Source organism: Cottoperca gobio, chromosome 1 (genome assembly GCF_900634415.1).
Source record: "Cottoperca gobio chromosome 1, fCotGob3.1, whole genome shotgun sequence".
Lineage (NCBI taxonomy): Eukaryota > Metazoa > Chordata > Actinopteri > Perciformes > Bovichtidae > Cottoperca > Cottoperca gobio.
In genome coordinates, this window is record NC_041355.1 from 4838435 (window position 1) to 4899382 (window position 60948).

Sequence of the window (60948 nt, forward strand, 5' to 3'; positions counted from 1 at the left end):
TTACACAAGTACTGTACATTTTAAAGTATCATTATCTCAGTATTTCCATTCAGAGAGAACTCCTTTTAACCTATAATTCAATTGGAAACGGGAACTATTGTTGCTCCTTTGTGCTTCTTTGAGTTATCTCTTTGCAGAATACATTTTTTGTACATCAAAAGCACAATAAGTTCATGAGGCATCAAAGGTCAAGTCACCCAGCGGAAAGGAGGAACAATGCTACAGTAGATCAACTGATCCACCAACTGCTTTAACAAAACCCTCACAGGAACTGCAGGGAAAATGTAACAGTATTGGATAGTGCATGGTATTTTTACTTTTTAGAAATTAAAACATGCAAACACTGTAACTTAGACTGAACACTGTTTCATTTAAAACATTTAACTACGGTACTTCTAACCCTTATTTGGAATGAATGGCAAGTGGGCTGAAATAAGTAGTAAATAATCAAATAAATAAGAGATTTACTCATAAAACAACCGTGTTAAACTGCACTTTTTAAACCCCATCAGCCATCCTAAACTGTCCGCTAAGAAGCCACACTGCAAAGCTGTACAACTACATTTCTCTCCTCAGAAGTTTGGTTAAACTAGGTATAAGGTTTGTAGTTCACATAGTGTAGGTCTGCACATTTTCAGTTTCAAATGTGATCTGTCAGACATGTGTGTTTTTGCTGCAAGCTATTACTCTTTCATGGCCCCTTTTTGGAGAGAAGGTTCCTGACCAATTATTTTCAGACAGATGCAGGGATGCAGAATGACTAGAAGCATCAGGTTTTTTTTTCCAGATGATGCCTAAGGTAAGGGGAGAATGGCCAGAGGCTAAGGCAGCCCTCGTGGGACACAGGGGGCTTATAAACTGTGAAACTGACATCTCTTATCTATTACTTTTGTTAAGTAAACCTTTAAAAACCTTGACAGTCCTCTACATGCTTTCCCCAACCTGTATATATTTAGCATGTAATGAATTTGAAGTAATTTCTGAAGTATCGACTGTGTATAATCTTGTGAATAATCACTAATCCAAGGAATCTTAGTGTACCTCATCTGCAAGCTTTCATATTTCTTTTAGCACACCTTATGTAACTTTTATGTAGTACAACTTTCCAAAATCAATACAGTGTACACTTTCAGGATGAAATATGTTTTATTATATCAATATACACTTCCTTCACAAGCCAATTTTCACCATGCCCATCAAAGTCTGGCCGGAAAAAGGCTGGTTTGTGCGGTTGAAGTGAGTTTGTTGATGTGTTGCCGTTGGCAGCACGTTAAAAAAAAGGGGAAAAAAGCCACTCTTATTGCCGACATGCAGGTTCCCTTGATGATAGGCCCTCGCAGACCAGAAAAAGCCTTGCAGGGAGCCTCTAGAAATGTTCCATCAGTCACAGGGCAACCCGTCACTGTTTAAATGCTGTCACCTTCACTTAGAGGCAGGCAAAGTAACAGACATCAGCCTGTAGCTTCCTCCTAACCGTTCAAAGAAAATGTATGACAATGCCTTCGTAAAAATATATTCTTTTCCTGCTTAATTGAATCAGTCCTCGCGTTCTCCTTTGTCAGCTTGTACAGGTTACTTACTCTCAAAGATAGAAACAGGTTGCAGGGTATCGGCAAAGTGTCAGGAAAAAATAGCAAGCACGACCTTGAATGACCTTTACCATCTGTACAAGGTTGGGGCAGTTTTCTTAGAAAGAGCACCAAGCTTTGGTACCCAGTCTCATTAAATAGATACACTGTATAGAAGCATTAATGTTTATGTTTCCAACATCCAACAACATCATTACAACAACAAAACGTTCAAATGAAACCAACTGGTTGGTGACGGACACTTGGCAACAAAGAAGTACAATACAGATCTTCCAGACTTTAAAGGAGCGTTACTTGATTTCTGTCACGCACACAAAGCCCTCACATATTAACACCTTAAAAATGCATATGCTGGTGTAAAAGAAAACAATTGTGTCCTTCCAGCAGAGCAATATTACCTCTGCTTTGGTCTCCACCAACTTCAGTGGTGAACTATGACCATTGGGCTAAGGACCTCTAATTGGGCTAATAGTATCTTCCACTGCTCCAGCCTTCAGCTAGATGCTAACTTTGCCTGATGTTGGTGCTGAGTGGGGTTTTTCAGAGCTTTTTTACAATAGGGCATCCTACTGGATACAAAACGTTCTACACTTTAGACCTGCAGAGTTGGTTCAGCACTAAGAGCACGCCCTTTCATAGTATATGTAGTAATTGTATACAAAAATATAGATTAATTAAGCTATAAATAACAGAAACTAAAGAAAGAGATTTAACTGTGATACACTGTGTCACCAGTTTGGATCCTCAACTTCACCGCTGGCTCTAGATCAGTCTGCCAGGGTCAAATGTATATAGATTTATAGTTCAAAGTGATATGCAACATCAAAAAAAGATCAATGTCTTTAAGGTCATTCTTATATCTAGGACTACAGCTGTCATTAGGGCACCATTAATTATTCAGCACACCCTAAGGTATACACAGAATGTCTTGAGCAAAACTAAAGCACAAAAACAGGACAATACCATTCCCCAGTAGCCACAACGAAGGACTGAATTTCACTTGCCAGTTGTTCTAATTTGGACAAACATCAATCATTAATGGAGGACAAAACTGTTCCCCAGTTTGTCCACTTACATCTGCTGTCCCTTTATTTTCGTCTTTTCAGTTGCAAGCAGTGATAATCCAAATAGAGGCAAATAGTCTCCAGCTATTCAAATTGACCTCTAGTACGCAGGAGACAATCTCTAATCAATATTACTGATCTGGGCACCTTTAGTAATGCCTTGAGGCTCTAACAGGCCTCATGATTAGTATCCATGAGAATATTGCAGCACAATGAGAGAGGATATACATCGTAATGGGTACTGTTGATAAAGCACATCAGTCCTCTGTGCGATGTAGCTGCAGTGCCAAGAAGCATTTCAGTTGTATCCAATGCTGCGTCTTATCCAACCGTCATTTACGAGCGAACTCCCTCTCACTTAAAACTTCATGTTGTCCGTCGAAACCATGGAATGTATATAAGACGTATTCAACGTGACGTCAGCCATTTGTTTGTAGACTATGGTTTTTGAAGCCTTGACTTTGGCAATTTGGCCGTCATCATCTTGGTTTCTGGCCGTTGCCATTTTGTTTTTTTGGAACTAGAAGTGACACAAGTGGAATCACAAGGTAGCCACGCCCCGAAGCATTCGCTGCTATTTTACGCTAAATGGGACTATAATTTACCAAATGAACATCGTGCTCTATTGAAGAAGACTTGAAACTAGCGTTTGAGACCATAAACGTATCATAAAAGTATCACTACAGCTGACGTGCACCTTGTATGGTAGCCTCTGACTCTGTATGGATGGGTGAATGACATGTGTTGTAAAGTGCTTTTAAAGATTGGAAAAGTGCTTTATAAAAGCAGTCCATAAATCAAAACAGTAATGTAATCACCTGAACACCTTGTAACACCAACTATTGCCGCAAGCCTTACCACCACCCCGCAAAATATCAGCAATAATGTTTAAACTTAATGTACATTATACAGTGATGTAACACATCATTTGGAGACCGATTTATTGGTAATATGTCTTTTATTTGTCTTACTGTTGTGTCACAAGAAATATGTAACTCAAATCAACATAAATCCTGTTTTTACTGACCTCCAGTGTTTGAGTTCTCCCCTTGCTGAACTCATACAGAAGTCTGCGCAGGGTGTGGTCAGTACACCCTCACATCATCATCACCATGTTAGGTGGGGTTACAGGAGCAATGGAGCACACTTCTGATTAAAACAGATGTGAAACAGTCAACAAGAAGAACTTTTTTTTTTTAAAACAATGCTTTTCAGCCTGGCTTGGTTCGTAATAAATATTGATTACATCTAAATCTTTATATTATCATCATTAGTCCACTGCCTGTACCCTAGAAACTGTGTACTTTGACAACTTCTATGTGTACATACAGTATTGTAACAAGTGTCTTGGGGGGTGGATTATTTGGACAGATAATTCTACATCCCGAGTCATTTTTTATTATCAGTACATCCTGTAAAAACATGATTTAATTAGTATGCAACTCTTTTGGGAAATCACAGAGGTGGTGAGTTTGAACACACAAGGGGTGTCTGCAACAATCCCTGGTGTAAAACCTCGGCAGACACAGCATAATATTCTTGATTTAAAATGAGGATTAAAAAGTCAGAGCTTGGAAAACTAATTGGCTCATGTAAAAACGCCTACAGAGGAGCAGAAGTGAAATGCCATCCGAGCAGATGTCTCATCCTATACCAACAATGTCCTCAATCTAGAAAACAAACACCTTAAACGACATAATTTACGTAGTACAACCCCAAATTATGGCCCAACACGCCTCGCCTCCGTCTTCTCTTTCTAGCTGTCCATCATTATTTCATGATGTCCTGTCAGTCAGACAGTATGAGCTTCATTTAGATCTTCCTCTGTGGGCCCTTTCAGCGCTGAAGATGTACAGGTACAAGTCCAAAGTGGCAAAAACAATTAATTGAACAGTTTGCGTTACAATTCAGTTAATGTGATGTTATGTTTCGATGTCTTGGCTCAAGTCAGTGTGAAAGTTGAACTTTTCTTTTCTATTGTCTGGAGCAAGAGAACCGAACTACATGTCTGAAAGCAAAAGATAAAAAAAATATATTTTGTTTGGTAAAAATAAATTGTAAGGCTGACGATGTACAATTACAGCTTAAGCATTTATTTTAAAAAGACAAAAAAAAAGATGTAAAAATTATTTTGGTTTGTCATTCTTAGGGTGTGTGTGAAGAGAGTCCATCATGGAAACACAGCCCTTAACAAGAGCTAGACTGTATGTTTGAGTTTCACTGAGAATGGGCAGCTCCATCAATATTTAGCTTCTCCACCAGCTCAACTCTTCTGCAGATAAAAGTAAGTGGAGGCCAGAGTACAAGGAGACGCCACCTCTCCCAGTGATGCTAATTATCCCTGTTTGCTATCTGGCTAGCTCCCAGGCATTCTGATTGGATTTACTTCACAAAATAAATAAATGATCATCATAAAAGTGTAATGGCACCTGCCTGACCTTTTCCAACACTCAGTCCATGTTAGCAAAGGTATAGTGAAGCAAACATCGTTGCAATCTTTTGTTCTGATGTTAGATACTTTCTCACTCATCATTCACGGTACCTGCATCAGGGAAAACCTTGTGTGTGTTCTCCACTGCCTCTTGTTACACTTTCTGTCTTTGATGATAGTTAATATAAGTAAGATATCCATCAATTATCTGAGGGGGGGGGGCTGACATTGGACGAGAGTCGAGAAACACCCTGGACAGGTTGCCTCTCTAGAACTAATACAAGATTAAATGAAAAATGCCTTTTTAACCCTGTTAGATCACATCCCCGGTCATATTGTGCAGCTAGTTACCAATAAATACCACTTTTTTAGCGGTCCAATCAAATGTGAAGGATTTGATTTAAATCCGTCTTTTAACTGTACACAGCTCAAATGTTTGTTTCCCTGGGGAATACGTCATAATACAGACGCTAAATGGGAATGGAGTTTTAATCGTGACACAAGTACACAGCACAGCACACAGTCAAATGTGCACTCTGCATTTGACCTATCCAAGTATAAGGAGCAGTCGGCAGCTATTATAAATACAGCGCCCAGGGAGCAGTGAGGGGGTCCGGTGCCTTGCTCAAGACAACTCGGCAGTGCCCAGGATGCACACTGGCACCTCACCAGGTACCAGTCTGCATTCCTTACTTGGTCTGTTCCCTAGCCGATTTAGCGGAAAATAGCTAAGAGCTGTGAAAGTGAGTAAATAGACACTGAAATGTTTCGTAGAAGTTAGGGGAACTAAAGAGTCAGGAAAGAGAGACTCCTGCGCCATACCAGTAGTCATGTGATTCATTGTCAATATAAAAATATTGGTTATAGCTGTTCTCATTCACAAACAACACAACGGTGCAGGTGAAATCGAACCGAAATGAAAATCTGTACGAGCCAAAGTGTTATAGTAAAAGTGTAACAGTAGTATAGTATCCATATCATCCCCACATACATCTAGAATTATGTCTTTAACACAAAACATATCTCGGCACATAGAGGCCTGGAACAAATGGCCGCTTGACTTGCTACAACAAACGTTCACATGCAACATGTTAGTACTCACAAGTTGGTGGCAGGTTACCCCAAAGAGATGTAGGCAGCTTGAGCGATGGAAAGATGGGAGATTAGGCGATGCATGCCAGGAGAAATGTTATCCTCCCAGTGTCCAAGTAGAGCTTCTTGGTCCTCTGTTTAATGAGCAAAAATGTCAGTCTCTTTTATCAGTTAAATCAACTATGCAACACATTCTTGATGTCCTGCAGTGACGCCACATTGACACACATTGAAAGGCAGGAACCATGCACCAGGTCCAAAAACAACAAAGGTTCATTCATTTTCTTTTAATTTATCAGTTTTTAATTTTCCATCCTCTGACCACCTGACTTGCCTCAACTCTAACCAGCAACATATATACAATTGCAAAGGTAAGGGAATAACATTTATGTAACAATAGACTAGTAGACTATCTATACTAACTAAGTGTTTACATGCCTTAAAACAATGCTTGCATGTATATTCATGTAAAAATGGTTGAACTTTGACATCTATATTTAGCAACCTACAGAAAACCCCCACCAAATAAGTAATAAAAGAGAAACACTTAATTATAATGTCATTATAACGCCAGTAGCCTCCGTTTTTCAATTATGGAAGTCATCATGATCACTGTAAAAACCTTGTGAACTCTGTGGGCTCCCAACTTTTAACAAGTTGAACCCAAAACACTAGCTCTGCTCTTATACACCACTGGTCATTGTTTTATTCCTCATATCCATAAAGTTTAGTCATGTTTACTGACATAAACGCAATTACGTAATATCTTATGTGTAACGTGGCTTAACTAGCTAACGTTACCACAACACACACCATTAGTAAATAATGTAGAGTAAGAGTTAGTTCCCTTTAACTTCAAGTATTACTGTAATCACACACACTACCGTAACTTTGACACAACAGCCGTTGGTAGAGTACGCCGCTAACAATGCAAACAGCTAACGGAAATTAGCATAACTTCCGCGCGCGCGTATTTAACTTTTAGCGTATCGTCATGACACCTGAAGTCCTTAACGGAAGTCATGGGAATAATGTGTCACTCTCACATCCATGTGGTCCCTTGTTTTGACTTTGTTTCCATCACGTCTGCCTTCACCTTAGAGGACAGGTGATTTTATTTTTGTTTTCTTCTTCTTCTTCTTCTTCTTCTTCTTCTTCTTCTTCTTCTTCTCCTTCTTTTTTTTTCTTCTTCTTCTTCTTCTTCTTCTTCTTCTTCTTCTTCTTCTTCTTCTTCTTCTTCTTCTTCTTCTTCTTCATGTATTATGGCTGTTTTCCGAAGGACACGTATGCATCATGATTTTTATAGTAAATCTAAAAGACAGATAATAGTATTAAAAATTACAAATATTTAAGGACAGGTGTGATCCATGCCTGAAACTATTTTAAAAAACCAGGCACAATCTAGTTTGAATTAAACTAAATCCAATAAAAAGTATTATATTAATGATACCAATAAAAATGAATTAAAAAATGGTTTACAATACCTTTCTGAAGGTAAAAGAACTTTTGAATTAGCATTCACTTTATTAATACACTAATGTAATACACAACCATACCAGAATAATTGTCCCAGCTGCAACAAACCTACTTTGCCCATGAGGAGAATTAACTTAAAATGTTAAAACCAATGGTTATTATTGTCATGGCTGTATTAAAATCTTATTGGTGTGGGGAAAAAAACAAGTACAATTGCAGTTACATACTTTTGCTATTGTTTTATGCAATATTTAGAGCCTCCACAAATGATGTTTACTTTAAAAGAAATGTGATGCTTATAATGCAAATAGTAGTAGTAGTTGAATACTAGTAATAGTGTTTGTTTAGCACTAACACTGAAGCATGTGAATAGTCAAGTTGCTTTGATGTGAAACAGGTGTTTTTTTTCTTAGGCTTAGCTGCATTATAGACATACCATCAGATGGGATGGTCAACAAACACAACACTTTGGCAGGGGCAGGGGGAAACTTGCCTCAGTGACGGGGGACTGAGTAGTTTGCCTATAGGCCACAGAACAGCTGCTAGAAGCCAGCTTTTTTCGCCCTGTCTGCCTGTCTGTCAATGTCGTTCTCTCGGGCTCAGAGGCTCACTTTATTGTCTCTGTCAGTTGTTAGCTGGTGATTTGCTTCCACTCTCTGTCACCCCTCTGTCAGGCCCTGACCGATAAAGCTAGCACCAGCGCCAATCTCCCTTCTTCAGCTCCGTTGGCTGTTCCTGGACTCCATTCCACCGCTAATTAGCTCTTCAGAGATTTCTCTTCGTGGAAGCAGAGGGTTGGTGGTGGGGCTTGAGGGGTGGGGTGGGGTAAGGAGAGAAGAGACAGGAGGATGTATGCGGAGGAGTAAGTCTTATTGGATATCATGGCTCCAATAACAGTGCACTGATTCTTGTACTGACAGACTTACAATATTAAGTCCAAAGCAGATAGATGAAGCATAACCTGCAAAACATCTTGAGGCTTTGGTCAAATAGGGGGCGCAGTGTTGTCTCACTAATGTCCTGCCTCTGCCGGGCCAACATGACCATTGCAGGTCCTCAGGTGATTAACATGTTGGCAGGGGTTCCTACATGAAAAGACTCTTGTTTCTTTGTCTTCTAGTGTGTAAATATTGTGCTAGCGGAATATGAAAGTATATAGCAACTATAAGGTACAAAAATATAGGGAAAAAAGATCAAGAGTGGGTCTCACATCAAGGAGGACCCTGAGGATGTCTTTGTTGTCAACTTCAGAAGGGGGAAGAGAGGAGCAGAGGAGGAAACTGGCAGAAGGGGGAAAGATGCCAGAGAGAGCTCAAAGGATTCGGTCTGGGCAAGGTGATCGGTATTCCTCGGCAGTCTGCCTTCTGGCTCAGATCAGTGGGAGTAAGCTGGCAGCCAAGCCAGAGGGCATAACAGCACAAACACACCTTCAGCACTACACTGCTAGAGGCTTGGCTTCACAATCTGGAGGGGCGGGAGTTGGAGGGAGAGGGAAGAGAATGAGAAAATAAATACACTGTAATTACCTTCAAATCATCAACCCCTGACATCCATTGTAAATATGTGCATGTCCGCATGTTCCTGTAAAAGTCATGAATAATCACCTCTGTGTCAAAACAATAGTTTATTACACGAGATTTAGCCGTGGGTTATTTGTGGTGAAGGTACTGAGGTCACCAGTCAGCCAGATTCATCCTCAGGCCAGCGATGTCGTTTCTACTCACATCATCACCTCTCTCTTGGATGAAATCCAAAAACCCTCAATGGGTGACATGCGGAGAGACTGTACCCCTCTTGAAGGATTTCCTGCCGCCACGCCGGGCCACAAGCATGACACGCTCCTTGCATTAACCATCTACATGGCCCTTGCTGATGTTCCTCTTACAGCTCTGACTAAAGGTCTAAACAGGTAGCTGATGGGGGGGCAGAACTGGGCAGGGTACAGCAATGAAGTGCTCAAACGCACACTAAGTGCTGTGACAGGTACCAGATGTCCTGGCAAAGGCCAACTGTCTCCACGGACAACCGCTTCTCACACACACACACACACAGGCACATGCACACACACATTACGTTTGACCGTGATGTGCATTCCATGCAGTGCGTGTCCTGTGCACCTGTGGTCTGACACGCAGTAAGTGACTATCACACTAATGCCCTGCTACTCACATTTAGCTTCACAGCAAAGCAAAACAAGGTCTCCCTTTATTTGGAAGGTTTTGGACAAATGAAAAACAATATTCTCTTGCAAGTCCATTACACTTTTTTGTTTCTTGACATCATAAGTAAGACCGTCACAAAAACATGACAACAGAGCATTATTATTATATTCATTTAAAAAAACGCAGATGAATAGACTAAATGTATCTCCGTATACTTTTATATCATGTTGTTAAGTTTGGCTACCAACATAAGACGAACTCGGTTTAAGTTAATGTTGAATTCTAAATCTCATCCTTCACTATTTATGCCAAATATAATTACGTTCTCATGAAGTCAGACCTTGAGTTTCCGTGTGCAGAGAAACTAATTCAAGAGATATGAATACATTTTTGATGTGCTATATCCAATACATCCTTAATGATGAATAATCTTCATTATTATTCTATATCTTAGATAATGTAATGTTACAGTTAATCAATAGGATGCCATCTTGAACCTTTGGTAATATCCGTGGAGATTTGTAAGAGCATCACTCTTCAAGGCTGCAGTGGAGAAGAAACCAAAGTATCATCCGATAATTTAATTTCCAGTCTCGACTCAAATTGCCATTCTGCTTGTGCTTTTCACCCTCATGAACAGATCACAACCGAGCACTCTCGTTTGGATGGAAAAGAGAGAAGTCCTTGCTGTTTTAAGGATTTAAGTGGAATCTTAATGTGATTTTCCCTCTACTGAACAAGCCTTATATTTCCCGCTGCACAAGGTCAACGCATGCACATGGCCCGAGATGGAATTAAATAAATAACTGCAAGAAACAATTAGCGATGCATCAATAGTCGGATCAATAGTGATGTTGGTAATTATCACTTTTGGGATAGGGGAGATGGTTTTTCCTTATTGATGCTCTCTAATTCACGGGTATAACCTCAGGGCGTGCAGAATAAATCAAAACACATCAAGGTAAACCCCATTCCCAATTCCTTTATGACAGCTGTGAATAAATATTACACCTTAACATAAATATTAAAACTAAAAATGTGCTTGCATGAACAGGATGTTATGGTCACCATGAACTGTTTTATAGTTTGACTTTGATTAGGTCTTTATGCTTCAAACAATGAGTGCAGATGTATACTCAGTAAAGGTGGTGAGAACGTGTTAAATGGATTAAACAAATGCTAATTATTCATTTAAGAACTTAGTTTGAAAGGGTCTGATATGTATCTGAACAATAGAAAGTAATATCTATGTTAAAATAGCTAATATCCACTATCTTTTCTGTGCTTATCTTCTTTTTATATGTTGTTGTTGAATCAATATTCCTCATTTAACATTGTATTAATTGGGTACAACAAATAGTTTGTCATTGAATCCATATTTATTTAATGTCCCCTTGTTTTATTAGTTCCCGCTCACGCGTGACGTCTAATGAAATGTGACACTTTATTTAATTCCGGGCAATTTGTTTTAAGCTGAATGAAAAAGCAGATGCCAAATTAACTCTGACCCAGCCACTTTCTTGAGCCAATTACAGTCGATCATGTTAACCCCTATCACAGTAAGTACAACGTGTACACTGCTCAGCACCAGAACAAAACGCCGTGCTCCCAGAGCATTTAACCAATCACTTATTCCACATCTAATTAATAGCGTGTTTCACAGAACTGAGCTTCAATTAAAGTGTAACCCTGGAAGGCTGAAAGGCCTTGGAAAGAATTGAAAGAAGTCGTGTTAAGTTATCCATTCAAGCAGCAAAGAATTCAAACAGTTCCTGTAGGGGACAGATAGCAACACTAAAAAACCTGAAGTAATGAGCATTACTTCTTTTTAGAGATGAAAAGGTTCATTAATGTATAGTTCAACATTGTCAAACATTATTTCTGTGTTTGTCTTTGGAGAATATGACACCAGAACACATTATTTTGTGACTGCTGGCCCTAATACATAGCAGCCACATTACAATCAGAGACTTGTAGCCCTAATAATCAGGGCTACAAGTAAGGATTTTCATTATCGATGATTTTCTTGATTAATCACGTCATTATTTGGTCAATACAACGTCAGAAAATACTGAAAATGACCATCACAATATCCTTTTTGGTTTGGTATTTCTGGCTTTAAGAATTACTGCAAATAAAGCAATTAATGAATTATATAAGTAGTATGAAACCCTTAAATCCGAATTATGACTAATTATCTGCAAATTAGGAATATCTAAATGTCTACCCCATTGTATTAGGTATTATACAAAGGTATAAAAGCAAGTGCTTAAACTACATATTTCATACCACTAACAAAATGGACTCAAAAGGTGCATAAAATAGGAAAGCGTGTACGTTGAAAATACGATTCCCCTTCATTCCACATTGCTTCTGTTGATGTCTTGTTATCCATACAGCATGCGCTCCGTTTCCCTCTCCATCATTCCCCTTGTGTTGCTATATAAGACGCTGGTGTAATCCCTGACCATCAATTCTCCCAAGAGAGGCCTTGCTACCATTTATTTTCAGTTAAACCAGAATAAGTTGGCTCAGGTTTTCAGCTTTAGGCCTAATTTCAGTTTTGTCCTAGCTTACCTCTGAGCTCTCCAAAGAACTCTCTCCAGACTCACAGGAGAACATTGTGAGCCTGTGCACCATCTGAGCCTGGGCCCCTCAGGCCCCTGCAGTATCAATAATGCAGACGTGACCACACTGATTGGAGGAGACAACTGGTGTTTAGAAGGAGCAAACCCAAAAGAGTGCTCTGTCTCTACACAAGTTAGCTCTGCTCTCTGTGTGCCGCTGATTTAGATGTACAACGGCTGGAATGATTGCTTGACTTTGTGCTAGAGCTTCGTTGCCATGGACGTGTATGGTACACACACACACGCACACACACACATACACACACACGCACCTAAGTACATGCACACACTCAGTCACCCAGGTGGGGGAATGCCCACACAAAACCCAGCCTTGTTGATGGGTCCATTGATTTTTGAAGGCCTCACTCCTTTTTCCTCTTTTTCTTTGATTATTAATTCACAGAAGCAAAAGAGAACTGCCCAGTGCTTTTAAATCTTAACTGCTCACTGAAGTACCAGAGTATGGGAAGGATGTGGATATACAGTGGATATACGTGTGTGTTTGATACGGGCAAAGGTGGTCATCAACAAAGAGGTCATTGAATTATTATATATATATATCATATATCATATATAATTAAGATTAATGAGAGGAAAAATTCTATGTCTACAGGATACATCGGCAGTAAAAATGACTTCCTCAACAGAAATTTCCCAATTACCAAAGTCCAGTGTGATGATGAAATCTAAGTGTAAGTGCTGGTTATGGCCAAAGGGTAAGAAGTGCTGGGTGAAATAGCCGAGCTGACCAACCGGGCTCGGAGGAATAAAGATTTTCTCGGGCTGAAGGGTTTTTGAAAGTTTTTTTATGTATCAAGAGACACTATACTAATGTATCTTTAGCTCTTTATTTAGCTAATGAATGGAAATGTCTTTACTTTAGAGCACAGCATGTAGAAAAAACACTGTCTGGTCTTTTTTATCCTGATATTCAAACAATTCTCCTTTAATTATCACGTGTCTAGTTTGTCATTTCCCAAGTTATTCACTAGAGGGAGCAAATACAAAGCTCTTCAGTCTTTCCACACTCAGGACAAACGTGGACAAAACACACTGTCTGTTGTTTGTATCTATTTATCCAGAATCAAACTCTGTGCACAGCAAACAATGTACACATTACATTTCAAACTCTGTATTTCATAGAAAGCTACTTTACATACTGCATACCTTCTTCTGCATTCATGTGCAATACTTTCCTTTAGACAAATTGTTTGTGCTGAGAGACTGTGGCACTTTGAAAACTTTTGATTTTGGATGAAGAACATGGGGGTGGGGGGGTTTTCTTTTTGATCACTTGACTTAGCGGTGTTTGTTTGTCCGATGTTGTGATCCTGCTGATTAGTGAAGTTAGATTAATGAATCATAAAAAGACACGTTAGAAGTGTCTTCTCTGAGGAACGCGTCCATCCATCTGCGGTGAAGCTCGTGATGCATTTTTCACGTCGCTGCATAATTAGACATATTGATGAATATTAACAATTAAGTCTTTCAAATGTCTTATTTTATCTGACGCCAGATAAAGACTGCTGCTAAATCCTGAGATGCTTCTTGCAAAAACATCTAACATTCACCCAGAAGGCTGTGCTCTGCTTGCTCCATGCTAGTTGCTCTGGGCTCCCTCTACACCACCCCCGCCCCCCATGCCTCTGCATCCCTCAACTAACACCCACCCTTCCACGCTTCCATGATTTTTTTTTCTTCTTTTTGCTTGTTTGATATATTTCTTTCCACCCCACCACCACCATATTCAAAGACTTATACAATATACATGCTCCATCTGGTCAAACTTGGTGAACTTAAATATACCTGTCAAGTGCAACTTTAAAGTTTCCCCCGCAACCTCTACTAAGTCTCGCCCAATCCACCAAGGCTTTAATTAAAAAGCAGCCCCAGTTCCAGGATGTGCTTCTAAATGAGGGAGTTTGTGCTGGCAGACGAGGAGCTGGGGTCTTGCAGTGGGACCCGGCTTGTGGCTTTCATCACTTCCACTCCACAGCTCTGAAGTTCCGGAGAGGCATCTGTCTGACTTGAATTGGAAAGATGGAGAGATGCACAGTGAGAGAAATTTAGACAGAGGAGAAATTGAAGAAGCAAGACAGGAAGGGGGAGGAAAGAGAATATCATGAGCGGGCTGATACCCTCCTTTTGTTCTGACTGCAGAAGTAAAGTGAATTGCTAAAGGTAGACCTTATTCAGGATTTTGTTTGAATAATTAGTATGACATTTTATTATTTTTTTAAATCCTAATTGATTCTACTATTAATTTATTAAATAAATTCTGTTAAAGGTTAAATGTTGAAGCTTTTTGATATAAAGAAATAACACATTTAATTCAATTAATGCAGGTTTTTAATGTATAAAAAACACTGAGACAACACTGAATAGAGCAGAAAGGTTATGTTTCATTTCATTTATTCTGCATTTGTAACAATTAATGTATTTCCTACAAAGGTTTAATTGAAAAGTGTTGACATCAACTGTAAATCAGTCTAATTAACATTCATTATGTAAGTGTAAAATTGGAAATATTTGGATTTTGCAAGCCTTCTAACAAAAGTAGAAGAAAGTCTATGGAAACAACCTCTACTGATCAGTGGTTTTCTCAGCTTAGCGGAAGGTCTGTAAACATTTGTAACAAACTGCTGGATATATTTGAAAACCAAGCAACTGTGACATCTAGTGGTTATTTCCTTAAAACACAGTATAACAGGAACATGTGCAAAATCCCTTGTCAAAAAAACAACTTGTCAAATTTAAGAGCTTAAAATTATCAAGCTGTTAAATATTGAGCATCCAAGAATTCACATAACTGGACAAAAGATTAAATATAAATAATAAATAAATAAAATACTCTACGACAAACATAACAGTCCCAAAGCATTGTGACTTAAATTAAACAATAAATAAAATCCTCCACAACGAAGTACAAGATTAAAGGTAAGAGAAGTAAAAAAAAGAAAACATAGAAATATTACGAAATGTACAATATATTATATATTATATTCTTTATTTTTTAACACCAAAAACAATTCTGTAAAAATGTTTACAGAAAGTTTTTATCTAATAATGAGAAACTGTTCTGACCTCACACATCTGAGGACATCTTCCAAGGGGTCGCAAAATAGATCTGAAGGGGTAATAAGATAATTATCATAACAGGAAAGATGGAAAAGCTCATATTTTTTAAAAACTACTTGATTGTTTTACTTTTTCCGGACAATTAAATTCCCAAATAATTTAAAATAACAATCTGAAAAGGGGCTAAAAAAGTCTCTTTGCTTTAAGTGGTCAAAGCTCATAAAAATATATAACCTTTGAGAAGGGATCGCAACTTCACTTTAATTTTCGAGGGTCAAATGTCAAACAGATTGAGAACACTGGTTTAGACAATAATAACTTATTATAATGATCAATTAGAAGTGGTGTTAAGTGTTAAAGGCATTATGACTTGTCTAATTCTCTCATTTATTTTGTTACTGTTTATAGAAACTCTCCTCATATTAGAAATCAAAAGGCCAGAACATCATCCAGAGCCTGACGTTTCCAGGCAGAGAGCCAAACCCCACTGAACCCTGTGAAAGGTTAGAGATTTCTCACGCATGTCTCAAACGGGGCTACCATCCTGCTTTCTGCTTAAAGTCTGCGCTCCAGTTATGTACGGCCAACAACAGTACACAACACGAGGGCATTTACAAAATCTTACGGTATATCTGTTGTAGTGTGCTATAATAAGTGCAAGTCGGTCTGATCATGCAAAGGTTACTACAATCACGACGATAGACATGATGATAAATACACTTTGCACATTTCTGTCCTTTAACACGCAGACAACTGCCGGCTGAATGATTACGTGTCTGTCTCCCCTATAGTGTCGTTACACGTCAGCTGTTCATCTCTGATGAAGGGCATCAAAGGAAGGGTTCAAATATCAAATACCTTAGACAGTCATATAGACATATGGAGGCATCATATAATCAGTCCCGGTGCTACCTCTCCTGGATTTTTTTAATCCAAGATTGTTTCCTGGGCAACTAATGGGGCATTTTGTTGCTTCTATGTTGTTTCAGTAGGAACACAAACACATGCCGTGTCCAGCTGCTATATGATACGCACTAGTATTTGACCCTCTTCTCAAAGGAGGCTAAGTGGCAGAAGAAAATGTCTTTCAGATGGCAGAGTTACCCTGCAGTGCATCCACTTTTTCTTTTTACTCCTTTTAAAGCCACATTATTTTCACAGTGAGATAAGCAGCTTCTTTGTACTGACTAATGTTTAAAAAAACAAAAACAAAGCTAATAAATAATCAACTCTGAATAAAAACAATACTGTATATGTGAGTGAAAAAGTAAATCAGCGTCTGTAAATAACAAAATAAACTCATCACAACCACATTAAATATTTGCAGTGCCAGAGAAGGTCAAAACATTTACAGTGGAGAGCAATCATTTTCTCAAAATGTTTTGATAGATTCATCTCTGAAAGCAAATACAGCTCTGTTTACGCGGCAGCATTTTGTACATTTGTATTTTCTTGCATCAACTCAAACCAGTGTTTAGCATTTTCTTCCCATTTGATCTTTTATTTTCAATCTCTTCTCCTTTGACCAAACTCAGTCTTGGAATCGACCCGCCAAGGAACCGGTTCCAGCCTTCAAGTCATTAAAACAATTAAGTGCTACCACATGTAGGGTAGAAGGCACTATTGAAGCGGTCACATGTTTGCGATTATGCACCACTAGAAGTATTAAAGGCATTAAGGTTTTTAGAAAACATTCTATGCTCAGAAAATGCATGTGAATACTGACGATAAATATATTCCCCAGAGATTAACAATCGTTTGCAGGGTAGGATAGTGATACTTCTGCCTGCTTATGGATATATGTGACTGATCTGTTGCCTGACATTTCTCAGAAAATGCTAGTTTGTCAGTGTCTGCGCACTTCAACCTATGTCAGTCACGCTGTAGCGGTCTGTTTTTATTTTTATAAGCTGCGGGACTCACCGCATGTATAATAAATCACAAGAGTCACTAGAATCACTGTTTCTTGACCGTTGACCGAAGTTTGTTTGCTTTCAAGTTTTGTTTTGTTTTTACCCCCTCCCCTATTTTACAGTACACATCTTGTTCCTTGTTTGCAGTTTTAATGTTTAGAGTTTTGTATTGGGAGGTTTTTGTTGATAAAAGAGATCATTTGAACCAAAGTGCAGCGGGGGGACTACTTTGGAAGCAAAAGTGTCCCAAGTGCTTTTTAAAATCTTATTCTGAATTGTTGGTGGTTTCATTAGTGGCATAGAGGCTGCTGCATAAAATCACTTTTATTAAGTGTGTTTGTTGGAAATGATTGGTTAGCTCATATGCTGTTGATTTATCATGGCCAAGATTTATAATTACTTTAATTTGCAGTCTTTGACAGGATCTAAAATCTTAGTTGTTGTGCATGAGCATACGATAGTCTGGGCATCTCTGTGTCACAGTGAGACACTTCCACAATTTCTTTGCAGAGTGGAGGCCATTAAGAGAACGAGCAGAAGAGGCAGAACACTTGTGAAGACCCGAGATTTTAACCAGATCAAAAACCAACTCTGATTTCATCTGAGTCCCCTCTCTAATAAAACCTTTCTACGTCGTGTAAACACACACCAGCGGCCAACGACAGACACCAAAACACACTCGCGCACACGCTCTCTCTATTTGTTTACTTCCACACTCCCTCATAGATTCCCATCAGTTCAAATATTTCAGTGGTGTACTTGGAAATAAGAAGGCACATAACAAAACAGACCATGTTCTAAACATTCCCTGATGCCGTAGTCTATACACACAGTTAAGCCAAGTAAGGGAAACAAAACATTGCTATACATACACACGCACGTACACGTACACACAGTTTTTCCGGGTGTAATTAAATCATCCCATGCTCGGCCCATGGGATCTCCCTGGAGGATTTAGAGGCCCACACTGACAGTCCCTGCAGGTCACAGGGGTGGCTGTTTTCGTTGGACATGTTTCATGAGACTGCATGTGTTCTCTCTGGGAATTGGGTCCTTTGGAAAAAAAGAAAAAAAAAAAGGTTTGAGATCTGGATTGTGGACATCAGAGCAATTGTGGAGCACACAGACTCATCTCAGTCCTGCACCTTAACACCACAAGCAACCCCAGGTCTTTGATTGAAGAGGCTCCCAGTGGGTGGCTTCGCATCCAAAGTATGCCAGAGGTCATCTCAGGTCTTCTCATGTTTGCTCTGTTTATGTTTTATTAAGGAACTCACAACGGCAATGTTCATAGCTTATGAATTTGTCCTCCTCTTACTTGTGATGTGCATCACAAGGGGGCACGGAAGGAGGAGGGTGGAGCAGGGAGGGTATTCCTGTTTATGGTAGTCTGAGTTAAATGGATGGTCCAAAAGTTAATGCCTGTATAAAACGTTGCAAGAATCGCATATAATAAGCTTTTGTCTTTCTTACATCCGTGTTGTTGTAATACAACTTCAGCCACCTGTGGCAGACCTGAGCACAATGCTGTTGATTGTCTGTGAGCAAGGCAGAAAATATGCCCAATATTACATTTTTCATGAGTTGAATTGACTTCAGTATAAATCACCGATTGGATGAAGTTGTTTTTCGTCGATAGGGTCACAGACAGGTCACAGAGAAGTTCATGTTTACCTCCCCTGAGTTTGAATTTCGGTGAGATTTGGCAGAAACATTTTGTATCGGTAGGAGGTAGAAAAATAGCTTTTGGTCTCATCTAGCTATGTGAGTAATACAGAGTCGGTGAGATAAAACCATGGACTTCCTTTTAAAGGTCAGCAAAATATATCTAATTTTGCATATGTACCTCAAGTGGTGTAAACGACTTAAGTCACCTGACGTGACGACAGAAATAAAGGCAGGATGTTTGACAATAATTAACAAAGTGTGAAGATTTGATTGGAGTTGTTGGATTGCACTTTGGAAGCTCAGAAAAGGCTGCATACTGGATATCAGTGGAATGTAATAGTAGCAAATAGTGTGACCCAGAGGTAACAAGTAAATAATGGAGGACCTAGAATTGACCCCTGAGGAACACCTCAGTGATCAACAGTGTCAAAAGCTGAGCACAACCCAAGAAATCACTCAATCACACAGTCAGCAGGGAGGAGTAAATCATTTGTGTCCTTGATGGGGGACAGTTTTAGTGACATTTATGGTTTGTAAATCAGAGAGGAAAGAAAAAAAAGACTAATCATTTATACAAATAGGTTTGGAAATGTTTCTAAAACTGTAAAATGAATTCACAATACTCGGTTACAATTTAGACATTATCACAATAATGTAAAAGTACAAAGCAGCTTCTGTTTCCTCAGGCTGGAAGACTCCACAACTCATCACAAAATTATATATATATATATATTTATGTTTTTTTATGTAGCAGAAAGGACTCGCATCACATTATCCACCCTGTATTGCGGAATGACAATAAAAGATCATCGTAACTTTAAAAGATCTTTAGAGTAAAGATGTTGGAGTCCCATGAACACAGTCTAATCTATTCTGAGAAATACTCTGAACGTGGACTTGGTGGGACCTCCTGCTGATGCGGAGCCTTAAGTCCATCCTCAGGTTAGACATATTGATGACTAGCCCATTTGAACACAGAGCTAGCAAGCTTGGGTCATTAGCCTCGCTGCTGTGGCTACGACGCCAGACGGAGGTGGAGGTTTGGCTGTAGGCTATACTGTGATCCAAGACTTCTAAACATGTAATCCACTCTCCTCTGAGGGTCCCTAACCACAGGAAGTCTCTCATGCTGCTCCACTGATCTCTACCTCATGGCCTCAGTGCACCTGAACATGTTTCACCAATAAATAAATATATGACATCGTGCTTTATATAGGCAATAACGGTGTGGTGAAATGACTTCCAAAAGCATTGATCCTGCTTGGCTTTGTGTAGTTTATGATGTCTGTGTTGTTGTTTCAATATGAAAGACTGGAGTCTGTGTATGGATTTGTTGATGTTGTTAGTTCAACAAAAATAGATGTAATCGAATTGTCTTCAACGGGACTATGTAACATGAGAGATTTATGAGATTAAGAGTAACTTTGAGGAGTGTGATCTCAATTTGTAAAGCAGATTTGTAGAGAACAATTAGCTCCAAAGGGCAGTTATTATGTAGCTGCTTTTACTCTCGATGTCACAGGATTATTTTTAATATACTGTGTGAATGTATGGATACAATGTCATAATCCTTCAAGAAAAGGCTAAACATATTTGAATTACTGAACATTACGATACAGAACAAAGGGAACAATTGTGAAAATTAACAAAACGAAATGTTTATTCTGCTTATTATCCACATTTTAAACATGCATTGATCTGATTTCAGATATGAAGGGACACAGGAAAGTGTCTTGAATGATCAATTATTATAACATAATGACTTACAGGTAATGATTAAATCCGTCTCAGGTCTGATGAAGAGTTTTCCATAAGTAAAACTCATCATGATAAGTAATTAGAGTGATGATGTGCTTCAGGTTTTAGGTGGTGCTCTCGCTTGATGTATGAGTTTATGTGTTAGGTTTCACGTATGTATATCCTATTTTTTTATCATGTATTTCATTATGTTTTAAGTGTCTTATGTCACATTGTATGTGGCTGCATAACAAATGTCCTTTTTGGGACAAAAAAAGAGTCAAAAGAGAGAAGAATCACAAATGCTGTTAAATTGTGTGTCTTTTACGATCTACTGAATTATTGCTACTGAAATTAAAACATATTCTAAATTAGATAATGTGTGTGTGTGTGTGTGTGTGTGTGTGTGTGTGTGTGTGTGTGTGTGTGTGTGTGTGTGTGTGTGTGTGTGTGTGTGTGTAGTTCCAAAACATATGCATGCAGATTTAAGTGAGAGATTAGGAAAGAATTGTTTTACCACTCAATTCTTGCATTTGCTTTATGCCTTCCTTTTATTTCTGTTCAATTCTGTTGTCTTGTAGCGTTATATCTTTTACATAAAATAATAGAAATATATAGATTTTTCCTTTTTTTCAGATATATTCAGTTATAAAAGCAAACATTTAAATTGTTCAAGAAACTAACATTTATAACGAGATTAAGTTTCAGGCTATGGTGCATACTGTATGTGCATGCTAAATTAACTAAAGCAATGTTTGTTTCTTCACTTCAGGCTTGTCTTGGCATAGCCATGTGTACAATTTAGACCATTAACAGACATTTTTGATAATCTTTGACATTTCTGACAATCACAGTTTCACACACACATCAGCCCCGTCTTCTGGAAGAACATTTAGTGTAAACAAGCACAGGAAATGACGATGATGATGATGATGATGATGATGATGATGATGATGATATCTGGACATGCTGATGGTTTTCAGGAAGCCTGTTTTTGGCGCCCAGCTGGTTTGACATGAACAAAGTTTATGGCCTTTGCAAGTCATTTGAGTGTTGACTCATTTGCTGCCTGGCTGTACTTAATCCTTGTGTGAATATTCATGGCTAAAACAATAACACTTTCTCAAACCTGCTGTCAGACTATTATAATAATAATAATAATAATAATAATAATAATAATAATAATAATAATAATAATAATAATAATAATAATAATAATAAGCTTTATTTGTATAGCACCTTTCATACAAGAATTGCAGCCCAAAGTGCTTCACAGCACAAACATAGTACAAGATTAGACTAAAAGCATTTAAAGTACAATAATCACAGTGTTGATGTAAATGAGTGTGAAGTACCATTAAAAATAAAATAGCAGAATTAAAATAGTATAAAGGGTTAGGGTTAGCAGAATTAAAATAGTTTGAAATAGAAGAATTAAAATAATATAAAATAGCAGAATTAAAATAGTTTGAAATAGAAGAATTGAAATAAAATAAAATAGCAGAATTAAATAAAATAAAATAGCAGAATTAAAATAGTTTGAAATAGCAGAATTAAAATAAAATAAAATAGCAGAATTAAAATAGTTTGAAATAGCAGAATTAAAATAAAATAAAATAGCAGAATTAAAATAAAATAAAATAGCAGAATTAAAATAGTTTGAAATAGCAGAATTAAAATAAAATAAAATAGCAGAATTAAAATAGTATAAAATGACATTGGAAATCATGCCATCTGTGCCGTACTTAACGACATTGATCACATCATTCTTGTAAATGTAATTTGGGAAATTACACTGGACTTCACTATGATCATAGCATCTTGTTTCATTGCATTTGGGTGGAGTTCTCCTTGAGATAAACATGCTACACTGTCATCACCAAATCCCCCCAAATGCCAATAAAGCAATGACACCTTTGAATAGCAATGGCGAAGTCCATATTATCACTTACAATATTGTATGTTTTCATACATAAAAACGTGGTTTAAACTGTGTCCTTCATCAGTCTTTATAAACCCAGCGCCCTCAACAAACATCTCTCCGAGAAACACACTCAACAAAAAGAACGTAGCATTATAAAAGCACGGAGTCTGCGGTTAATAACCCGTATCTACAAACATAGAGTAAGTTCATTTGTACCGCGGCCCTGGCATGCCTGGCAGTGGCAGTGCCCATTTCCTCAGCTTTGATCATTACGTACAGGAAACACCAGCCGATGTGGGAGGTTTGGTCAGCTACTCACTCTACACTGAGGCTGATTGCATGAGTGATATGTGAAGAAGGGAGCCAACTCTTAGAAATGCTCACAACAGGGAATGAAAACAGAGGACACAATAAGAGGAAAACGCAGAATCAGGCATATTGTTCGTTATTAGCTATTAAAAGTTTGGGAAATATAAATACTTATCTCAGATTTGCCCATCACCTGCTGCTGCAAATTAAAATGCTCTTTTCAGTGCTGTGTTTCAGTTTGAAAACAAGCTTCCTGTGTTAATTGTCTACACAGGTGGGCCTCTAAGTATCCTCTGACCCTCAGGGCCGAATGAGGGTCCCATTATACAAGTCAAAGGTCAGTTTAGTGCTTGAGGCGAGTTGATCTGAGTGGTGCTTACATATGCATATCCCATGAATCAAGGCAATCACAGCCAATCAGTGTGATTCTCCGTGCATTTTGACATGTGAGGCCATAAAAGGGATTTGCATTTCTTTAGCGTTATAGATTTTGTGTTAGCTGTTTTTTTTAGCTTCTGTGGATTATTAAGAACTTTTCAGTTCGTTGAAGTCCAAACGGTTCAAACTAAATGCTATTTTTTCTAAGTATAGGACTTTATTAATTATCAGGGGGGGAAACACACACACAAATACACATTCAAGGCACATCTCATAAAATATCTCAGCTTCTCATCAGAGTCATAATCATTGCCAGATGGTGTCAGTCTTCTCCCCTCTAACCTTTAACAACCCTTTCTCTTATTCATGAAGACAGGGAGGGGGGAACGATAAGGTCCGGGGAGTTGCTGCCCAGTCTGCTGGAGGAGTAAATCTCAGAAGGAGGTCATACAGTATGAAGGGCCAGATGAGGACAGGAAATCCCTGTGGTCTGTTAATCAACACAGAGGGAAAACAAAACAAAAAACCCAAAGGTTATGTATCATGCATTATGTCTTATGAGATAACTGCAATCTGCAACACTGCAGCTGTTTGACAACGGGATGACATGAGATGTCAATAAACATTTAGAAACACTGATTATCATCACAGTGCAGTCTGTGTATTCATTCATTCAACTGTGCTACAGTTCAACACACTTAAAGGATAATGCAGACTTTATTTTATGTGTTTTTTATTATTGTTAACAAACCCAATGACCCAAAACCAACAACATTTCTGTTCATCTATCAATACTGACTTTCTGTGTCTGTGACACTCGAGGCCATCGGCCCCTTCTGAAGACATGAATCTTAAAGTACGGGTCGCCTGGTCTCCTGAAAAATGTTGTTACCAGACAATAAAACTGCATTTTCAATTACGTTTTGTCCCAGATATCACAAATACATTTGCAATCAAAGTCCTATTCTTAGTCGTATTTTAAATAACGTAACAAACATACTTATTTTAAGCCAAACCATGATCTTTTACTGAACCTAATAACCGTAATCCGGGAGAAAATATGTTAATGTATATGATACAGTTTAGTTAAATGGGAACGTAATTGTGTGGCAGATGGGGTTGCAAATAGGTATTTAAAAAGAAAAAGGCTCAGTAATGTTCTAAAAAGGCTGGTCACGGTAGTTTTAAGCAATCATTACTCAAACAGGAGTAATTAATGCCTTTTTTTGGGGACTATTTTCTTCCCTGGATCAATACACATGTGGTGCTCAAGTAAGTATTAACAACAGGAGGACGGTGTATGTGGAATCAACAATGGTGCCCATGTTCATTGTAATAAAGGAACATCTCACCCAGTGCAACAGTGGGGGGGGGGAGGTCATTGATGTGTTTTTAATGTTTAATGTTTTGGACAACAAAGGAACTCTACGGCGCAGAGGGACTTTTGGTACACACACAGTATTTGTTCGTACGACCAATTGTTTGGTCTTTTCATGGGAATTGTTAACAAAAAAGAATATTGAATATCGCCAGCCTTCGACTCTAACAGGTGCAAGCCATACAATGAGCATGTGTCTGTGCACACACGTGTTAAGAATAGACTTTGCTTGAATAACCCTGATTATTATTAACCCATTGTGACACTAAAATAGACATTTGATTACCCTTGTGTTTGGCGAGATTGTCATTGTTCATTAGCTTTTATAAATGTTAAAAATTCATGTGAATAAAAAAAGCAATGTATTGACTAGTTTCATAATGCAGTCTCAGAGAGCAATAACAATGGGCCTACATCAGAGCAGAAAACAACACTACAAGCAATCAAGGGAAATACGTGGAGGGATTAAGTGTTCTGCAGGGAGGAGGGGGGGGGTCGGGCTGGAGGCTGGTCCAAATAAAATAGCAACTAGATACGATGGACAGTTCGGAACAGACTGAGAGGAAGGCAAGCTGATGGTTGGCGGAGAGGAGGGCCCCTCTTGATAAACTCATCACATGCTACACATATATCAATTTAGCAGCCAGTTTTGTATACGAATGCATTAATGCCTCAGCCACCTGTAGCTCCAACAAAGTTTCCTAAAAACACTGCTCTCCCCAAGCAGATGGAAGCAGTTAAAAGTTGAAAGTTGTCGTCTGATATCAGATATTTTATCAAGTAAAAAGCTGGAACAGAGCGACATCTGGAAGTTCAACAAGGAAACCCCATCAGTCTCTTTTGACGGAGGTTTGTCATCTTCACTTTCTTGGCCACTTGGTTTTTACAGCTGTGTTTAAGAGTAGCATGCCACATTCAAATTGTCCACAGATGTTTTTTCAAAACGTAACCTACCTGTAAAGTAAAGACTGCAAAGTGTTGATCACAGCTTCAGTAGCAGTTTGGTGAAACTTACAACACAACATCCTCATGCTGAGTTGAAGTGTATACAGGATATACACAGAGATATCAATGTTTAAAAAATAAAAATAACAGCCAAAACAGTCCTGTTTTTCTGGTCTGACAGACATGGAGTTATAATTATGTCCCAGACATTTTGAGCATGCACTCACAGGCTTTCTGATATGGGAAAGCAAAGTGCGATGGGCTCAGACTGCGTTTATCAGCACGTTTAGTGTCTGTCCGACAAGAGCCAGATTGTAAGCAGGAATGTGTCTCGGCTGGAAGTGCCATGTTAAGGCTCCACTATCAGTTCCCCTGTCGTCTGAAAAGCTCTGTATGAAGCGTTTGAATACATGCATGTTTATAGTACGGCAACAATTGTTTTTACAGTATGGATCACAACACTTTTGCGTGTAAATTATAGTTTTACAAGCGTTATCCTCCTGGAGGACAGCTTTTCACTTGGCAGTAATTAAGTGGGAGCATTGTGTCGCTGCTGTATATCATAACACACTAGCATAGCTTTAATGAACTGTTTTTTTCTTGTTGTTGTTACTTATGTATTTGGTCCTCTGGCTTCGTTTAGTATATCAGAACTGACCTTCACTGTTGTTATTCAAAGGTGTCATTGCAGTGAAGCGTGTTTATCTCAGACCTCCAATAAAATGGCATGTCTGTCTGTCTGTCTGTGTGTGTGTGTGTGTGTGTGTGTCTGTCTGTCTGTGTGTCTGTCTGTCTGTGTGTCTGTCTGTCTGTCTGTCTGTCTGTCTGTGTCTGTCTGTGTGTCTGTCTGTCTGTCTGTGTGTCTGTCTGTGTGTCTGTCTGTCTGTGTGTCTGTCTGTCTGTCTGTCTGTGGACAGATTTTGTCAACCCGACAGTGTAACAACCGTGTAAGATGCATTCACAAAAATGTACAGATGTGTAATTGAGATAAAAATGAAGTACGAGATTGAAGATAGGTGTGAGCATGGGTGCCGGAAGTAGGAAGTAGGTGGGCTGGTGTGATCCCATCACAGATGTCATTGCAGCCTCAAAGACAATCGAGATGTCATTTACTTTTTGAAAACAGTACTGGAAGTATTTCTGTCTTTACATTGATTTAGATTTTTTTCAAAAAGCAACCTCCAGGCACAGAAATGGCCGAAACCTTTATTCTTCCTCTTTGGTACATGTTTCAAGCAATGCCACCATTACAGTCGAAAAACCAACTCTCTTCCTATAATGAACCATATTCCTAAAGATTGCTAGTGACATCAACTCAAGCAGAGCAGACCAGCCTTTTCATACCTTTGCATTTTCAAAAGGTTAACAGATTAACACAGGCACCACATTACTGCAATGTGTGTTAAACTCCTACAAATGTTCTTAGTATTCAACACAATTGGCATTCACACTCCCCCCCCCCCCCCCCCATTTATGGACATCCTCATCTCCTCCCTGTCATGCTGATGCCAGTAAGACTGAGTCATCTTTTGGAAGTGGTTGAGTTCTGGGAATCGGTGCTATCTGGTTAGAATACAGTTCTACGATGTGAAGCAGCAAAGAAGTATCGTGCTTACAACACACTTCAAGAAAGCTACCCCTCTAGTTCTGGCTCCTCAGGTGGTAAATCAAGTGAAATAACTCACAAAAGACTCATTGAAAGCCATATAAATGTACTTTATGTGTTAAATATTATGCCGCTGAAGTGATTTACAGTTTGCATAATGGATAATCTCTGTGTTGTCAATTAAAAACCTGATATAATTCCTTAATTTCAGTTAGTTCCTCTTTTCAACTTAAAATGTAAGTCTGGATTTGCAACTCAAGCTAACCTTAGATATCTAATGAGATGATAAAACGCAGAGCTGCAGACGAGTTTGATTGTTCTCATGCTCTAGTTGTTATGACCTATGGTCTTGAGGAATACACAGCCTTAAAGATAATCAGCGGAGAGCTCTAAGAGCCCAGAATAAGCTGTTTCTGCAGACTTATCATAGTGGATTGTACAAAAAGATAACCTCCTGTCAGTTACCATACACCTTCAGATAACTCGAGGCCAACGTGGAAAAGAAGTTGAAGGAACTTAACAAGAGCCCAAGACTTCTGGAGAACGCAGCCCTCTCCACAGGCTCTTTTCACCAGATATCATCATCGCTGCTATGACAAAGCTTCCCTCCTCCTAATTAAGATAGTTTGTTAATATTATATTGATTCATTTCAGATGAAGCCTGGCACTAATCAGGCTATTATGAAAATTCCTCATTTTCTTTTTCTCTCATGCTGTAACTTTTTGTTTATGTGGAGCATATGTCCCAAATTAATAAAGCCAGGCAGTAGACTGAGCCCTCTTCACTCTGTCGTTACTTGTCACAGTAGAATTGGCCTCAAACTTACTCTCTCTCTTTCTCTCTCTCTCTCTCTCTCTCTCTCTCTCTCTCTCTCTCTCTCTCTCTCTCTCTCTCTCTCTCTCTCTCTCTCTCTCTCTTTCTCTCTCTTTCTGTTCTTTCTGTTTTCGCACAAGTGTCCCAGTTAAGAAATTGCTTACATCCCACTCAGTCTGGGGCTGGATTGAAATTTCCCATAGGGTATGTACCAATATGCAGAGAGCACACTTCGACAGATGCCATCAGAGAACAAGCATATGAATTACCAGGCAGCCTGCCATCTTTGAGTTCAGACAGAATGGCATTAATACCTGATTACGATCCAAACAACAACACAACAACAACATGAAAGCCAAAGCAACTGGGAGCAGGTAAAGGTTTCATCATTTATATATTAATGGATTTACTAACAAAGACTCTACTACCCCCTCAAAAGTTAAAATGTCATAGAAGCTGCCAACAATCAAGGGACTTTGGAAAAAGAAAAGAAAAAGAGGGGGGTAATAAATCAGATGCCGTCAGCAAATCACGTTCCAATAAATTAAATATTCGCCACTGCTGACCATAACTAATTCAGAAGCCATGATAAATTCATGACTACAATTAAAGAAAACACGATCTCTTTAATTTTAAATGGCTGTAAATATTGGCATTACCCAATTAAGTCACATTTAACTGAAGGAAAAGTACCTGCAAATGAACCATAAACACTGATCCTATATGTTCGGGGAGGAAGCATAAAAGTTTCATTCAAAGTTTAAAAAAAACAAAAAACGTTATAGTAAGACCGGCAGTGTTTAATATAATTGTTATGATTTACATACATTATATTCAATTAATGAAATATATATAGGACCTGGAAATTATTTATACTTTAAGTATAATGACAAAATAGTTCCCACTGTATATGCAAACTATATTATTTCAGCAAGCTTTGTTTTACAATATAGAGAGTAGATGCATGACCCAAATATATTATTTTATTCAAATGCCATGATCATTCCCTGACCTTTAACCAAGTCGCTTTTTGTGTGTAAACCAAACCAAATCCTTCCATAACAGATAAAAAAACTGTGATATGAATCATTTTTGGTCATTGTCATTTTGCAATGCACTGACAAACAATCTTATCCTGATGTTGGAACAGCAGATGAGAAAATGCTCATTTGAAATCGACAAATATCTCACTGGTTAAAGAAATAAAGAATTAGAAACACATGGAGCCATCTCAGAGTCAATGCCCTTTGACACTGAAGGTCTCAGGGAAGCAGCCAATCGCAGTGTGTTTTCATAAGTGTGTGTGTGTGTGTGTGTGTGTGTGTGTGTGTGTGTGTGTGTGTGTGTGTGTGTGTGTGTGTGTGTGTGTGTACCTCTACCCAGATTTCTCTTTCTTTCATCATATAGTGTTTCAGTTGAAGATGCATCGAGGACTTTTGCAACATGTGGTACATACATGTATTCTCTACTGCTTACCAATGTCTTTGCATTACTTTGATATATATATAATATCATATACTTGTGGATAACATATCACAGGTTCTCAGCATTTAGAAATATACTTAATATTTTTTTATAGTTAGAATTGTATTTTATTTTAGGTTAACTTTATTTAAGTGTATTTTGCTGTTAAAGCAAAGCCCACACAATCTTATTGTCAATGGACCACATCTAAGTTTCTCACATATGTATCTATTTGTTTGTTTAACGTATTCAGTGGGGAATTGGCCATTTTAACAAATATGTACTATATTCTGCCAGGCAAGGGGAATAGCAGATTATATTTTTTAATTGAGATGTTTTCCCCTTTAAGCAGTTGCTGTGTCAGCTCTTTGGCGGTGGGAAAGACAGAGCGTGTTTGATCGCCCTCTTCCTGCTCTCAGCGCACATCATGATAAATAGTCCATTTTGGAATCCATAATAGCCACTGATGTAGGAGCACTCTTCTCTCCTGACATTGCACTGTCTTCTTCTCTCTTTTAGGCATTTAGTCATCTCACAAAGTGCCGTCTGTTTGTCTTGTTTGTTTAGTTTCTTGCATGCAATGAAAACCAATTTATTGTTTTTTTTCTAGCTTATTTGATTATTTAGATGTTTGGTAATTGAAGAGAATGCTCATCCAGACTTGACCACTTTTTTTTACGCCGGCTTATAATTAACCACACAGTGATTACCCACATTTTACAGCTAATGTAAAACTTCATTACAACACTGGAGCTGAATCTCACAGTAAACTGTGATGTGGTCCGGCCACCCACGCAGCAGTTTGTCTGTAAAAGTAAAGGCAGGCTGATGGTTAGCTCCCTCTTCCCGTCTCAGTTTCCCCAGCTCTCAAATGAGGGAAACATAACATCACAACATGGACACTGACTTCCCCGTGCCTTCCTCTCTCCCATCTAATCTCTGCTGCCTCTCCTGTGAGGAAACAGTTGCATGTAATGTATACAATACATAATGTGAGTCCGAGAGGGATTGAAAGAGAAGGTAGGAGGGATTTAAGTAAAGGGGCATATTGGATGGGCGATGGACTCCCAGATGCCCTGGCTCTTGTGTGTGTGTGTGTGTGTGTGTGTGTGTGTGTGTGTGTGTGTGTGTGTGTGTGTGTGTGTGTGTGTGTGTGTGTGTGTGTGTGTTGCTGTGCCTTGGAGATGACTGTCAGCAGGCGGTGCCTCTTAGAGAGAGGAGAAAGGGGGGTGTTGGTGGGGGGGAATGGGGGGGATGTTTCCAAAAGGGGGCCCAGTCTGTTACCAAAGGGAGGTGGAGATTTACTATCCCACCCAGTCAAAGTGTCTCACTGGTGCTCTGACACACACACACACACACACACACACACACACACACACACACACACACAAACACTCAGACGTACTGCAAACTCTCCACAGGAAACTCTGAGCCATAATGCGAAGGCACCTCAGAGCAGACGGGTGCATTGCTCAAACCAAGTGGGATACGGTGCGGCTTTGATAGTGCGTTAATTACTCATGTGATGTGATACAGATGTCTGGGGGCTTCAGCCGAAAGTTTGCCTGACGGTTTCCAAGGGGGCCAGGCAGACATTTTAGAAGCGGTAGGTGAAAACCAAATGTATTTATTATTTATGGATAGATCAGTTTGCGTGCTGTCACAGATCCCAGCAGTGTCATGCTGATGCTAAACTGTGATGCTACTTGAAGGGCTGGCTGCTAAATAGTTCTTTGTGTACTTGGTGACAGCTGGGACTTTGAACAGGAAGAACTCTGGGCTATAAGAGTTGCCTGTGCTGTGACATGATGAAAAGGGCTTCACTATCAATCTGACAGTTTGAAACTTTATCTGCTCTTTAGCCGGAGTTTTGTGGAATTAATTACTCTGATTTTGTCCAGAAACTTTGTTGTTGTTTCCCGTGTGGAGGCATTAAAGGTGAAGTTATCTTTATATTCACGAGCGTAAACTAAGAAGAGAACCGAAGGTTTTACAGAAAAAGAATCCAAGGTAAAACTACGTTATGTATTTTGTTTTGCAGATTTGGCATCTTCATCTGCTATTTATTTTAACTTTTGTACTGGTATGGAAAAAACGTTGACAGGAAATCAGCCCTACAGCTTTTTTTCATGTTAAGATAAAAGCTCTTTGTTTTGTAACCACAAGTTTAAACCCTTCTAAATTAGAAACAGAGGGAGAATGCAAAACTGAGGAAATCACTCAGATGCAAACCCACGCATGGGGCTCACTGTGAAAACAGCTTCACTGTGTGGCTGCAACATTATTGACACAAAGCCATAACCGACAGCTCCCTCTTTCAGGGACGACTGAAAGCAAACAAGATGCCCAATGCGCTCTGCTGATGCCTCATCCTGCCTGACTCTAAGCAGTCCTGGCATCTCCCATCTGTGCCCCCTCGGCAAAACCTTTTTGAAGTCTTGAAGAAGTTGTTAAACTTCGTCACAGCTTTTGATTGGACGTTAATGCTGTTTAACTTTTCTGTAACTGATAGATAATATTCCACATTGGTTCGATTTCAAGTGGAGGTAAAATACAAAACCCTTGAAGATGCTGGCAAGTGTGATGTCTGAAGAAATAACCAATTTCTCTTGTTATTTGTCTTCTTTTCTCCCCAGTGATATATCGGGACAGTCTTTCAATCAGTGAAATCAAAGCGCTGAATGTGTTCCATAATGGGCACCCCAGCTGTGCGTGTGTTGGTGCTAATGGCCTGCATGGCAGCCAGAGGAATGTGCCAGATAAACAGAGCAGAAGCAGAGGAGGTCTCTCTCCCAGACTCTTTCGTCCACTCCACCCTGCAGTCTACAGGTTTCTACAGCACCGTCAATCCCAGCACAGGGCCCGGCCTCCACCTGGGGGTCCCGGGGGCTGATGCACAAGCTGTGGGATGTGGAAATGACACTGTTGTAAAGAGGCCAATACGACCTCCAATGTGTCCTGTATCTCCCTCTATTAACAACTATTTTAAATACATAAACACCATCATTTCCATTATCGTGTTTGTGGTCGGCCTTGTCGGCAACGCCACCCTGCTGAGGATTATATACCAGCACAAGTGCATGAGGAACGGGCCGAACGCACTCATTGCCAGTCTGGCACTGGGGGATCTTATCTACATAATCATTGATATACCCATCAATGTATACAAGGTACAGTTTTCACTCTGTTGGTGCATGTTTAATTAAAGTCTTTAACTTGTTTCCAAAGTCAAGATGCTTAATGACAGGTCTCTGTGTTGATATGATGAAACGCAGCAACAACGGAGGTGATACCCAGAGATAAAGTGAATATTACAGAGGGGATGAAGGGGGGAAGTGGGAAGGGATATAAGGGAGTGTGCAAATAGACGGGAAAGTGTAATCAGTTGGGCGCTGTTATCTCCCTCGTGGGCCAGATTAGTGATGAGAGGAGCAGGGATATGGCTGGCCTAAATAAACACGGGAGTCAGGCTGTAGTCACACATGCCCGTGGCCTCGTATTGACCTGGGACATTAGACACTGACCCTAATCTAGAGGTTTTATTATTTTTTCAAATAAAAAAAGTACCCAATATAAATTACTTGTGGAGTTTTTAACTCAGTTCTTCATTAAAGCCCCGTCTGTAATGTTTTATCCCAATAAAAGTGACCTGCTCATAATTAAAAGTCAGCTGTCAGTCAGTCCTGTATCGATGAGAATCAAACACACATTTTACCGTATCAGAAAACATCACACATTTACATTTAGAAGTTTGTGAGTGCGACAGCAGCTGGTTTCAATTTAGATTTTTGGTGACTCACAACACTTTTGTGTTTTTTTTGGACTTCAGATTGTGGCTTAAATATATGAAGACTTTAATGATGACAAATTATGCTTAGGGCTCCTGTCTTGGGTTGATTTATATAAATACATCGTGTCATGCTTTGTATAATAATAATAATAATAAAGAATGATGGCAAAATGGAGTCATCAGTCAACCTGATCTTTCCAGTGCATTATGGGCCATTTCACAAAACAATGAGAAAGCACCTGGTTAGAATTAACTCGAGACTTTGAGGACACAACTACTGCGTAGTCTGAGGTGCAAAAAGGAAACAAAAATCTTACCGGGGGAACAGTTTATGCACAAACGGAGAAAGAGCCAAGCGTACAATGTTGAAACCATGTTGAATTCACTTCCTCAGGGCTGTAACAGTGTTTCCAAAAATAATCATCTACTTATACACTGAAAACAATGGTGTGTGCTCCTTTCCTCTCTTCTTCTCTTCAGTGCTCCTCAGAAACTTAAACGGCGCAAGTAAACAATAGAGGGGCCGGGAAGGACTTCCCTGGTCCTTCCTTTGACTTCAGCTTCAGGAAACGTGTTGAACACAGGTTATATCGTGCCTTGACTTGAAGGAAGTAATACTATAAGAGGTTGTGGAAGTGGCTCCGAATCACTATTAAAGTTCTGTAGTGTGTTTTCAGACGCTGCATGTTTGCAGGAGATGTAAAAGTTGTAAAGGTTTTATCAGCTGATGAGCTCCACATGGTCCTTGTCAGACTAAACTCCCACGTTAAGATGACGTGTGCGTTGATCTGCAGTAAAATTGCTTTAAATAGATATTAACGACCATCAGGATGAACCCAGAAACAAAAGTGAGATTAAGAGGCAGCTCCCAAAAGATTACTTTATTAAAAATCTGTTGAACAATCCCTGTTGTTACAGATGTGATTTGAATGCTATTACATAAGTGTTAATGTGACATGTGTTTTCTCCACCAGCTCCTGGCTTCACGCTGGCCTTTTGACGACAGTGATGTTGGCCTGTATCTGTGTAAGCTGTTTCCCTTCCTGCAGAAAGCCTCTGTGGGCATCACAGTCCTCAACCTGTGCGCCCTCAGCGTGGACAGGTCAGTGCTTTCACACTCCACACGGCTTCATGTAGTCACATCAAGAGCTTTTGGCATGTAGAGGGTTAGGTTTGATGGGCCAGTGAAAAGTTAAAGCAAAAATCCTGCTCTGTGTACACAAAAAAAAGTGTATTATTAAAGGTTTTGCGCATGTGTTTATGACGTGGTGCTTGATTAAATATGAAACATAAAGTAGGTTTTGAGAATCAATTCATTCCTCAGAACTTATTGGACGTTATAACTGTTTGTAATTCTCATAAAGGTGGTTTTTATTTGTGTTTTTATCATTCCATAGAGACATATAAAAGTTACACGGTCTTGTAAAGCCAGCTGGAAGCCTAAAAGAAGCTCAGATATTATTTTCAAAGTTGAAAAAGTTGCATAGAATTTGAAGCGGTAGCCAAATAATTGGAAAGATAATTAAACACATTTTAATTTGGCTGATTCACCAATTCATCCTCATTTTACTCAGCTTAAGAGAGCATTGCTTTAGATGAATTTGTCAAAAATGTTTTCTTCTAATATTATTCTGTTAACTTGCAGAGATTTTTGATTTGATTCCAGTTTTATGAAGGTTTGGCGAGAGTTGATGATCACTTTTGGGAAGGGTCAATACTGATTTAGTATTCTCACTGGGAAGTTACTTATCTCTCTGTTATCTATCTGTTTCCTCTGTGTTCATAACTTATAAGATGCTCTTTATGTCTTTATTAAGGAATTGTATATGCAACATTAAGTGTATATGCACTGTAAACTCTATATATATAATACTAATATTAAAAACATTATCTTGATAGTAAGTATAATGACATTCCTTTTTTAATAGTACCTTAATAGAAATTCCCTAATCAATAAATGATGATCATGAAGTGCTGAAGCTCAGTGTCGTCTCACTTTATGCACTAGACACATCTTTAGAGATAAGAGCCTGCCTCCTCTGAATGCTCCAAGGTTCAACCAGGCAGACATTTTTAATGACCTCTATTATGAGAAAAACACTGCAGTTGTGTTGAAGAGCAGATGCTCTCCATTTGTTACCAGGAAACGTGTAGCACATCATTATGTGTGCGTGTGTATCATGAAAGAACTTGAGTCTCTTTTGTATCTTTTCAATGTCTTAGGAAGAGAAAAAGGTGGATACATTACCGCTTAGTGAAATATAAATGCCGCCATGTTGTTCAACAGAGAAATTCAAATGTGTCATGAAAGATATATTGTTTTTGCCATAAAATCTTGATGCATGATTTTACTAAAACATTTCGACAAGTGGTTTCCATTAATGAAACAAACAAGCAAACAAGTATTCAGTGCATGGGAAACACAAGCCAACAGACAGACCCCTCTGCCAACATGGGCCAGTCTGTTTGGAGGCTTCACAAAAATATAAATATTAGATATTTAAAATAAACAATTGATCATCTCTCTTCATTAATTCGTAACATTTCGATATGCTTTGCTGACTGAGCAGTTTGTTGAGTTTGGTGTGTTGCCATGCATACAGAAAACTGTTGTTAGCTTTGTCAGTCAGGAGAGGCAAAGAAAATGATGACTTTACTGATTTCTATTTAATGATGGAGCTGTGACTGAAAGCAACTGAACTCCTGCAGCCCTGTTTCAACTAATAAAGTGTAATAACAAAGTAATTGTGTTGTTTTTTATACTATCTCAGGAGTGCTATATCATAATAGTTCCTGCTGCAGTAACTCACAATCCCTAATCAAATTAATGTAATCAAAAGAATTCAATATGTCTCTGTGTCTGCCCTTCAGGTACAGGGCCGTGGCATCCTGGAGCAGAGTTCAGGGAGTGGGCATCCCTCTGCTTACAGTCATAGAGATTGGGTCTATATGGTTGCTGTCACTCTTCCTGGCGGTACCAGAGGCAATCGTTTTCGACATTGTTAGCTTCAACTACACAAACCAAACCATGCGCACCTGCATGCTTAACCCCAAGACTGACTTCATGACGGTACGCAATCATCCTTTTGCTTAACATTTGATAAGACAATCGCTGTATAGTGCTTTTGTGTCCCAATGTTTTGCTTGTATTAAGGCCAAGATGTGCTTTATAGCACATTGTGTCAAGGTACCCAGAGGAGGGGTAGTTGAATTTTGCAATAAAGAGACAAAACATTACTGGACTAATGAGATAGGAAACCCACCTGCATGAGGACGACTTAAAGTGAAAGCGCAAGTTGAGCTTAATCTTTCCATTGTCCTAAAATCATGTGACGTTGTTTGTATGTAGTCAATAAGTGTTTTAATAGCACCCAGATGTGATATAGGGGCATATATAGAACATGAATACAACAGTAAAATAAATTACCTGCAGCATTTCCTGCTTGGGCAATAAATAATTAAAAACATGGGACAATTAGTATACCAACCCACTGATTACTACTTCAGGGTAACTCCACCCAATAGTTTTACTATTAAAGCCAGTATTTGATACAAAAAAGATTTTGAGTGGAGTATCACTTTAAGAAATAAACCTGGTCTAGTTACTCCTTCCATGTGATTGTGGCCCTTTTCACATCCTTGGAGCACATAATTGGTTGCAGGCCAAGTGCAATTACTGAGAGCTGAAATCTGGGGCCTCAAGCTGAGCCACATGCGCAATATCTATTCCATATGTACAACATTGGAGTAATCTCTCTCAGATATCAGCGATACAATGCTGAGGTCTCAGACAAACTGGCCTCTTAACATCATTATTTAATAGCAATGAAAAAGCACATTTTCCGCTTAAAACATTTTTGAAGTGGATCTGCAAACTTGACATTTTTGTTTTTACTTTTTCATTGAAATTGTGTGACAATAAAATTGTTAGGGATACCAAACTATATTTTTTTACAACCACAGAGAGCCGGACGATCCAGAAGTGGTTCGTTTTCAGACTCAGTACTCTCCATGCACATGTGTTGCACTCGTATGGACTGTAATGACACTGGAGTACAGGGGTAGCCTGGTGGTGGTTAAGGTCTCCGTCAGGTTCAATTACAAAAGCATAGATTCTTATTATCTGGGTCATATCTGCTCAAGCCAAATCCTTTCAAGTGTACTTCTACAGAACAGTGCAACAGAAACACATGCTGTCTCATTTGGACATTCAAGGCATTCATACATTTATGTAATTTACATTTGTGCTTGTTTCCCTGTAGTTCTATGTGGTTGCAAAAGACTGGTGGCTGTTTGGCTTCTACTTTTGTGTACCACTGATCTGCACTGCTGTGTTCTACACCCTGATGACCTGCGAGATGCTCAACCACAGGAACGGCAGTCTCCGGATAGCTCTCAGTGAGCACCTCAAACAGGTCGGACAATACTTCTAAAAAAAATAATAACAAGCTCTTTACTCTAATAAACCTATGTCAAGTGTTTAGGCACGAGAACCTTTGTAATGCGAAGTCATCTAATGCAACTTTGTTATGGAGTAATACAATTCCACATTGGCTCAGTCAGCAGTGTTTCTTCCACGATTTTAACCTCTAACCCTCCATTACACAAAGTTCGTCATCTCCTCTCTAATGGTGGAATGAAATCTGTTGTTTCTCTCTGCAGAGGAGGGAAGTGGCCAAAGCTGTCTTCTGCCTCGTCCTTATCTTTGCCCTCTGCTGGTTCCCACTGCACCTCAGCAGGATCCTTAAGAAGTTGGCTTACTACCAGAATGACAAGACGCGCTGTGAGCTGCTCAGGTGAGTTACTGGTAGAACAAGTTGTCGTAGACAAAAGTTACTTGAAGGTCTGTCGGAAACAGAGTATGCAAATAAAGAGGACATGACACTGTTGTTCTGTGATTGATACCATTAAGTGCTATGCGGAAAAAAAGTTTAAATGGCCTCTGTGGTGCTTTATAAAAATAATTACGGTCATCCTTTCTTCTATTTTCCTAATTTCAGTTTCCTGTTGGTCCTGGATTACTTTAGTAACAACCTCGCAACAATCAACTCCTGCATAAACCCCATTATCCTCTACTTTGTCAGCAAGAAGTTTAAAAACTGCTTCAAGGTATAGTACCCTCCTACAACAGATGGATATTAATGCATGTAACAACACACACACACACGCACACACACACACACACACACACACACACACACACACACACACACACACACACACACACACACACACACACACACACACTTCAGATTTTGTCTTGCGAGTAAAGCAAACAGTGAACTCAGGCCATTTGTCCATGACACAGAGGCTGTGATGGTGATGACATTCCATGAGCAACATGTAAAAGCAGCCCGATGATTTATGTATTCACTTTGTAGGGCTGAGGTCACACACTGCTAATGTCTGTCAAACGGACCAGTGCTGGAGATAAACCATGTCTCAAGTTTGCACACTTAAGATTTTGTGGGAGGGAAGTGGGGGAGAGAATTAGAGAATAGCTGCACGTATAGAAAAAGAAACCCTTGTTAAAAATTGTAATGCTAAGGGTTAAACGTTTTTGGGGAAATACAGTTTTTGGTTTTATTAGCTAGACCAAGATGAAAAGATCTCGATCTAGAGAAGAACTCTCATGTTTGTACGGTCTACAGCCATCAGCCGGTTAGTTTAGCCTAGCACAGCTAGCCTGGAAGTCACTGCCAAGGCTGTTGGCATAAAACCACAACCAGTCACATTTTCACTTCAGCCTTTGTATAGCTTAAATAAATTATATATAATATGTTTATTAGTCAATTTTAGTACTGGTAGATGGATTTTCTTACCTTTGGACACAGCTAGTTGAGCTGTTTCTTCCCTGATTTTAGTCTTTATACTAAGCTAAGCTAACCATCAATCCTCTCATCTAACCCTCAACAAGAAAGTTAACAAATGTGTTTCATAATGTGTTAATGTGCTAAATGTTCTCTCTCTCTCTCTTCACGTGCTCTTCAAGTCGTGCTTGTGCTGCTGGTGTTCCTCTGATAACCAGCTGAGCAGCATCGGACCCATGAATGGCACCAGTATCCAGTGTAAAAGCCCCGAGCCCAACAACATCCACACTGAGCGCAGCATCAGGAAAGACAGCGGCTGATCTCTCACCTGAGGACTATTTTCAAGCTCTTTCATTTATCCAGCAGCTTTTTAAAATACAAACAATGCACACCCTAAAATATATACATCCAATTCACAATAAAATGGACATCCTTGGGACCACTGAAGCAACACATGAGCCTGGCAGGGATTAGTTAGGAACTGGAGATAAAAGGAACAAACAATGGATTTGGAGCACAATGCTCTGAAGTTACCCGAGCTTCTCAGCGGGCTAAACTTCCTAAGACAAACTGCTTGTATTCCCACACCCACGGACAGTGATGCTGTAGCATGAGAGAAGAAGGGGGAGAGCGGGATGAGGAGGAGGAGGAGGAGGAGGAGGAGGAGGAGGAGGACTCTTTAACAGGATGCAGCTGAACGGTGACTATAAATTATTCTCAATCAGTAGCAGTGTGCTATTCCTGTAAAGGGCAGCACTACTGGGAAGGATGCACAAGGCTACAGGAAGGAAAAAGCAGACTGCTCGCTGTCAGAGGGAATGATGGTAGATGAGTATGTGCTGTCCCCAGGAGTTTGCTACTCATTGACAGTGGAAAACAGGAAAGCATGTATCTGACTCGAACGACAATTAATTTTCCATTTAACATGCAAATGGTTGCACACACACTTACTCACACTCATTATTCATTGAGCTACTTTGTGGTATAATTAGAAGAATTTGCTTCCTACTGCTCGACAAAAAAACTTTTCTGATACATCAGGTAAAGAGGGAAAATGTCTCTGAACAAAGAAATGCATCCTTCATTCGACAAAAGATATATTTTATGTAACCATGATTTACAGACCACCACACTTTTGGTAAGTACCCCAAAAATGAAAGATATCACAATCAGAATCAAGTCCGGTGCCAGACGAAGCCAAAACACACTGGCACAAAATCAAGTACAGGGTTGTAGGTTGTAGTGGATAACATACAACTCTGTATTTTCATAGCACATGACAAGGAAACGATAAATATGAGGTAATGCATTATGACAGGTCACCAAAAATGGATAGGAATGAGCTGTTTTCTAAACACTGTGAATTTTAACAGATATAATCAACAGTAATTGTGACTTTTATGCTTGTATAACCAATGGAATATATATGTTTAACGTCCACTTTTATAAAGTGTTATACTGCAGTAATAATACGTATTTTACTCAGACAACATTACCTGTGCAAATGAGTATTAAATGGTGGTGGTAAACTCTCCAAATATTAAAGAAATAGTTAGACATTTAAGCCCACACTTATTGGCTAAGAGTTATATGAGAAGACTGATACCACCCTACAATGTCTGTACATTAGCTTAGCGTTTAATTAGCTTAGCATTTACTTAGCTTAGCGTTTACTTAGCTTAGCGATAATTAGCTTAGCATTTACTTAGCTTAGCGTTTACTTAGTTTAGCGTTTAATTAGCTTAGCATTTACTTAGCTTAGCGTTTACTTAGCTTAGCGTTTAATTAACTCAGTTTAGCATAAAGACTGGAAACAAGGGAAACAGCTAGCTTGGCTATATCGTAACAAAATACGCCTGCAAACACCTCTTAAGCAAAATAATTAAAACGTTATATCTTGTTTGTGATTTTTACCGGTTAGCTACAGCCAACAGCTAACAGAGTGTAGAAATCACTGCATATTCATCAGCTAACCGCTAAAGCTAAAAATCACAAACAAGATCTAACACGTTATTTATTTAGCTTTGGAGGATGCTTGCGGGAGGATTTTGTTACATTCGGACAAAGCCAAACTAGCTGTTTCCCCATTTCAAGTCTTTATGCTAAGCTAAGCTATCCGGTAGGCTAGCTTCATATTTAACAAACAGACATGAAATGAGAGGGATATCGATCTTCTCATCTAACTCTCGCCAAGACGGTGAGTACGTCCATTTCCCAAAATGTTGAACTATTCTTTTTATGTTGAAATCATACACTTATGCCGTATACTATTTGATATGTGAATACATGTAAACCTGTGTGTGTTTGACTGTGTGTTAGCATGTGTGTGTCTGTGTGACGTGTGTATAATTACTTGCACTTCTTTCGTTTGAGTGTTTTGCACACTTGAGTACAGACGGTTTCTGTACAGTGTTTATTTTACCACTATTCATCGGAGCAATTCATAACAATCTTTAGAAAATGGAATTCATGTACTTTTTGTTGTCATTGCTGCTGCTGCTGCTGCTTATACCAATAAATACATTTCCAAATCCACTGTAAGGTATAAGGAGGTTTATTTCACCATCATCATTTCTCCGGAAAGCCCCTTCTGTTTTTCATCTGCGCCTGTGACAAAGAAGCGTCTGGAAGTGATTTGGAGATCACTGTGACCTGCTTGGCAACTGAGCCCTTAGGGTTGCTAATGTCAGCGGAGAGGATGTGAACAGCTTGGACGGTGGGAATTTGATACATAAAACTCACTTCTCATCTGTGTTGCCAAAATAGGACAGAGGAAAGCCAAGTTTGACCATTACTAATTTGTGTTTCAGTCAAATATTAGCTTTGATGTGGCAGGATTGTATACATTTAGCTTAGAATGAATGTCATAATGGTCATAAATAATAAGAATATGCTGAAAACTGAAAAGCATTAATGCCAGAAATTAGACACATAGACATTTCAACTAGTTTATTTATCATGACAAGCTTTTTTTTGGTCTGAATATATTAAATAAAGCACCAGTTGTTTTACGACTGAGTCTGTGGCAACCTCTCACCATTCAGTGTCTACTTTGCTGTGAGCAAAAATGTCATTAACCCAAGCTTACGCTCTCAAACCTCTCAAAAAAAGACAACTACCAGAGCCATGTAATCCCATACACAAAACTGAAAAACTCCCAAGACCAACAGAACATTGCAGCAGCCGACGTTGGCTTGTTATTTGTTTCAGTGGGTTGGAGATAAGTCTCAGCCAGGTCATAAACTTTATGAAACTGGTCCATATTGCTCATATGAAATCATGACACAATCAGACCCTGAAGAAATACAGAATTGCTCAAAACTTTGGCTGCTAAAGCATAACGCATAAAGCATTTCACAGTTCAACGAATCAGAGAATAAAAATAAATAATAGTAGGATGAGACATATGGGAGAATATTCATGCTTTTCTGGGAAGTGAGAGAGAGAGAAATCAGAGAGTGAGAAAAAGTGAGGAAGAGTGAAAGTGGAGTAGTTTCAGCTCTGTGGAATTTGATGGGAACCTCGTTTCATGCCAGCAGTGAATTGAATAAAGCTCAAAAACAAATAATAAAGGATCTCAAAGGTCTGTAGTGCTTCTCCATGCAGATCTTATTCAGATGTGGTTGTTGATACATATTATGTTCAAGCACAATCAATGTTCATGACAAGAACAATGGAAAGCTTCTTTACGAGGCATTCTCTATTCAAAGATAAAAGAAAGCATGAATTATTTTTATTAATAATCATGTTCAGCAAGATATTTATAATATGATAACAGTGAATCTTTTCCATTACTTTAGGTTATGAGTGAACTCATAATAAGAAAAGGAGGATGCAAGCAAACAACTGTGTTTCTAATACATAAATAAAAATGACCAAACCGCTTTGCAAGTCCAAGGTGGTATTTCAGCATTAAAAGACTGTCAGCGTTCCTCCAGTTAAAGGCAAATTAGATGTAAAACTTTGAATGGAATGGAAGGAAATTTAAGACCATATTTACCATAACCAAGATTTAAGGGGAAAAAACACATTTTCATTGAATTTGCACCCCCCCATATTGTAGCTAGCTAAGAGACAGAGCTGCTCTGAGCATCCCGGCCGCAAACAACGTTGATTCCATTATCCTGATTATTATTATTTGAAAAAATAGATGTTTGAGAGTTTGAATTGCAATGTCAGAAAACTTTATAACAGCCTACCATGTCTTAGCAATTTTAGGACTTTTTCAGAAGTCAATGCCTTTTAAGACTTTAAAAGGATCCTCGGGAACTCTGGACTGTACAAAATGCACAGACAGGGGGAAGACAGGGGGGTTAGTAACGGCCCAGCAGCTACTTTTTGCCAATGGGCCTCAAAGCAGGTTAATCCAGCCATGAGTGTCACCCAGTTTGACTCAGTGAAGAGCTACTTTTGTCATAACCTGTGGCCTACTTTACTTAAAGGATACGACTGGCAATATTCTACATATTCCATCATTGCCAACAAACCTCATGGAAAGATCAAAACCATATGGCTGGCAGGTCACAGGTATTTTTAGTTTGTTTTTAATAGTTGTTGGTCACATGGCACAGTGGATTAAGCTGTATCAAGCTTTGGATACACAGAGCTACAACTCTTGTTTTTAAATAACTGCTGTTCATGTTGTACGAGCTTCTTTGACTCCATCCTACTTCACTTATGTTGTTGTTCAGGAACAGATGAACTGAAGTGAACACCCTCGGTGAGCCTGAACATTTCCTGACACAAAGGCCTTTGGCAGACGTATTAAGATAAATAAGTAATTGTTGAACAATTGCAGACTTGTGTATTCCTCTGACAAAGGAGGTGCACTTTGGCTGATACATTATATTTCAGGAATCAGACAGTATGTCTCCTCCTTTGTTGTGCATTGATTATTATTATTATTTCTCAGACCTATCCATTCTGCTTATCCTGTCTATGTGTGTTTCCTGCAAGGCACATACGACGTACTTCACCCTACAGTTATGGCTATGATTCAGTGAGACATAACGGACGCCACATCCTTTATGCTAAAATCTGTTTTGGGTCTGATCAAACACAGCATATGTTTATCTACCCTGCCCTTACATGGCTGTACCCTGTATGCTGTTTTGCATGGCAATCCCTCCAAGCTATCCACCATGGCACTTGCTTGCACGACTTGTGGCAAAGACTATTTTCTAATTCATAAAAGCCAAAAGGATCAATTCAAAATTCATGAACAATCTGTCCTGCTACAACCAGTGATTTCTGTGACTGTGGGGCAGTGGAGACATGGAGCAACAGAAAGGAAAGTTCTGCCTCCCCTCATTTTACAGGAAGCACACAGACGCAAACATACTCAAGCATGAGCACATACACTTGCACAAAAGAGCGAAAGGTAAGAAGGAGGTTATGATAGGTATTCTTAATTACTTTGTTAATGCAGGATTTTTTTTTTTGGATAACAATGGATATTTTTCTAAGGATATAAATGAGTGAATGGAACAAATTAAAATTACAACTATAAATTCAAAGTTGTCTGGCTTTCTATCTGAATACATTTTGACATGTCACAAAAGAAACAGCACAGGTGTAAACAATAAAATGTGTTATTTCTGCAATCCATTTAGCTCTTTTGGTTTCAGGGTTCTGATATTAGGCATGTTGGCTCACTGTCACACTTTAATGACTTAATAGGGCATTTTAATACAACAAAGTCATCGTTAACGTTATTAGTAACACCTGTGCTTTTCAAAATCTAAATGTCTGCTGTGGAGAAGGACTATGGCGATGCAGTTTTACTGACTTCAAACCAATTGTATAATTGGTTGCGTTGCACTTGAACAGCATACCTTTTCGTCTGTGTATATATTGTGTATAGCCTATGTAAACAGACTAAAAATATATATAAATATAACAGACTATAATATATATATATATATATATATATATATTATGTTTATTATATCTTTCAACTGGAAAAAAGTCTCATTTGCAGACAATGAATACTGACACGAAGTACAGGCTATGCACAATTTCTATGCATAAGTGCTGATCTTAGTCTTTGACCATCTGGGCAAACAAAACTAAATGTATAAGTGGAAAGAGAAGCAAAATAATATCATATTTTAGCACTAATGTGCGTATTTGGACCAGTCTCTTGTAAAAACAAAACAAAAAACAAATAAGGATAGTTCTATTATAATAAACAACTTTTTCCAGGTGCCCAGTCTGAATCTACTACAACGGATTGTAGGTCTTGTATCCTGGTAATTGTTAATTCACATACTGCCATCTGCTGGCGAAAGCACAGATCATGTGATCCATGTGAATGCAGAGCAACCAAAACAAGCCACAAGTAACGTCAGAACGTAAAGCCAGCTCTCTCTGTCGATTGGCCGATCGCCTCGAATCCACCAATCAGATTCCAGATTATAGGCGGGACTACGGGATGACGCAAACAGCAGGAAATACACACTCAATGGCATTTACTTTTCTGGAAAGTTTTACCAGCGCGAACCTACTAAAAAAACTAACTGTAAAGTGTTCATTAATCTCGAGAGACGATTGATATATCAGTGAGGAGTTGTATACCATTGCGGTATATATTGAGACACTTTCAACGGTTCAGACTGGATCATCTGCTGTGTTTGTTTACATGGTGAAAAACTGAGAAGCTAACATTAGCAACCTAGCTTGAACCAATTCGAGTCATATGACCTGTTATTATCCAGCAGCTTTGTCTTCACGAGTGTAACTGAACAGTAGTGATAGAGCCAACGCATCTGTACAGTAGTTAGGGGTTTTCCTTGATCACAGTGAGCCGTTGGAAGTGTTAATATGCGAAGCTAACGTTAAATGTGTCGAGCGTTATTTCATTTGTTTTGTCACCGAACCTGCGGCTAGTTTTAAAAGGCCTGGCAGCGTCTTCATGTCAAGATGCCTTGTTCCTGTGGGAACTGGAGAAGATGGATTCGGCCGCTGGTTGTCGTGCTGTATATTTTGTTGCTATTAGTCGTCCTACCCCTTTGCATCTGGGAACTGCAGAAGTCAGGGGTCAGTTCACACTATTAGATTGATATGTTGCTTAATGTTGCACTGTTAAATACTATTCAAAGATTAATGCAGCTACAATAATATTCCTACAGGATAATATCTATATATATTCTGCATTATGAGTACTATTAATGCATTAAATACATGTTGGTGGTAAAACGAAATAAAAAGTTATATTGCTACTTGAGTAAACAATCTGAATATTGCTTCCACCCCTGGCTTTATTTTAAATATAGAAACATTGCATTCTGGGTAGAAAAATGTTACCCAGACATAAATGCATAAACACGTTTAATGTTAACTGTCTTGTCTGTTTCCACGTAATGGCAGGTTGGCATTCATAATAAAGCATGGTTCATCGCTGGGATATTTGTCTTCATGACCATACCCATATCATTATGGGGCATCCTCCAGCATCTGGTTCACTACACTCAGCCAGAGCTTCAGAAGCCTATCATCAGGTAAAGATGTCAACAATCATATCAGCCATGAACAATAACCAGAAATGGCTTTTTAATTGTGTGTGTTTGTTTGGGTTTTAGGATATTATGGATGGTCCCAATCTACAGCTTGGACAGTGTGAGTTGTGTACTGTATATACATAGGTGTCATATATATGTATCTACAAACTAAGACATTTAAAAATGTATACATCCTCATTTTAATCCCTCTCTGTGTTTTTATTTATTTATCTTGCAGTGGATTGCATTAAAGTACCCAAGTATAGCAATTTATGTGGACACATGCAGAGAGTGCTATGAGGCCTATGTCATCTACAACTTCATGACCTTCTTGCTGAACTACCTGGAGAACCAGTACCCCAGCCTGGTGTCGATGCTGGAGGCCCAGGAGCAGCAGAAACACCTGCCCCCTCTCTGCTGCTGTCCGCCCTGGCCAATGGGAGAGTATGTTTTCTTTAGAATCAGACCACCTTTACAATACGGACTGGAATACATACAATTGATGTGGAGCCACAGGTTCACCTCACTATGTGGCAGCTATACAAATGCTTAATCTGTATCCAACACTGGTCAAGGATTTGGTGTAAAATGAATCATTACCCTCCATACTTTGACCCAAACATGTCAGCTTTACTGACTGTAGTCATGTTTCCTAACTCTCTTCTTAAATGACTCACAATTAGAGATCTAACTGACTTTTAAATAATCAATGACAGTCCTGCTTCAAATGAGCCTCAGCAAGGCAGCATCTGCAATTGGTTAACATTCCTGTGTGCAGTTAATTTAATCCAGAGCTTCTTTTTTTATATGGAGATCAGATTGTTCTGCTGAAGGAGAACAAATTAACATTTGACTGAAGGTCAGCATTATCAGCCTAATTTATCAGCTTTGTATTTTATATTTCTGCCCTTTTAAATGTTATAACCTTTGACAGTATTGTTGCATTTTGCATGTGGATAACATAGAGCCAAAATCAAAGTAGTTATAGAAAATAATAATAATGTTAAAGTGTAAACGTTTGTTTGTCCAATCACCACATTTCTTATGTCCGTAAGTGATTGGGTTTGATTTTTAAATGCAACAGATTTGATTGATTTTTTTTAAACTAATGTATTCTAATTCAAACCATACATTTCATCTGCAGGGTTTTACTGTTAAGATGCAAACTGGGAGTGTTGCAGTACACCGTTGTAAGACCCGTCACAACAGTGATTGCCTTGTAAGTAAGCGGTGCTCTTCATGCTGTTAATTTTATTCTTTAATACCAATCACAGTTTTTGATTCATGTTGTGACTGTCTCTTCTTGTTCTTTCTAGGATCTGTCAGCTGTGTGGAGTGTATGATGAAGGCAATTTTAGTTCAACAAATGCATGGACGTACCTGGTCATCTTCAACAATATGTCACAGCTGGTAACACTTGCTCCTGCTTCTTATTTAAGACTGTGCCTCAGAGTACGTTAAAAGATGACATGAATTTGACTATATTTCTGTGTCTGTCTTCTCTTGATCTAGTTTGCCATGTACTGCCTGGTGCTGTTCTACAGGGCTCTGAGAGAAGAACTCAGTCCAATCAAGCCAGTGGGCAAATTCCTATGTGTCAAAATGGTGGTTTTCGTCTCTTTCTGGTAATCCTCAGTGTGTTCATACTTAATGACGTGACCTGGAAATGTCTGAAAACATGCTTTGTATGAGTTGTTTTCTCGATCTACTTAGACTGTGTGGTAGCTTCTAGCTAATGGGTGCAATTTTATAATGGGTTTACTTTTCTAGGCAAGCTGTGTTCATTGCTTTGCTGGTGAAAGTGGGCATTATCTCAGAGGCTCGTACATGGGACTGGCAAAGTGTGGAGGCTGTAGCTACTGGCTTACAGGTGAGCTAAAGCGTAACTAGATGATTAGTTTGATCTTAGCAGCAATAGTGTTATTATATAGTATATATATATATATATATATAAAACTAAATGCTTGTCGGTGTAAAACACAACCAGCCAACTGTCCTGTTTCCCTCAGGATTTCATCATCTGTGTGGAGATGTTTCTGGCAGCCATTGCCCATCACTTCAGTTTCACCTACAAGCCTTACATCCAGGAGGGTGAGGAGAGTTCTTGCTTTGACTCTTTCATGGCAATGTGGGACGTCTCTGATGTCAGAGCAGACATTTCTGAACAAGTCCGCAATGTTGGTAAGTATTTGCACAGTTGTGAATTGTAAGTGTCTCTGGCGTGTTCTTGAGAAGACGATTAAGACTTTTTTGTGTCTTCATTTACAGGGAGAACGGTTATGGGTCGTCCGAGGAAGTCCTACTTCGGCGAGGAGCAGGATAACGGTGAGCGATCTGGCCTGCTCTCTTCGGGCTCCCAAGATGCAATCACAGAGGCGGCATCCAACCCTGTGTCTCCCAATGGTCAATACCAGGGCCTGGGCAGAACCCTCACGCCGCACTCTCTGTCGGCCCCCGCCGGGCTCAGCTCGGCCCCGTGGGATGAAGGATATGAGGCTGGACCTGAAGAAACCCAGGAAGAGGAAAGCACCAGCCAAACTAAAGAGCCGACAGAAGCAGATCTCATCGTGATCACCTAGCCCATCGTTAAGGCCGATGTCACCAACAGACTCTACCAGACACGGTTGGGCAGGACCCAATTACAGCCTTGCCAGTTTCCTTCAGACTTATACAACATTAAATAAACTGTCGTTTTAAGGGCACATCAACCACGTAATAGTAGAAGTTTGCCAACAAATGCAAAACCAGATGGACCTCTCTGCAAGTGACAGCTCCAAGAATGTTCAGTGAAGTTATGGTACCGAATGACTCGTTGATAACGTGCATTTTATGCAGTTTTGGTTGTACTTATATGGCACAGTAGGGTCTGCAGAAGGGTTTTAGATTCATTGTTACTGGAAAAGGTTTCCCGTCAATTTTAACGTACGTCCCAAAGAGCACACTTAGTTTCTTGAGCTGAGACGTCACATCGACACCTCCCCTGAAGTAAAGCTTACTTGTGTGTCCTTTCCAAATAGGAAATTGTCATTTTTTTTTGTGTCATATCATGTGTTCAGATGTGACCGTTGGATGATTAAGAGAAATATGCAACTTTACAAAGAGAAATGCTGTATAGTGATTTCAGAGGACGTTGATTGGAATGAGTAATCATACATGAAAATCTACCACACTGAAGCACATTAGATTTACAGAATCATGTATTTTTCTTTTGCCCTAGAAGGTTTTTATCCCTGAGGGACGAAAAGAGCAGAAGCAACACATTTTGTGCTCGCACAGTTGGGACTAATCTGTTTGAGTGCAGGGACGAGTGCTGAGTGTGTCCTGACGGCGTGACATCGATACAGAATCAACTTAATATGATGATGTGTATGACACAATTTAGTCAGTTACAATCAGCACATTGTAGTAAATCCCTAACGATGCTTCACTTTACTTGTTTATGTATCACTAGTTTTCTCAGATGCCTTGTTCTATGTGCCGTGGATCTAGTCTATCCACGACATCAAGTTAGCCTTTATATCCCAGGATCCATTTTATTTGATGTTCCCTACTCATTTTTCAGCTTCAGCACCCAGGCCATTTGCTTTCTCCCCCCCCCCCCCCCCCATAGATTTTCCGAGCTCTTTTGTGATTTACGTGGTTTTGTGGAGGGATATTTGCATATTTAATGTAGTGTAGGAGATCTGTTTGTATCAGGAAGAAAAACAAGCGTATCAAATCAACAGCATAATCTGCATCATGTCCCTGTCCCTAACCCTGACTACAACACATTGCCTTATGAGTTTATTGTTTTTAAATCAAACTGACAAGATCACAGAGTAATGGTTCAGAAGTGAATGGTGCCACAGTTTAATATAATTCCATCTCTGACACTCTTCAATAAACGAGATTAACTACACGTCCAAATTCTTTTTTTTCTTGCATTTATTAAGAAAATGTCACATTTATTGTTTTTTTTTTTATTGATGCAGACAAACATATTTACAAAAACAACTGCATAATCAAGGGACAACTATAATATTTATATACTTACAAATATTATATTCATAAGTACAAACTATAAATGTCCTATGATCTTATAGCACGATTTACAAATAAAAATGACTTTAAAAGTTGACATTGTTACAAAATGACCGGGCTTCCCAAAGGTGTGTGGCTCATGCAGGCTTCTACTGAATCTCAACACAGATCCCACGAGTGTGGGAAAACTTTGAAGAGCGATTATTACATTTATGAAAAATGACGCTAAAGAAAGTAAATCTTTAAAACGATACCAGAAAATGAATGCATCGTGTTCAATGCATCCCCCCCTCCCCCCCCCATGTGCCAATAGCCTCTGTTTGATCGAGGCATAAAATATATAGAAATGAAACTAATTGCAAAACTACGTTGTAAGAGTTTATTGTTCCATTGGTCCGGGGGTATTCTCTATGTGGGCTGATATGGAGATGGCACTCTTGTGAAGCTTCACAGCGAGGCGGACCCAGTCTCCGGCTCGTACCTCCAGGGGCTGCTGCAGCACAACGGCCGCCTGCTTCCAGTGAGAGTTCTGGCTGAGGGTGCTGACGCTGATCTCCTGGTCCAGGTAGATGTGGTACCAGAAGGGAATTGCAGTTATTCTACCTGCAGACGTAGCCTGGACCTGGGAAACGGGGATTATGGTTTAACAAGATACTTATTAATGATGCATAATATACTGTATGACGCAGCAATTACCTGTAAATCACACGTTTTTCCTTCTATTAGTTAAAAACTAATATACAACACATGCAACATTAATGAAAATGGTTCTTTTTATTTAAACCCTGACCAATAAATTGTTCTTGGATGAGATCAATTCACATTGCGCCCCATGTTAGATCGCTGGAGAGAATGTGTGTGCGAAAAACTATTTCAAACCCTTTCAGGACACAAAGTTTTATCTCTAGAAATGTAAAAAAAGTTGGTTGGTTCTGGGACCAAACGTACAAAGTTAGGAAGAAAAGTTAAGTAGAAGTTTGTCTCAGAGAGACGTGCACAGTGTGCTTTAGTAGAAGTATACCAGGAGGTAGCTCAGGGATGTTTCTGTATTGACAGTCAATGCAAGAATTCAAGTTGAACACATTATGCTAACACATGTCTTACCTTCACTTCTCTGTTTGTGTAGTTGGCGGTGGAATCCATTAAGTCGAGAACAAAGAGCTCCACAAACTCACTGAGATGCCTGCACTCCAGTGTGGAAAAGTCCAAAAACACATGTACCGGTACCTAAAGGACAGACGAGATCAAAGCAGCGTTAGCAAGTTGTTTGCAGCAGATAAAAGAAAGGCCTGTGTGGTGACGTTATCAATGAAGAACTACATCATATGAAAGCCAATAAAAGACCGGGGAGGAAGATCTGACAGCGATGTAACACAAAACAGATGATCCTGATGCACTCACTGTCCAATAGTGAAGAAAGACATGGATTTCCCCCCAAAAGTACACAAGTCAAAAAAACATTATTGTGTCTACATGATTAAAACCAAAGAAACTGCGTGCTTTGATTCTGAGGGATATTCATTCCCTCTCTTTTAGACAGAGGAACTACACGTCATGTAGTCTTAGATTTGAAAAACAACAAAGAATATGTTGCTTATTTGTTACCAAAGCTTCAGCTTTTAAAAAAAAAGGCCTCCGACCTGCAAAGAGGAACACCAGACGGCCGGAGAAACACTGCTGCAGTGCATTAAACATCACGCAGGAGCTGACTCGCAGTTGTTGGCACTCTTTCTCCCAAACCATTATTTATCCACATTAGCTTGTAATTGGCAGTGTCAGTGGATAATCACTCAATCACTGATTAATGCTTGGAAACTAAATCTTCCACCTCAAGCTCTTCCAACACGTCACAAAACAGGCCGTGGCTGCAGGGCAGAGAAACCAAAGTGGCAGCGCAGAAAGTGTCACAGTTTCCTTTACTGCAGAACAAAAGAATCTTTCCTCCTCCCTGTCACAGTTGTGTAGACCTCGGAGCCCGCTGTTTGATGTGCTTGATGTAATGTATACTGATGGATTCAGGTAGGAATGTCTTGGGCCAAGCTGTGTGTTGTGTCTTGTGTGACAGTTGTGCTAGAAAGTGCCCTCCACCGAGGGCTTCAAAGACAACATCTGTTAAAACAAACGACCGTCCCGTGTGGGGCCTGCGAAATTAGAGCACAAACACGATGCTGGTATAAAAAAATAAAAATAAAAGAAAGATCTTTTCCAGACCAAATAAAGAAAAAGAATTCAAAGGGATTTTTTGCAGCTTCTTTATGGCAGCTGGGAAGCACACATCAAAGAGGAGTGCACAACATAAAACGCAGCCCTGGACCTCAGTATTCCTCGTGTAGTACCTTGTTCAACAAAAGACGACCCGTACATGGAGGGAAACACGACGGAAATCTCTTTTTTCTACCTTTATAGCATCGCACTAAATGTCAAAAAAACGCACAAGCAACACATTTGCACCTAATAGGCAAATCGACACAGCGATCATTTTTTGTCAGAACTCATGCGTAACAAATAGGTTTGATATTGCTGTTCAACTGCCATTTCATTATCTGCAGCACACCATCATCACCTCCCCCCCTTTTATCTTGTGACATTTTCTCTGTGAAAATACAGAGAAGCAAAGCACCGGGTGTGACCCAGCATCCTTTGTGGTTTGCCTCAGTTCAGGTATTCTACATATTTTAGTTTCTCAAGCTTCTCAAGTCCCCCCCCCCTGCAAACCCACCGCAGTGTCCATAAGCTACTAGAACAAAGATCTTTTCGATGTAAAGTAAATAACATGCACGAGTTAACCTTGATACGCGGCGGCTTATGTAATTACACTTACAGTGAACTGGTTGATGAACGGAGCAATATTGAATCCCAGCGTCGGCTCCTGACCCTGGACGGCACTTTCCAGCAGCAACGTGTCCGACTCCACCAACATACCGTGCACCACAATCTTTACTGGGAAAATGCTTCCTCCGTCTTCCAGCAAACACCTAGTGTAGATCATAGAAATACATTTTTAGTACAGCACCAAATTAATTACGACACAAAGCAAGATGAACAAAAGTGACATTTCTGCATCTCTGGCTGCTTCCCCCCCCCTCACCTGGCCAGTGACGCTTTCTCCATCAACTTCTGCCTGATGAGACCACAAGTCTCTACACAGTCCAGCATGATGGCACTCCACAGCTTCTCCCTGGACGGCCTTTTCAGCATCCCCTGCTCGTCCTCCATGTTGTTGAGCCAGAACTCCAGATGCTTTTCTGGGACATTGTTGGAGCGAGCCAGTCTCCTTAAGACTTCCTGTTGCTTGTTCTTCTCCACAGAGCTGTACGCTTTCACGTGACCATGGCTGGCAGCGATGAGTGAGAGCAGAGAGAAGCCCTCCGACACGTCGAGCACATAGAGCAGGTCTGCGGTGTCAGACTCTTTGTTTGGGCATTTAACCTTCAGCTGGGAGATGAGTTTGGCGAGTGCGCTGGAGAAACTTTGGTGGTAATCCTGATTGTTCAGGAGCGCCATTTCTGCACATTCCAGCATGCAGAAGTCTTTAGTTTGATTGTGGTCAGTCTGAAGACACGCCAGTGCACTGCACAGTTCTGCCTCTGGGGTTTGATTTGAAACGGAGTCTCCAGTGTCGTGCGTATCCAGCCGCTTGTCTAGACGGATTTCATGGCCATCTCTCAGCACGGCGACACTGCAGAGCCTCAGGAAGGCGTCTCTGCAGGAGACTTCAACAATCAGCTCGTCTTTAGGTTTCAGGACAAAACCTGAAAAGAATCAAAAGAAGAAAACACTGACTTGAGCTGTGCAAACCTCACTATAGTGTTGGTACCAACTGAAATGTACTTAAGCACAGAGAATTAAAACTAGGCCCGGAAATGGCATTGGATGTCTGGCCTTTGTCATTTTTTAAATTTTGATTTAAATGTTTAAAAATGCAATGCAACATTTCACCCTTTTATTTAAGTAAAGTTAATTTATTATTATATATATATATATATATATATATATATATATATATATATATATATATATATATATATATATATATATATATTGTAGAAAACAATTCTTTATATTTCTCAAAGTATGAAAAAAAGGGTTTATCTACACCTGCTGTAATAAAAGAAATCTTACAAAAATACTGAGATGACAAACAGAAAGGGAAAACACTTGAGATACATTAACAATAACATTATCATGTATAATGTCAGGGTTATGTTTTTATAAATGCTGACAGCGCTGTAAAGCCCCTTGAGGAACATTTGTGATTTGGGGATAAATAAACAAAATTGACTTGACAATTGAAACAATTTCAACAAGAGAAACAGAGAGTGAAAAAAAAAGAAAAGCCAGAGAAGCAGAAAGCGAGAAGGAGCCCGACAGAGAAATGAGATTCAGGGGACCGGGTGCACGGAGGGAGGGAGGGAGGGGCTGAGGACTCCTCCGGGAATAACATCTGTTCATGTCTTCATGTCAGCGCGCCGCTCGTCACAGGCATTTGGGGAAAATGCATATTTATTGCCTATAAGAATTTCATGAACACTAAAGAGTGTCACAGGCGATCACGGCGCACACGTCACAGCGACCGGGAAACGGATGTCGGTGATCACCGGGAAAGGTGGCGGCTCCCTCGACACTGTCTCCGCCAATTAGCCGTGCGGTGAAATGCTGCCGAGCGCCGTCTGAGAGATGATGTACCGCAACGCCGACTGGAACGTGTCACCTCTATGTGTCAGTGGCTATTAAGTTCACAGTGGCTTAGGGTGACAGCAAAGTAAAGACGATACAGTGCTTTGAGGCACATATGGCGCTCAATTATTAAATTAATGTAAACTTTTTGCAGATCCTGTTATGTTGCTTGACAAATATCAGATTGACTTTGGTATATTGGCTTCATGGCAGACCTTAAAGATCATAACATTGGTGTTAACTGTATTTGTTACTGTAGTGTATTAGATTGAAATATTTCCTGCATGGATCCCTGACACTATTTAACAGTTAATAATGTTTAATACTGTATGTAGTCTACAACGCACACTGCTCTCATCTAAATAAAAGGAAATGCTTGATACACCACACTGCATCTTACCCTTGGTGCTCTGGACAGGGTAGATGGCTTGCTCCCAGCAGGTGTCCTCCTCGGGTCCAGTGGACAGACTGCTCTCCTCGTCCAGGTGGAGCTGGAACCACACAGCCAGAGCGTCCAGCTCCCCCTCCTGAGTGACAGGGAGGCGGATCTGCTGAACCTCCCTGGAGCTCAGCCCCTCCAGCTCCTACAGGACACCCAGACAAAACAGTTAAAGATGGGACAATGGACTCGATTTGATAAAAAAGGACACGTGAATAGGCTGAATTCTCAATTCTACCTACTGTCGTTTCATCCGGCTCGATAACACCAATATGATTTCAAATCTGGCGTGCATTGCTGCTGGCCAGCAACAAGAACACGCATCTCTGTTGCAAAGATTTCACAGCCAGCCTCGTCTCAACAAAGTAAATGGTAACACTCGCTGCAGAACATTTCAAGGTTTGCTTATAGATCTATAGAAACACCCTGAGGATTTGAGGTGGGAATGTAAATAGGATTACTGTGTGAGATAATATCTCCAACCGCAATGCAAACTTTTCACTCCTGCTTACAATCTTATTCTTGGGACGGACACACGAGCTGAAGACTACAGAGAGCGACATAACCGACTGAGTCACGCCGCAGTGCTCTCAAGTCTGACTCTGAAATATAAACTAATAAGACACATTATCACAGCTCTGTCATCAGGCTCGTCTGAAACTACTGGACATCTGTGGACAAATATCAACTAATGATCCTCCAGGTGCTACGTGGGAGATAAACACAATGAATCCACTCTGCCAGGTGTTCACGGGGAGATAACAAACCAGGCAGCAATCCCTGCAGGGCCATAGCTAAATAATAAGTGGCCGCTGAGGTGATGATTTTTTATTACTTTTAGCCCGTGAGGCAGCGTTTCATGGGACCAATAGAAATATGGTCGGGGAAATTAAGTTGCATTATTCTGCTTCAACAAATACACATTAAACATAAGAATGTCTCACGTTGCTGTAGTGGTTTTTATTTATTTATTCATTTCTTTTCCCACCATATATATTGTACATATAGATTCTGAATATTTGTGTTTCACTACTAATTGTTTTAAAGTTTGACGTTCCATTATCGTGACGATCCCGCACGGCCGCACGTCAGAAACTAAAGCAGCTGATTGAATCATCAGCATGTGTTGTCCCCCGTTTCTGCTCACCTGCACGTTGTTGAAATCTATGTTGAGGGCTGTGAACGGCTCCGTGAGAGCTTTATATCCCCCGGGCAGTCTGCTCAGTCTCTCTGTGGTGTAAGGCTCCATGGAGTCGTCCGGCTCAGGGCTGCAGCTCACTGGACTGCGGAGCTCTCCGGCTGCAGCGATGGACAGACTGCCCACCTCGGACACACGAAGCCTGGAGGAAAACCGTGATGATTTATCTGCCGTTCGCACGCGGACGTACTCTCGGGAACGCAGGTGGACTCCATTGCTTACCTGTGATGCCTGCGGATCTCGAGGCTCTCGAGAGCCATACCGAACACGGTGGCTCCCGCGGGGATGACCCTTCCTGTCGCAGACTGCTCCTGGAATTCATTCTCACCTTTCTTTAGGACAACAAACATGTGTGTTGACATGTCACACCTCGTACTGTAAACTCTGTGATCATGGACCCTGCCCCAGTTTGCCAATGAGATTTGCTGGATGTTTAAAAAGTAACTTCCTGGGGATAAACTCTACATTACGAGTGGACATAAAGCCAGCAATCATTTTAGCAAAAACATTTCCTGTCCTCCAAGACGCCCACACTCCTTTTACAATAGCCTTTTTATGATGTTACAACTCTGTATGGCAAACGGCAATACAGTTTGTGTGCCGAGAACTCATAGAAACATAAATATTGCACCGTGGCAACTGGAGAACAAAGTTCTGTTTCCTGTCCTGCGTTTCATAATTGAAGTTACCTGTGGAGGCAGCAGGAGGTGGTGCCAGGCATGAATGAGACTCTCTATGATGCCCTCTCCAAACAATCCTGCATCTACCGTCTCCGTCACCACCAAGGAAACCCTGAGAAAAACAAAACATGAGAAATCCTACTCCTACTAAAGATTTGAAAGGATTTCCGTGAAAGCACAAAGATAGAAAAGTTATTGTTTTTGTAAGATTTATGTCCAATGTTGGTTTAAACTGCACCTGTGTGGGATGTCCTTCGGCACTTCCATCTCCAGAGACTTCATATGGACGATCTTGATGCTACCGTCCATCCCGTTAGCGGTCAACACCTCGCAGGCCAATTCATACATCGTCTTCGACAGCTCGCAGGCGTACACCTCGGCAGCCCCCGCCTTCTTCGCGCACATACTTATTAGAGAGAGAGAATCAGGAAATCACATCAATAACGCCTTGAAAACACAGCTCTTATCAACACCGCGACTTAAAAGAAGAAAAAGTTTCCAATTTCTCGTGGAAAGTGTCTCACCCAAGGATGCCAGTGCCAGTACCTATGTCAAGTACCGTGTTGCAGCCGCTCTGCACAGCCTTCTGAATGGCTTGCTGGTACTTCCGGTTCCTCCCGTGGTCGTTGAGCATTAAGAAATGCCAGCGCTCCACCAGCCAGTTGGCCACGCGGTAGAAGTTCTCCCTGGCTTCTGGATAGTCCGGTCTCAGCTTCAAGGCTTTATGGAAATGACCCGCGGCTTCGTCTCTGAAGCCCATTCTGATTAACAAAGAGAGAGAGAGAGACACAATATGGTCAAACTCATCTAAATAATGTAAGCTACACGTTGCTGTGTAATTACTGGAGTGGTGGCGCATTGTAAAAACACATTTACATATGAACTGATAACATTTATGCAGATGGGGGGGGGGGGAAAACAATACCTGAAAAGGTGTTCACCCATGCTGTTCAGGATAACCTCATCAGCAGGAAACAGTTCCAGCGCCTGTTCATAACAGTCAAAGAGGTCTTGAATGCGGCCCACAGAGTCCAGCTCTTCGGTCCATTTGAAGAGAGTGAACCTGAAGGACTCCTAAAAGAAAGATGTCACAACATTGAGTTTAAATCTGCAATAGTAAAGAAAAAAACAAACAGATTGCAGCGTGTATGATTGTGACTGTGTGTGCACAATGTTTGGCAGTGAATGTACGCAGTGTAAACAGTCATTACCCTTGCAAAGTCCTTAAACATAGGTGCAAGGTTGAGGACCAGAAGGTAGTGCACAAACGCAGTTCCATAATCTTGGTTGAACAGGCACTGCTGGGCACTTTCTAGAGAACTAGAGACCAGCTCGTTCCTGGCTGGGTCCTCTCTGCGTCGCCTTCGGGGCCTCCTGCCATGCTTCGGCTTTGCACTGGTATTAGGCATCCCTTGAACAAAACAAAAGAGAGTGGAGGAGAGACTATTAGGAAATAATAATGTCTGATGATACAATATACAGATGAATGCCACTTTAAATAATTAAGTTCCACATAAGACTCTTTACTGTACTGGATGGCCTCATTGACTGCAGAAGCCTATCTCGAGTGACATTTTTGAAATTGTGATACAAGTAAATTTGTGTGTTGAAATATGAATTGATGATCATGAAGTCTAAATTCAACTAATGATGATCTGAGACCAGTAACATCTTTTAAATCACATCTAAAGTATCTTAAAACATTTCCCAACATACCTTTTCTTTTTTAATGTCTAATGTTATTAAATATGAATGTTTTTTTATATTCTAACTTTTGATTCAATTTCAATACAGTCTTTAATTGTTTTTATTATGTGCAAGGGATTTTCTGGTATTTTGATCCGGTTATTTTATGTTTTGCCATTCAAAAATATTATTTAATCAATTTTTCTTTTCCAGGAAATGGGCTCCCATACATGCAAACATTTTGTAAAGTAATAATAATCATCATCTTAATAACGTCAACATAAATAGGAAATATTACGTAAAAAACATAACAAAGATACTTTAAACAAAATGCTTAGCACTCTACAGGCACGTTGACTTACGGTATGTTGTTTTGGATCACAGGACGTGGTGAGTTGTGGGATGGAGATACACGGAAGATATCACTGCAGTTTAGTTAACGTGCTAATGTACGTTAACATTAAGGTTGTGTACAATAAAGTCGTTAGCATTGTTATAAGCAATCCTTCCTTTGGCTGCAGCCTAACGTTAGCTAACATTATTAAATATGTCCTCGCAGTAGCTACGGTAAGTAAACAGCATGTCAAAATAAAAACCGTATCGGTTTATATCCACGTTACAACGGTTAGATGTTGATTAAAAGTGTAAATAAAATCACATTTCGGCTACCGTTGAACAAGGAATGTGTCCGCGCGCTAAACAACTCGGTGAGAAACATGTAACGACAAAAGGTTCCACGGGCCCAATTGTAATCAAGTTTAATATATTTGAAGTCACGATCAGGACGGATAAACAATTATATTAACTATATAAAAACAAAACAAAAACACGGTGAATAATAATGTCCGTATTTATATGCAAATAAAGCCACTGTAAATGTTCCCGCCTTAGACTTGCCTCTAATGGAACCAATGACAGATGAATCTTGAAGCACAATCAAAGAGTACAAAAGATCTGGATAGTTCCCACCCATGCCAACCCCAAAAGTAGAACATGAAGGGGGCGTTCTTAAAATGAGTGTGATTACATATGTTCATATTCAGATTCAACTTTATCCAAAATCATCCCACATAGGAACACACTCATACTCATAATAAAACACATTTGATCACCTTGAGACTAAGATAGAATAACAAATACATTCAAATAAAATAAGAAATAGTCAATCCACTTTCAAATTAGAGGATATAAAATGCAAAAGTACAAGAGACCATTTAATTAAACTGCATGTTATGCAGGCTGATGGCATGAGGAATAAAATAGTTCTTGTATCTAGTTATTCGCGTCCTATTTCGGCCACTATTATATATAATGTAATGATGTATCTTGTTCATAGTGGTTCCTTCATATTGCATACTCTACTGTATTTATAAATGTATGTATACTGTAATTAATATGCATGGCTTGTGTTTCCAGTGTTATCCCCAAATCAAATCAAATCAAATGTATTTGTATAGCCCAATATCACAAATTATACATTTGTCTCAGTGTGCT

General features: G+C 39.6%; 3 protein-coding genes across 3 annotated transcripts; 2 read left to right on the plus strand and 1 right to left on the minus strand.

Moving 5' to 3' along the window:
- Positions 1-31047: 31047 nt before the first annotated feature.
- Positions 31048-41791, plus strand: ednraa (endothelin receptor type Aa). Its single transcript, XM_029439354.1, has 8 exons — positions 31048-31261; positions 32292-32825; positions 34420-34547; positions 36317-36515; positions 37708-37860; positions 38108-38241; positions 38446-38554; positions 39438-41791. Exons 2-8 carry the CDS (start codon positions 32337-32339, stop codon positions 39573-39575), a joined length of 1350 nt encoding a protein of 449 aa, XP_029295214.1. The 5' UTR covers positions 31048-31261; positions 32292-32336; the 3' UTR covers positions 39576-41791.
- A 4385-nt stretch (positions 41792-46176) lies between these two features.
- Positions 46177-50652, plus strand: tmem184c (transmembrane protein 184C). The gene is made up of 10 exons (XM_029433775.1): positions 46177-46293; positions 46624-46754; positions 46836-46872; positions 46993-47198; positions 47899-47973; positions 48071-48164; positions 48267-48379; positions 48525-48624; positions 48764-48935; positions 49023-50652. The coding sequence occupies exons 1-10, from the start codon at positions 46177-46179 to the stop codon at positions 49331-49333; spliced, it is 1356 nt and encodes a 451-aa protein (XP_029289635.1). The 3' UTR covers positions 49334-50652.
- Positions 50653-50706: 54 nt separating this feature from the next.
- Positions 50707-60502, minus strand: prmt9 (protein arginine methyltransferase 9). Its single transcript, XM_029433764.1, has 13 exons — positions 59817-60502; positions 58980-59179; positions 58694-58842; positions 58293-58529; positions 58007-58174; positions 57778-57880; positions 57311-57420; positions 57038-57230; positions 55852-56035; positions 53863-54526; positions 53596-53749; positions 51879-52001; positions 50707-51396 (listed from the first exon to the last, which is right to left on the minus strand). Exons 2-13 carry the CDS (start codon positions 59175-59177, stop codon positions 51154-51156), a joined length of 2526 nt encoding a protein of 841 aa, XP_029289624.1. The 5' UTR covers positions 59178-59179; positions 59817-60502; the 3' UTR covers positions 50707-51153.
- Positions 60503-60948: the final 446 nt, after the last annotated feature.

Excerpts from the sequence above, each read along its gene's own strand:
- ednraa (XM_029439354.1), top strand. The coding sequence starts at position 32,337 with ATGTGTTCCATAATGGGCACCCCAGCTGTGCGTGTGTTGGTGCTAATG. Across the intron at positions 36,516-37,707 it reads CCAAGACTGACTTCATGACG|TTCTATGTGGTTGCAAAAGA; the intron begins GTACGCAATCAT and ends GTTTCCCTGTAG. Across the intron at positions 38,555-39,437 it reads AGTTTAAAAACTGCTTCAAG|TCGTGCTTGTGCTGCTGGTG; the intron begins GTATAGTACCCT and ends GTGCTCTTCAAG.
- tmem184c (XM_029433775.1), top strand. The coding sequence starts at position 46,177 with ATGCCTTGTTCCTGTGGGAACTGGAGAAGATGGATTCGGCCGCTGGTT. Across the intron at positions 46,294-46,623 it reads GGGAACTGCAGAAGTCAGGG|GTTGGCATTCATAATAAAGC; the intron begins GTCAGTTCACAC and ends ACGTAATGGCAG. Across the intron at positions 48,936-49,022 it reads TGAACAAGTCCGCAATGTTG|GGAGAACGGTTATGGGTCGT; the intron begins GTAAGTATTTGC and ends CTTCATTTACAG.
- prmt9 (XM_029433764.1), bottom strand. The coding sequence starts at position 59,177 with ATGCCTAATACCAGTGCAAAGCCGAAGCATGGCAGGAGGCCCCGAAGG. Across the intron at positions 58,843-58,979 it reads TGTTTAAGGACTTTGCAAGG|GAGTCCTTCAGGTTCACTCT; the intron begins GTAATGACTGTT and ends TCTTTCTTTTAG. Across the intron at positions 54,527-55,851 it reads CCCTGTCCAGAGCACCAAGG|GTTTTGTCCTGAAACCTAAA; the intron begins GTAAGATGCAGT and ends GATTCTTTTCAG.